General features: G+C 49.6%; 1 protein-coding gene across 1 annotated transcript; it reads left to right on the top strand.

Moving 5' to 3' along the window:
- The first annotated feature begins 24,134 nt into the window (after window positions 1–24,134).
- Window positions 24,135–56,235, top strand: LOC144509113 (uncharacterized). Its single transcript, XM_078237482.1, has 6 exons — window positions 24,135–25,148; window positions 43,327–43,397; window positions 47,477–47,545; window positions 49,256–49,310; window positions 53,252–53,288; window positions 54,675–56,235. Exons 1-6 carry the CDS (start codon window positions 24,383–24,385, stop codon window positions 54,709–54,711), a joined length of 1,035 nt encoding a protein of 344 aa, XP_078093608.1. The 5' UTR covers window positions 24,135–24,382; the 3' UTR covers window positions 54,712–56,235.
- Window positions 56,236–61,110: the final 4,875 nt, after the last annotated feature.

Raw genomic sequence — 61,110 nt, forward strand, 5'->3', positions numbered from 1 at the left:
AACCCCACACAGACAGTGACCCGAGGCCAGAATTGAACCTGTATTGAACCAGCGCTAACCATTGTGCCACCCTTAATCTGTTCTATATTTTCTTGAGTATTGCAGAATGAGAGGCAATCTCACTGAAACATTCAATGTTCTGAAGGGGTTTGATAAAGAGAGATTGTTTCCTCTGACTGGGGACTCGAGAACATGGGGGCACAGTTTCAGGATTTTTCCTTTATTCTCTCACAGGCTGTGGGCATCGCTGGTTAGAGCACAATTGGTTGCCCATCTCTAATTGCCCTTGAATTGAGTGCCTTGCTAGGGCCATTTCAGAGGGCAGTGAGAGGTCAACCACATTGCTGTTGGTGTGGTGTCAGTCTGGCCCGGTAAGGATGGCAGATTTCCTTCCTTAATGTATATCAGTGAGCCAGATGGGCCAATCAGTGATAGCCTCTTGGTCACTATTGCTGAAATTAGCTCTCAATTCCAGATTTATTCATTGGATTTAGATTTTGCCAGCTCCTTTTTATGGGATTGAAACTTCTATCTGTTGATGCCAAGGGCCATTGTCTGTGTGGAGTTTGCACCTTCTCCCCGTGCCTACGTGGGTTTCCTCTGGGTGCTCCGGTTTCCTTCCACAGTCCAAAGATGTGCAGGTTAGGTGGATTGGCCATGGTAAATATGTTGGGTTACGGGGATAGGGTGGGGGAGAGGGCCTGGGTAAGGTGCTCTGTCAGAGACTCAGTGCAGACTTGATGGCCAACCTGCACTGCGGGGATTCAATGATTCTATGAATATGTCCGTCAATTAGTTGAATGGTCTTCGGACAAGTGGTCTTGCTCACTCTTTCTTGGAGGAAGTGATGCGTGGTTACATTTTCTCCTTGCGAGGGGGCCTTCCATGTTTGGGAGATTTTTATTGCCATTTTATCAATCTTCAGCAAGTCAATGCTCCCCACAAAATGTCTGAACCTATCGGATTTTTTTAACCTTTCCAAGGCCTCAATTGAAGGTTTGGGAATCTCCTATTTCTCGTCCCCTCTGTGGCTTCCCTTCCTTGTGTGTGAGGGCATTGGTGCCAAGTTAATTGGCGCGTGTGTCACAGCACCCATAGGTTAAAGGGTTTAATTATGAAGTTGCATAAACTTCTCCGTCAGTGTAATCTGTGTTGTTCACTTCAACCACTCGCTGCGGTTTCCACATTCGAATCACTCCTTGTTAGTTGCTGCTTCTCTTCCCGCACCCACTGGCTCACAAGATTTTTTTCGTCTGTTCCCATAGTGACCAGGATTTTCCAGTTCCGCCGCAGGGGTTGGAGCCGGCCAGTCGAATGTCCTTTGACTTCGGCAGGATTGGAAAATCCCAGTGGAAGGCAGGACGGGAATATCCCAACCAGTGAGTTCCTCCTGGAACTGGTCACTAGTCTGTCGCCGGGGGCTTATAGCTTGAGGAGGCACTAATTTTTACAGATGCGCCATACATCCTTTCAGCTTAGTATGGCCCCTGCTCTGCCCAAGACTGCATGAAACTACAAAGGGTCATGAACGTAGCCCAGTCCATCACGCAAAGAAAGCAGCCTCCTATCCATTGACTCTGTCTACACTTCCCGCTGCCTCAGCAAAGCAGCCAGCATAAATAAGGACCCCCCATGCACCCTGGACATTCTCTCTTCCACCTTCTTCCTTCAGGAAAAAGATACAAAAGTCTGAGGTCACGTACCAACCGACTCAAGAACAGCTTCTTCCCTGCTGCCATCAGACTTTTGAATGGATCTACCCCATCATGGAATCGACAGTGCAGGAGGAGGCCATTTGGCCCATCGAGTCTGCACCGACCACAATCCCACCCAGACCCTATCCCCATAACCCTATGCATTTATCCTAGCTAGTCCCCCTGACGCTAAGCGGAACCATCTAACCAGCACATCTTTTGAGTGTGGGAGGAAACCGGAGCACCCGGAGGAAACCCACGCAGGCACGGGGAGAACGTGCAAACTCCACACAGACAGTGACCCAAGCCGGGAATCCAACCTGGGACCCTGGCGCAGCGAGGCAGCAGTGCTAACCACTGTGCTGCTGATCTCTCTCTAATTTGTTTGGTCAATCCACCTAACCTGTACATCTTTGGAGTGTGGGAGGAAACCGGAGCACCCGGAGGAAACCCACGCAGACACGGGGAGAAGGTGCAATATATTTCTGGGAACTGGGTAAATACGTTCCACGTGTTTTTGAATTGTATAAAACGTTGCCCAACTTGGTCAAAGATTATGACTAATTTGTTGCTGGGAGGGGCTGTATATATTGAAACACAGGTTGTGGCCACTAATGCTTACGTAACTGATTAAACACGGACTCTGTACTGTTACACTGCAGGAGGAGACTAGCTGAGGTTTTGCAGTACAGTTCACCCAGGAGCCATGTATACTAGCAACACATGGGGCGTACAGGACTTATTACCCTGCTGAATAAACAGGAACTCTGTCCAGTCCATGGCACTGGACAACCAATGGTGAGACTGTGGGGACGGGTGGTTCAGAGGCAAGAGGTCATGTGATGAAAGCTCCAGGAATATGGCCAACTGGAGTTGCACTGAGCCAGCTTGGTGCTGTGTTGTGTACAATTTAGGCTATTCTGCGCTGAGGCCCAATGTTCACTACACAGAGGACAAACACCAACATGCCCAATCCAGTCCATGCTGCTGTTTATTTAGCTCTTGAGTCACATCTTTTCTCATCTAAACCTCCTATTCCCTTCTCTCTCACAGAGAATCATAGAACCCTACAGTGCAGAAGGAGGCCATTCAGCCCATCGAATCTGCACCGACAACAATCACAGCCAGGCGCTATCCCTGAAAACCCATATATTTACCCTGCTAATCCCTCCAACCTACACATCTTTGGACACTAAGGGGCAATTTACCATGGCTAATCCACCTAACCTACACACCTTTGGACACTAAGGGGCAATTTAGCATGGCCAATCCACCTAACCTACACATCTTTGGACACTAAGGGGCAATTTAGCATGGCCAATCCCCCTAACCTACACACCTTTGGACACTAACGGGCAATTTAGCATGGCCAATCCACCTAACCTACACATCTTTGGACACTAAGGGGCAATTTAGCATGGCGAATCCACCTAACCTACACATCTTTGGACACTAAGGGGCAATTTAGCATGGCCAATCCACCCTAACCTACACATCTTTGGACACTAAGGGGCAATTTAGCATGACCAATCCACTTAACCTGCACATCTTTGGACACTAAGGGGAATTTAGCGTGGCCAATCCACCCTAACCTACACATCTTTGGACACTAAGGGGCAATTTAGCATGACCAATCCACTTAACCTGCACATCTTTGGACACTAAGGGGCAATTTAGCATGGCCAATCCACCTAACCTGCACATCTTTGGAGTGTGGGAGGAAACCGGAGCACCCGGAGGAAACTCACACAGAGACGGGGAGAACATGCAGACTCCACATAGACAGTCACTCGAGGCAGGAACTGAACCCGGGTCCCTGGCGCTGTGAGGCAGCAGTGCTAACCACTGTGCCATCAAGGTAGGCTCCCATATATTGATATTCTTAATGCTGCCTCCCCCCGCCATTATCCCCTGAGAACTGGTTCACCCAGGGTGTCACCTGGGGTCCACTGATTTATCTTGAAGAAGGAGGTATTGTGGGTTAGTGTCGAGGCCAGAGATCTCAGGTTCAAGTCTCACTTCAGCACTCGATGGTCACGGAAGATACAATTTTTTTTTGCCCCTCAGAGAGTTGAGAATCTTTGGAACTCAGAGAGTTTGAATATTTTTAAGGCAGAGGTGGATAGACTCTTGGTAACCAAGGGGGCAGCAAGGTGGGGGGGGGGGGGTTGGGCGGGTGTGGGGGGGATGCGGGGTGACGGGGGGGAGGTGTGCGGTGATGATAAGTTATCAGTGGTAATGGGGGTGCAGATTTGAGGTTGCAATCAGAACAGCCATGATCATATTCAATGACGGAACAGGCCTGAGGGGCTGAATGGCCTGCTCCCGCTCCTTGATCACATATCCGCGCGTTACCAATCCTTGGGTGGGATTCTCCAGCCTCCCGCCGTGCGGTTCCCACCAGCGGGAGGTGGCCCGTCGTTCGCTGGCGGCGGGATTCTCCAGTCCTGCCGCTGTCGATGGGAATTCCCATTCCCCATGCTGGCAGGAAAACCGCAGGATGTGCTGCCGGCGGGACTGGAGAGCCCCATCAAACAATGCACCACCTCCCGTCGGCAGGAAATCCGCAGGCGGGAGGGGGGGTGGAAGATGCGTTGGCGGCGGGACTGGAAAATCCCGCTGCTAGCAAACGACGTGCCACCTCCCGCGACGGGGAGGCTAGAAAATTCCGCTGGCAGGAACAGCTGGAGAATTCCAGCCCTTGCCTTTTGATTGGTGCGTTTGCGCTAAATGGAAAAACACCACAGTACCCCGTAAAATACCGATAGTCACGCTGTTAAAACCAGAATGGCTGCAATTTAGTCCACAAGGTGAAGTGGGCAAGTCAACGGGAGACATTGATTGAAGATGCGCTTGGAGCAGTTTAATTTTAATCTGAATCTCCTCCACATTTTAAACAGACAACACAGAAAACCACAGCGCAACCTGCAGGGAAGGTAACTTCAGTCACATTAAAAAGCAGGTTAAAAGAGGGAAGAGATCTAGGGAATCTCGGGAATAGGGAGAGAGATAGGGAAGAGGTTCGGCACGGTGGCACAGCAGTTAGCACTGCTGCCTCACAGCGCCAGGGACCCGGGTTCGATTCTCGGCTTGGGTCTGTGTGGAGTTTGCACGTTCTCCCCGTGTCTGCGTGGGTTTCCTCCGGGTGCTCTGGTTTCCTCCCACAGTCCAAAGACGGGCTGGTTAGCTGGATTGGCCATGCTAAATTCTCCCTTAGTGTCCAAAGATGTGTAGCGGGTAAATATGTGGGGTTATAAGGATAGGGCCTGGGTGGGTGGGATTGTGGTCGGTGCAGACTCGATGGGCCGTAGGGATTCTATCCTGTCTGAACATTGCAAATGAAGCCATTGCCTGTTTTGATGTCTCCGCACGCCCCTGGAATCCGGGCATGTCAAAACAAACTCCACAATTTATAAAAGATTCTGAGGAAGTGTACCTGATCTCTTCCCAACGCGCTGTCCATGGCTTGGAGGGGATTCCGAGTGTACTGCGCGCGGAATGGCGGAAGATCTCTTGTCTGAGGCTGTCTTGAGAGAAAGTCTCTGGTCGTTCGCTGATGGAGGGAGCAGCGGTTAGTTTTCTGTGTGTGTGTGTGAGACAGTGAAGTTATCACAAGCCACACCTGAACTGTGTCACAACCTGTCGGAGCACATTTCAGTCAAGACCGATCGGCAAACAGCTGATCCGTGATAAAGAAAAGGAATTGGCTGCAGGGTCGGTATCCACGGGGCACATGTTCAAGCTGATAGGCTGCAGAATAGCAGCAACTTAAACAATCATGAGCAAACAATCACAAGTCTGATAAAGGAAGGGTGGACGCAAGTTACAACAGCAGTAAGGGAATTAGATAAATACTTGAATACTTGAGGGAGTGCCGCACTGTCAGAGGGTCAGTGCTGAGGGAGTGCCGCACTGTCAGAGGGTCAGTGCTGAGGGAGTGCCGCACTGTCAGAGGGTCAGTGCTGAGGGAGTGCCGCACTGTCAGAGGGTCAGTGCTGAGGGAGTGCCGCACTGTCAGAGGGTCAATACTGAGGGAGTGCCGCACTGTCCGAGGGTCAGTGCTGAGGGAGTGCCGCACTGTCAGAGGGTCAGTACTGAGGGAGTGCCGCACTGTCAGAGGGTCAGTGCTGAGGGAGTGCTGCACTGTCAGAGGGTCAGTGCTGAGGGAGTGCCGCACTGTCAGAGGGTCAGTATTGAGGGAGTGCTGCACTGTCAGAGGGTCAGTGCTGAGGGAGTGCCGCACTGTCAGAGGGTCAATACTGAGGGAGTGCCGCACTGTCCGAGGGTCAGTGCTGAGGGAGTGCCGCACTGTCAGAGGGTCAGTACTGAGGGAGTGCCGCACTGTCAGAGGGTCAGTACTGAGGGAGTGCCGCACTATCAGAGGGTCAGTACTGAGGGAGTGCTGCACTGTCAGAGGGTCAGTACTGAGGGAGTGCTGCACTGTCTGAGGGTCAGTACTGAGGGAGTGCTGCACTGTCAGACGGTCAGTACTGAGGAGGTGCCGCACTATCAGAGGGTCAGTATTGAGGGAATGCTGCACTGTCAGAGGGTCAGTACTGAGGGAGTGCAGCACTGTCAGAGGGTCAGTACTGAGGGAGTGCCGTACTGTCAGAAGGTCAGTACTGAGGGAGTGCCGCACTGTCAGAGGGTCAGTACTGAGGGAGTGCCTCACTGTCAGAGGGGCAGTACTGAGGGAGTGCCGCACTGTCAGAGGGTCAGTACTGAGGGAGTGCCGCACTGTCAGAGGGTCAGTACTGAGGGAGTGCCGCACTGTCCGAGGGTCAGTACTGAGGGAGTGCTGCACTGTCAGAGATGCCATCTTTAGAATGAGATGTTAAATTGAGATCTGTTGACCCTCTCAGGTGGCCATTAAAAATTCCAGGCGGCCATTTTGATGAAGGGCAGGGGAGTTCTCCGCGAGCTGTTGGCCAATTGTTACCCCTCAATGCCACAAATAAAAGAATGACTAGGTTAGGTTAGGGCCGGTCAAGGACAGTAGTGGGAACTTGTGTATGGAGTCAGTAGAGATAGGCGAGGTGATGAATGAATACTTTTCTTCAGTGTTCACCAAGGAGAGGGGCCATGTTTTTGAGGAAGAGAAGGTGTTACAGGCTAATAGGCTGGAGGAAATAGATGTTCGGAGGGAGGATGTCCTGACAGTTTTGAATAAACTGAAGGTCGATAAGTCCCCTGGGCCTGATGAAATGTATCCTAGGATTCTTTGGGAGGCAAGGGATGAGATTGCAGAGCCTTTGGCTTTGATCTTTGGGTCCTCGCTGTCCACGGGGATGGTGCCAGAGGACTGGAGAATGGCGAATGTTGTTCCTCTGTTTAAGAAAGGGAATAGAAATGACCCTGGTAATTATAGACCGGTTAGTCTTACTTCGGTGGTTGGTAAATTGATGGAAAAGGTCCTTAGAGATGGGATTTACGACCATTTAGAAAGATGCGGATTAATCCGGGATAGTCAGCACGGGTTCGTGAAGGGCAAGTCGTGCCTCACAAATTTGATAGAATTTTTTGAGGAGGTAACAAAGTGTGTTGATGAAGGTAGGGCAGTTGATGTCATATACATGGATTTTAGTAAGGCGTTTGATAAGGTCCCCCATGGTCGGCTTATGATGAAAGTGAGGAGGTGTGGGATAGAGGGAAAGTTGGCCGATTGGATAGGTAACTGGCTGTCTGATCGAAGACAGAGGGTGGTGGTCGAAGGAAAATTTTCGGATTGGAGGCAGGTTGCTAGCGGAGTGCTGCAGGGATCAGTGCTTGGTCCTCTGCTCTTTGTGATTTTTATTAATGACTTAGAGGAGGGGGCTGAAGGGTGGATCAGTAAATTTGCTGATGACACCAAGATTGGTGGAGTAGTGGATGAGGTGGAGGGCTGTTGTAGGCTGCAAAGAGACATAGATAGGATGCAAAGCTGGGCTGAAAAATGGCAAATGGAGTTTAACCCTGATAAATGTGAGGTGATTCATTTTGGTAGGACTAATTTAAATGTGGATTACAGGGTCAAAGGTAGGGTTCTGAAGACTGTGGAGGAACAGAGAGATCTTGGGGTCCATATCCACAGATCTCTAAAGGTTGCCACTCAAGTGGATAGAGCTGTGAAGAAGGCCTATAGTGTGTTAGCTTTTATTAACAGGGGGTTGGAGTTTAAGAGCCGTGGGGTTATGCTGCAACTGTACAGGACCTTGGTGAGACCACATTTGGAATATTGTGTGCAGTTCTGGTCACCTCACTATAAGAAGGATGTGGAAGCGCTGGAAAGAGTGCAGAGGAGATTTACCAGGATGCTGCCTGGTTTGGAGGGTAGGTCTTATGAGGAAAGGTTGAGGGAGCTAGGGCTGTTCTCTCTGGAGCGGAGGAGGCTGAGGGGAGACTTAATAGAGGTTTATAAAATGATGAAGGGGATAGATATAGTGAACGTTCAAAGACTATTTCCTCGGGTGGATGGAGCTATTACAAGGGGGCATAACTATAGGGTTCGTGGTGGGAGATATAGGAAGGATATCAGAGATAGGTTCTTTACGCAGAGAGTGGTTGGGGTGTGGAATGGACTGCCTGCAGTGATAGTGGAGTCAGACACTTTAGGAACATTTAAGCAGTTATTGGATAGGCACATGGAGCACACCAGGATGATAGGGAGTGGGACAGCTTGATCTTGGTTTCAGATAAAGCTCGGCACAACATCGTGGGCCGAAGGGCCTGTTCTGTGCTGTACTGTTTCTATGTTCTATGTTCTATGATCGGTGTATCTGGGAGTGTGCTCTGAGTAAATTGTTTGCCGTGTTTGCTACGTTCCAACAGCGACTATACTTCAAAACCTCGTTGGCTGTAAAGTGGTTGGGCACATCCTGAGGTCAAGAATGGCATGGTATCAATGTAAACCTTTGCTTTCCCCTCAATATACATCTACACTTGCCCAATGGGGAGGGTGTTGGTTACAGTGAAGTATATCTTAAAGGGGTCTCTGCCATAATGCCACTCGACTCGTAATCCAGATACCCAAGGTAATGAGCTGGGAACCCGAGTTCGAATCCCGCCACGGCAGCTGGTGGAATTTGAATTCAATAACTAACATCTGGAATTAAGAATCTACTGATGAACCATTGCTGATTGTCAGAAAAACCCATCTGACTCAGTAATGTCCCTTTAGGGAAGGAAATCTGCCGTCCTTACCCGGTCTGGCCTACATGTGAGTCCAGGGCCACAGCAATGTGGTTGACTCTCAGCTGCCCTCGGGCAACTAGAATCATAGAATCCCTACAGTACAGAAGGAGGCCATTCGGCCCATTGAGGCAGCACCGACAGCAATTGCACCCAAGCCCTTTCCCCATAACCTCATGTATATACTTGTGGCACGTTGGCACAGTGGTTAGCACTGCTGCCTCACAGCGCCAGGGACCTGGTTTCGATTCCCAGCTTGGGTCACTGTCTGTGTGGAGTCTGCACATTCTCCCCGTGTCTGCGTGGGTTTCCTCCAGGTGCTCCGGTTTCCTCCCACAGTCTGAAAGACGTGCTAGTTAGGTGCATTGACCCGATCAGGCGCCGGAGTGTGGCGACTCGGGGAATTTCGCAATAACTTCATTGCAGTGTTAATGTAAGCCTTACTTGTGACTCATAAATTAACTTTAACTTTACCCTGCTAATCCCTCTGTTACTAAAAGTCAATTTAGCATGGCCAATCCACCTAACCTACACACCTTAGGTTGATTGGCCATGCTAAACCTAGGGATGGGCAATAAATGTTGGCCAGCCGGGTATGTCCCTGTCCTCCGAATGAATAAAAGAAAATAAATCAAAATTAACCTATCACACGCTCCCCTAAGAGTTTTGCACATAAAATTGGGGTTGGGGTGTCCAGTACTGTCCGAAGACTGCAATTGGTTCACACTGCTGCCTCACAGCGCCGGGGACCCGGGTTCGATTCCCAGCTCGGGTCACTGTCTGTGTGAAGTTTGCATGTTCTCCCCGTGTCTGTGTGGGTTTTCTCCGGTTTCTTCCCACAGTCCGAAAGACGTGCTGGTTAGGTGCATTGGCCGTGCTAAATTCTCCCTAAGTGTACCCGAACAGGAGTGTGGTGACTAGGGGATTTTCACTGTGACTTCATTGCGGTGTTAATGTAAACCTACTTGTGACACGAATGAATAAACTTTAAACTTACTTCCAATTTTAAGTGCAGAGATCCCAATCTGGACCATGGCTGGGTTGAAGCACAGCTGGGAGCTTCGGTTGTGGAGATCCAGTATCCAGAGATTCCCTACAGATGGGTGTGGAAGATCCGAGGGGACTCTTTCAAGTCCAAAGATGTGCGGGTTAGGTTGATTGGCCATGCTAAAATTGCCCCTTAATGTCCTGGGATGCATAGATTAGAGGGATTAGCGGGTAAAATATGTAGGAATACGGGGTAGGGCCTGGGTGGGATTGTGGTCGGTGCAGACTCGATGGGCCGAATGGCCTCTTTCTGTACTGTTGGGTTTCTATGATTTCTAAGGAATAACCAGGCTGCTCTTCTTGGTGCCTGGCCTAATATTCATCCCTTCCCTCTCTCCCTCGGTGTTTCTCCGCAGACAAAGATGTTAGGAAGGTTTGATCTCATTAAGTGCAGGCCCGATAGTGCCTACTCGGGCCTAACCTTGATTGGCAGATTCTCCCTCCAACAGAGGGTGCAATTAAAGTTCATTTATTATTGTCACGAGTAGGCTTGCATTAACACTGCAATGATGTTACTGTGAAAATTCCCTAGTTGCCACACTCCGCCGCCTGTTCAGGTACACTGAGGGAGAACTTAGCATGGCCAATGCACCTAACCAGCACGTCTTTCAGACTTTGGGAGGAAACCGGAGCACCCAGAGGAAACCCACGCAGACACGGGGAGAATGTGCAGACTCCGCACAGACAGTGACCCAAGCCGGGAATTGAACCTGGGTCCCTGGCGCTGTGAGGCAGCAGTGCTAACCACTGCGCTGCCCTTATTGCAGGTGCACTCGCTACTGGGGGATATGTGATCATTCCTCCTCTTCCTCTTCTCAGTTTCAAAGATGTCCGCGGCTCTCCTGGTGTGGCATCTCCAGACAGCACGGTTTGGGGCCTTGGCAGCCTTGGTGATGATCAAGGTGGGACGCAGAGAGTGACTTCTCCAGGGAGTCCTTGAAACACTCCGCGCAGGGCCCCTCTGCTCCATTCACCAATGGCCAGCTTTCTTTACTATACGATCCCAGGCAGTCGGCTGTTGTGCATCTAGGCAACGGCCAACAAGTTGGAGGGTGACCTCGATGCTGGAGATGTTAGCTACCTCCAGGACTTTAGTATTTGTAATGCAGTCCAGCCAGTGAATCACGAGGATGCTATAAGACCATAAGATATAGGAGCAGAATTAGGCTACTCAGCGCATTGAGTCTGCTCCGCCATTCAATCATGGCTCATATGATTCTCATCCCCTTTCTCCTGCCTTCTCCCCTTACCTTTGATCCCCGAATTGATCAAGAATCTATCTATCTACGAGAACTTCAGGCTCCTCGTGTTACCGCACCTTTGCGCTCCGGTTCTCCTGGGGCTAGACTTTATGGTTCACCTGAAGAGTGTGACCCTGCGGTACGATGGACCACTCCCTCCACTTTCAGTGGGAGAACAGCGGCCTCCAAATTGTCCAGCGCGCTCCACATGCAGTCTCTCGACACTCAAAATTACCCCGCCTTCCCTATTTGAAAATCCCGTGCCAGGCTGCAAGCCCATCGCAACTAAGAGCAGGCGTTACAGCGCTGAGGATCGGATTTTTATTCGATCTAAGGTTCAGTGACTCCTCAGGGAAGGGGTCATTCAACCTAGCACTAGCCCATGGAGAGCACAAGTCGTGGTGGTCAAGACTGGAGACAAGCCCCGGATGGTCATAGACTATAGTCAGACCATTAATAGGTACATGCAGCTGGACGCGTACCCTCTCCCGCGCATATCTGACATGGTCAACCAGATTGCGCAGTACCGGGTGTTCTCCACCATCGACTTGAAGTCAGCCTACCACCAGCTCCCCATTCGCCCAGAGGACCGAAAATATACGGCCTTTGAGGCGGATGGCCGTCTCTACCACTTTTTAAGAGTCCCTTTCGGCGTCACTGATGGGGTCTCGGTCTTCCAGCGTGAGATGGACCGAATGATGGACCAGAACGGGCTACGGCCTACCTTCCCGTACCTGGACAACGTCACTATCTGCGGCCATGACCAGCAGGACCACGACGCCAACCTCCAGAAGTTTTTACGCACTGCGACTCTCCTGAACCTGACCTATAACAGGGAGAAGTGCGTATTCAGCAAGCACCGCCTCGCAATCCTCGGATACGTGGTGGGAAACGGGGTCATCGGCCCCGATCCAGACCGTATGCGTCCCCTCCTTGAACTTCCCCTACCCACTAGCATCAAAGCACTGAGAAGATGCTTAGGCTTCTTCTCGTACTATGCACAGTGGGTTCCCAATTACGCGGACAAAGCCCGTCCGCTCATAAAATCTACCTCTTTTCCCCTGACAGCAGAGGCTCGCCTAGCCTTTGAAGGGATAAAAGCCGACATCGCGAAAGCCACGATGCACGCTGTCGATGAGTCCATCCCCTTTCAGGTGGAGAGTGATGCATCTGATTTCGCCCTGGCCACCACACTTAACCAGGCGGGCAGGCCTGTCGCCTTTTTCTCTCGCACCCTCCAAGGCCCTGAAATTCGGCACTCCTCTGTGGAGAAAGAGGCTCAGGCCATTGTGGAGGCCGTACGGCATTGGCGCCATTATTTGGCTGGCAAACGGTTTACCCTGCTCACGGACCAGCGGTCCGTGGCCTTCATGTTCAACAACACGTTAAAGGGAAAAATTAAGAATTATAAAATCTTGAGGTGGAGAATCGAACTCTCCACCTACAACTATGATATCATGTATCGTCCGGGGGAGCTCAATGAGCCCTCAGATGCCCTGTCGCGTGGAACATGTGCCAGTGTGCAGGAGGACCGGTTACAGGCCCTCCACAATGATCTCTGCCATCCGGGGATCACTCGGTTTTTCCATTTTGTAAAGGCTCGGAATCTGCCCTACTCCATAGAGGATGTCAGGTCGATAACACGAAGCTGCCAGGTACGTGCAGAGTGCAAGCCGCACTTCTACCGGCCTGACAGGGCACACCTCATTAAGGCCACTCGCCCTTTTGAACGACTGAGTGTCGACTTCAAGGGCCCCCTTCCTTCGACAGATCGGAATGTGTATTTCTTCAACGTGGTTGACGAATACTCCCGATTCCCTTTTGCCAGCCCCTGTTCTGACATGTCCTCTGCCACGGTCATCAAAGCCCTGCGGAGTCTTTTTACCCTGTTCGGCTACCCCAGTTATATCCACAGTGATAGGGGTTCGTCGTTTATGAGCGACGACTTGAGGCAATACCTGCTCTCTAAAGGAATTGCCTCAAGTAGGACTATGAGTTATAATCCCAGGGGTAACGGCAGGTCGAGAGAGAAAACGCTACAGTCTGGAAGGCTGTTTTACTGGCGTTAAGGTCTAGGGGTCTTCCAGTCTCCCGTTGGCAAGAGGTACTTTCTGATGCGCTCCATTCAATCCGGTCCCTCCTGTGTACGGCAACCAACGCTACCCCACATGAGCGGATGTTTACCTTCCCCAGGAAGTCTTCCTCTGGGACCTCACTGCCGTCTTGGTTGACGTACTCAGGACCTGTCCTCCTGCGGCGGCATGTTAGGGCCCGCAAGTCCGACCCTTTGGTTGAACAGGTCCATCTCCTCCACGCCAACCCTCAAAATGCCTATGTGGCATATCCTGACGGGCGAGAGGACACGGTCTCTATCAGAGATCTGGCGCCTGCAGGGGACCTGGAAACCCCCGTCACTCCCGCACCCCTGGTTAGGATTCCTTTGCCCATTCTCTCCTCTCCTGACATGGCGCGGGCAGCATCGGGACCTCAACTTAATCCTCTTACTCCCATGTACAGCTTGCCTGAGTCCAGGAGATTGTCGCCACCTCGAGGTCCACAGTCGTGTGAGGAACTGGAGGAGTCACTGGACACCACCTCGGAGAGAGGGTCGTCACCACGGTCACCAGAACCGGCACTGGAGCCAGTGCTGCGGAGGTCGCAGAGACGGTGCGGACCTCCGATACGGCTGAACTTGTGAACATATGGACAGTTCGTATTGTCTCCTTACCCCACCGGCCTTTGTTTTTTAAAGGAGGGGTGAATGTGGTGAATCATAGATGGTTACCACTATGGGTACTTGTACATATGTTACTCTTGTTACTGTTGGGGTTAGGGTTGGGGTGTTCCACCTGTTATCATTGTTTATGTGGTACACTCCGTTAGGCTCCGCCTTCTTACAGGAGTATAAAGGTCACTGCTACTTCCTAGTAGCCCTTAGTCTGGGATAGTATTGTTAAGTAGTGTGCTCCAATCTTGTTGTGAATAAAAGCCTTTATTCCCGGGTACGTCCTAGCCTCCCGTGTGAATCAATCGCGCATCAGGGCGTAGGTTTAAGAGGGGCAAGGTTTAAAGTAGAATCCGAGGCAAGTTTTTTGCACAGAGGGTGGTGGGTGCCTGGAACTGGAGGAAATAGTGGAAGCAGATACGATAGTGATTTTTAAGGGGCGTCTTGACAAATACATGAATAGGATGGGATAAATGGCAGAACCATAAAGGGTGTAGATACGCAGAGGGACTTGGGTGTGCAAGTCCACAGATCCTTGAAAGTGACGTCACAGGTGGAGAAGGTGGTGAAGAAGGCATATGGCATGCTTGCCTTTATAGGACGGGGCATAGAGTATAAAAGTTGGGGTCTGATGTTGCAGATGTATAGAACGTTGGTTCGGCCGCATTTGGAGTACTGCGCCCAGTTCTGGTCGCCACACTACCAGAAGGACGTGGAGGCTTTGGAGAGAGTACAGAGGAGGTTTACCAGGATGTTGCCTGGTATGGAGGGGCTTAGTTATGAGGAGAGATTGGGTAAACTGGGGTTGTTCTCCCTGGAAAGACGGAGGATGAGGGGAGACTTAATAGAGGTGTATAAAATTATGAAAGGCGTAGATAGGGTAAACGGTGGGAAGCTTTTCCCCAGGTCGGTGGTGACGTTCACGAGTGGTCATAGGTTCAAGGTGAAGGGGGGGAGGTTTAACACAGATATCAGAAGGACATATTTTACACAGAGGGTGGTGGGGGCCTGGAATGCGCTGCCAGGCAAGGTGGTGGAGGCGGACACAACGGGAACGTTTAAGACTTATCTAGACAGCCATATGAACGGAGTGGGAATGGAGGGATACAAAAGAATGGTCTAGTTTGGACCAGGGAGCGGCGCGGGCTTGGAGGGCCGAAGGGCCTGTTCCTGTGCTGTATTGTTCTTTGTTCTTTGTTCTTTGGAGGGATATGGTCCCTGGAAGGGTAGGGAATTTAGTTAAGTTGGGCAGCATGGTTGGTGCAGGCTTGGAGAGCCAAAGGGCCGTTCCTGTGCTGTAATTTTCTTTGTTCTTTGTTTGTTCTTTGGCTACAAAATGACGAGAGGCAGAGACAGGGTGGATAGTCAGGGGCTTTTTTCCAGGGTGCAAGTGTCAATAAGGGGGCGCAGATTCAAGGTGAGAGGGGGAAAGTTTAAGGGAGATGTGTGGGGGAAATGTTTAACACAGAGAGTGGTGGGTGCCTGGAACGTGCTGCCAGAGGAGGTGGTGGAAGCAGGCACATTAGCAACATTTAAGAGGCATCTGGATGGGTCCATGAACAGAGAGGGAATAGAGGGATAGAACATAGAACATTACAGCGCAGTACAGGCCCTTCGGCCCTCGATGTTGCGCCGACCTGTGAAACCAATCTAAAGCCCATCTAACCTACACTATTCCAATATCATCCATATGTTTATCCAATGACCATTTAAATGCCCTTAATGTTGGAGAGTCCACTACTGCTGCAGGCAGGGCATTCCACGCCCTTACTACTCTCTGAGTAAAGAACCTACCTCTAACATCTGTCCTATATCTATCACCCCTCAATTTAAAGCTATGTCCCCTTGTGTTAGCCATCACCATCTGAGGAAAAAAGCTCTCACTGTCCACCCTATCTAATCCTCTGATCATCTTGTATGCCTCTATTAAGTCACCTCTTAACCTTCTTCTCTCTAATGAAAACAGCCTCAAGTCCCTCAGCCTTTCCTCATAAGACCTCCCCACCATACCAGGCAACATCCTGGTAAATCTCCTCTGCACCCTTTCCAATGCTTCCACATCCTTCCTATAATGCGGCGACCAGAACTGTACGCAATACTCCAAGTGCGGCCGCACCAGAGTTTTGTACAGCTGCAACATGACCTCATGGCCCCGAAACTCAATCCCTCGCCCAATAAAAGCTAACACACCGTACGCCTTCTTAACAATAAGATACGGACTGAATAAGGACAGAAGGTTTTTTTTAGTTTAGTTAGGGTATCATGATCGGCACAGGCTTGGAGGGCCGAAGGGCCTGTTCCTGCGCTGTAGTTTTCTTTGTTCTCTCTGTTCTTTGTTCTTGTTCTCTGACGCTGGATCACATGGTACGGATTTGGGGAAAGTTCCATTGGATTGGAAAATAGTGAATGTAACTCCTTTATTCAAAAAGGGAGGGAGACAGAAACCACAGGCCAGTGAGCTTAACATGTGTCTGAGGGACAATGTTCGAAGCTATTCTTAAGGACATTTTAGCAGGGCATGAGGGCAGAGTCTCCATGGTTTTGTGAAAGGGAAAAAGGGCAATGTCTGAGTGGTATTATCGCTGGACTATTAATCCAGACACTCAGCTAATGTTCTGGGGACCCGGGTTCAAATCCCGCCACGGCAGATGATGGAAATCAATAAAAAATATTTGGAATTAAGAATCTACTGATGACTATGAAACCATCTGGTTTACTAATGTCCCTTTAGGGGCGGAAATCTGCCGTCCTTATCCGGTCTGGCCTACATGTGACTCCAGAGCCACAGCAATGTGGTTGACTCTCAACTGCCCTCTGGAATGGCCTAGCGAGACACACAATCGCTTATGAAAAGAATGACACCGGACAGACCACCGGGCATCCACCCAGGCACCAGAAATGGCAATGCCAAAACAGCCCTGTCGACCCCGCAAAATCCTCCTTCCTAACATCTGGGGGTTGGTGCCAAAATGGCACCAACTCACACCGATGTTTACAGATGCACCATAGAAAGCATCCTTTCTGAATGTATCACAGCTTGGTATAGCTCCTGCTCTGCCCAAGACCGCAAGGAACTACAAAAGGTCGTGAATGTAGCCCAATCTATCAGGCAAACCAGCCTCCCATCCATTGACTCTGTCTACGCTTCCCGCTGCCTCGGCAAAGCAGCCAGCATAATTAAGGACCCCACGCACCCCAGACATTCTCTCTTCCACCTTCTTCCGTCGGGAAAAAGATACAAAAGTCTGAGGTCACGTACCAACCGACTCAAGAACAGCTTCTTCCCTGCTGACCTTTGAATGGACCTACCTTGCATCAAGTTGATCTTTCTCTGCACCCTAGCTGTGACTGTAACACTACATTCTGCACTCTCTCCTTTCCTTCTCTATGAACGGTATGCTTTGTCTGTATAGCGCGCAAGAAACAATACTCTTCACTGTATAGGAAAGATAGGAAAGGTAGGATTCGAGAGCCGTGGATAACCAGGGAAATTGAGGATCTGATTAAAATGAAAAGGGAGGCGTACGTTAAGTCCAGGCAACTCAAAACAGATGGAGCTCTGGAGGAATACAGAGAGAGTAGGAAAGATCTCAAACGGGGAGTTAGAAGGGCAAAAAGAGGTCACGAGATGTTCTTGGCAGGCAGGATTAAGGAGAATCCTAAGGCATTCTATTCATACGTTAGGAACAAAAGAGTTGTCAGGGAGAAAATCGGACCTCTCAGGGACAAAGGAGGGGAATTATGCTTAGAACCCAAGGGAATAGGGGAGATCCTAAATGAATACTTTGCATCGGTATTCACGAAGGAGAGGGGCGTGTTAACCGGGAGTGTCTCGGAGGGAGGTGTTGACCCGTTAGAGAAAATCTCCATTACAAGAGAGGAAGTGTTAGGTTTTTTAGGGAACATTAAAACTGACAAAGCCCCAGGGCCTGATGGCATCTATCCTCGACTGCTCAGGGAGACGAGAGATGAAATTGCTGGGCCTCTGACGGAAATCTTTGTCGCTTCTTTGGACACGGGTGAGGTCCCTGAGGATTGGAGGATAGCGAATGTGGTCCCGTTGTTTAAGAAGGGTAGCAGGGATAACCCAGGAAATTATAGGCCGGTGAGCTTGACGTCCGTGGTAGGGATGTTGTTGGAGAGGATTCTTAGAGACAGGATGTATGTGCATTTAGAACGAAACAATCTCATTAGTGACAGACAGCATGGTTTTGTAAGAGGGAGGTCGTGCCTTACAAATTTGGTGGAGTTTTTTGAGAAAGTGACAAAAACGGTTGATGAAGGAAGGGCCGTGGATGTCGTCTATATGGATTTCAGTAAGGCATTTGACAAAGTCCCACATGGCAGGTTGGTTAAGAAGGTTAAGGCTCATGGGATACAAGGAGAAGTGGCTAGATGGGTGGAGAACTGGCTTGGCCATAGGAGACAGAGGGTAGTGGTCGAAGGGTCTTTTTCCGGCTGGAGGTCTGTGACCAGTGGTGTTCCGCAGGGCTCTGTACTGGGACCTCTGCTATTTGTGATATATATAAATGATTTGGAAGAAGGTGTAACTGGTGTTATCAGCAAGTTTGCGGATGACACGAAGATGGCTGGACTTGCGGATAGTGAAGAGCATTGTCGGGCAATACAGCAGGATATAGATCGGCTGGAAAATTGGGCGGAGAGGTGGCAGGTGGAGTTTAATCCGGATAAATGCGAAGTGATGCATTTTGGAAGAAATAATGTAGGGAGGAGTTATACAATAAATGGCAGAGTCATCAGGAGTATAGAAACACAGAGGGACCTAGGTGTGCAAGTCCACAAATCCTTGAAGGTGGCAACACAGGTGGAGAAGGTGGTGAAGAAGGCATATGGTATGCTTGCCTTTATAGGACGGGGTATAGAGTATAAAAGCTGGAGTCTGATGATGCAGCTGTATAGAACGCTGGTTAGGCCACATTTGGAGTACTGCGTCCAGTTCTGGTCGCCGCACTACCAGAAGGACGTGGAGGCATTGGAGAGAGTGCAGAGAAAGTTTACCAGGATGTTGCCTGGTATGGAGGGTCTTAGCTATGAGGAGAGATTGGGTAGACTGGGGTTGTTCTCCTTGGAAAGACGGAGAATGAGGGGAGATCTAATAGAGGTGTACAAAATTATGAAGGGTATAGATAGGGTGAACAGTGGGAAGCTTTTTCCCAGGTCGGAGGTGACGATCACGAGGGGTCACGGGCTCAAGGTGAGAGGGGCGAAGTATAACTCAGACATCAGAGGGACGTTTTTTACACAGAGGGTCGTGGGGGGCCTGGAATGCGCTGCCAAGTAGGGTGGTGGAGGCAGGCACGCTGACATCGTTTAAGACTTACCTGGATAGTCACATGAGCAGCCTGGGAATGGAGGGATACAAATGATTGGTCTAGTTGGACCAAGGAGTGGCACAGGCTTGGAGGGCCGAAGGGCCTGTTTCCTGTGCTGTACTGTTCTTTGTTCTTTGTTTGTTCTTTGTATGCTAATACATGTGGCAATAATAAATCAAATCAGATCAAAATTGAGAGAACTGCCTTATAGACTGGTCACGCAATAGCACGGCTCGTCTGACTGAGATCCATTCTCACCGTTTGAAGGCTTTGTTCATCTGCTGTACACATTGGCAATAATTTATTTACCAGCCATGTTGATGTCGATTCTGCCATTCTGTGCTGCCAAGCTAATGCCGCGCTCCTGGGATTAACAGCCGATATTTTGGATTCTCCATCTGATATGTAACTTCATTGACACAGAGACACTGCACAGAGGGGTGTGGCGGGGGGTGCAGGAAGTTCAGGCAACATTGCATCCAAATGTACGCCAGTAAACTCAACAAATAGCAACACACTGCAAATAAGCAGCAGTGAACAGGCAGATCTACGCTGCTGCCCCATTGGGCGATGGTGTCGTGAGGATATTGGAATCTAGAAATTTCCAGGCGTTTCACTCCCTCGGTTCGAGTTTCTAACTCCCAGCAGTTTCTCACCGGGAAGAAGCCAGTAGCTTGGAAATCTATGGACACTCACACTCACACACACACACCCGCACACACACTCACACTCACTCACACACACACACACACACACACCCACACACACTCACACACACCTGCACCCGCACACACACTCACACTCACACACACACTCACACACACACACACACACACACACACACACTCACACACACACACACACACACACTCTCACACACACCCACACACACTCACACTCACTCACACATACACACACACTCACACACACACACTCACACACTCACACTCACACACTCACACACACACTCTCACATTCTCACTCTCACACACACACACACTCACACACACACACACATACACACACACTCACACACACACTCACATTCTCACTCTCACACACTCACACTCTCACACACACACACACTCACACACACACACACACACACACTCACACTCACACACTCACACACACACTCTCACACACACACTCACATTCTCACTCTCACACACTCACACTCTCACACACACACACACTCACACACACACACACACACACTCACACTCTCACACACACACACTCACACACACACACACATACACACACACTCACACACACACTCACACTCTCACACTCACACACACACACACACTCACACACACTCACACACACACTCTCACACACACCCACACACACTCACACACACCCACACACACTCTCACACCCACACTCACACTCACACACACACACACACACACTCTCACACACACACTCACACACACACTCACACACACACACACACACACACTCTCACACACACCCACACACACTCACACACACCCACACACTCTCACACACTCTCACACACACACACACTCTCACACTCACACACACTCACTCACACATACACACACACTCACACACTCACACTCACACACTCAGACACACACTCACACTCTCACACACACTCACACACACACACACACATACACACACTCACACACACACTCACACTCACACTCACACACACACACACTCACACACACACACACACTCACACTCACACTCTCACACACACTCACACACACCCACACACTCACACACACACACACCCAGGTACACATACTGACACACACTCACAAAAACACAGCCACAGATACAGACACATGCACACTCATACAGTCACTAACACATACTATCACACATAGATGCACACATACACACAAAAACACCTACAGAAACACACACACACACACAGAAGCACAGACATATACAGACACAGAAACACACACAGACACACACTGACACACACACAGACACTGACACACACTCAGACATAGCAACACACACTGACATACACTCACACACACACACTGATACACACTCAGACATAGTAACACACACTGACACACACACACTGATACATACTCAGACACAGATACACACACACACAGACACATGCTGACACACACACAGACACTGATACACACTCAGACATAGTAACACACACTGACACACACACACCGATACATACTCAGACACAGGTACACACACTCAGACACAGAAACACACACACAGACACACACTGACACACAGAGGCACAGACAGACAGACACAGAAACACACATAGACACTGACACACACCCAGACACACACTAAGGGTATTCAAAGAACATCGGAACATTTTAAGTGTTGCAGAGCTCACTCTTTGAACTGACGTAAACTGCAACTAAATTCAAGAATGTAATAACAGCTCATTTGTCCTTGCTTTCGAATGACATTTGGATTAAGGCGGTCGAGTTGGGAAGCCCCTTTCCCCTAAACCGGACAAGCTGATCCTGCAGCTGTGCTTAATTCTCATCCATGTTTTTAAACCTCCCCTTGGCCTTACCCCTCACTGATCCTGTCACCCTCGTCCAACCCTTCGGGGGTCTCTCTGCCCTCCCACAACCCTGAGCTTCTTTGACCAAGATTCTTATTCACCTGCAGCCTCAGGTTCCCTCCTCTCACTTGGTGCCAGCGGTTTTTTGTTGCAGGCCTTGGAGAGCCTGGGGACAGTTCACTGCAGTTAAAGGCGCCACACAAATGCACATTGTTTTTGTTGTCTCTATTTCAAACTTTGGTAAGAGAGCGTGGGTGGGGAATGGATTGTGTTTTCAGTATTTGCACACCTTCCCCCAGCCTTGCCTAACCCAGTCCCTCAGTATTCATAGAAACATAGAGGGCAGGAGTAGGCCATTCAGTCCCTGGAGCCCTTCGAGGCTTCGTGGCTGATCATTGAATATAATATCCTAATTCCCCCCCCTTCCACTCATATCTCTTGATCCCTTTAGCCCCGAGAGCTATATCTAATTCCTTCTTCAAATCACACAACATTTTGGCCTCAACTACATTCTGTGGGAGTGAATTCCACACATTCACCACCCTCTGGGTGAAGAAATGTCTCCTCACCTCAGTCCTAAAAGGTTTATCCCCTTATCCTCAAACTATGACCCCCTAGTTCTGGACTCCCCCCACCATCGGGAACATTCTTTCTTAATCCACCCCGTTTAACACTGTTAGAATTTTATGAGTATCTATGAGATCCTTTGTTGGATGGACAACAGAAAGTGGATTCAGTCAAGGGCGAGTTGGCGCAATGAATTGTGGGACTGTGGGTGGAGATGGGGAACGTCAGCGGGCATTTATTCCTCGCTGGGGGGGGCACTCGTTAGGGAGGGGGGCAGGGATTCAAATGCCTCTCCTGCTGAGGCAGCTCACTTATGCAGCCTTCCGTAGATAAGTAATCACAACGCATTGAATTCCAAAGAAACTCCGTCTCCAATAGGGGAAAACAATTTTGGAACATTGGCCAAAAATGTCTTCCAAAGAATATGTCACATCACCCAGTTAACTAAATCCAGCTGACCTGTAATTCAAACATTCCTGGTATCCTGTGAATCCTGATTTTTCCTTTCCAGGGCGGCACGGTGGCACAGTGGTTAGCACTGCTGCCACTCAGCGCCAGGGGCCCGGATTCAATTCCTGATTTGGGTCACTGTCTGTGACCCCCCTCTATATTAATGGCCACCTCGGCCTGGCTCTGGAGCAGGCTTACAAGGGGGTGGCATGGTGGTTAGCACTGGCTGCCTCACAGTGCCAGGGACCCAGGTTTGATTCCTGGCTTGGGTCACTGTCTGTGTGGAGTTTGCACATTCTCCCCATGTCTGCGTAGGTTTCCTGCGGGTGCTCCGGTTTCCTCCCACAGTCCAAATATGTGCAGGTTAGGTGGATTGGCCGTGCTAAATTGCCCCTTAGTGTCCAAAAATGTGCAGGTTAGGTGGATTAGCCATGCTAAATTGCCCCTTAGTGTCCAAAAATGTGCAGGTTAGGTGGATTGGCCATGCTAAATTGCCCCTTAGTGTCCAAAAATGTGCAGGTTAGGTGGATTGGCCATGCTAAATTGCCCCTTAGTGTCCAAAAATGTGAAGGATAGGTGGATTGGCCAAGCTAAATTGCCCCTTAGTGTCCAAAGATGTGCAGGTTAGGGGGGATTGGCCATGCTAAATTGCCCCTTGGTGTCCAAAGATGTGCTGGTTAGGTGGATTGGCCATGCTAAATTGCCCCTTAGTGTCCAAAGATGTGCAGGTTAGGTGGATTGGCCATGCTAAATTGGCCCTTAGTGTCCAAAGATGTGAAGGTTAGGTGGATTGGCCATGCTAAATTGCCTCTTCATGTCCAGAGATGTGCAGGTTAGATGGATTGGCCATGCTAAATGCACGGGGTTATGGGGATAGTTGGGCCTGGGTGGGAGGCTCTATTGGAGCGTCAGCGCAGACCTGATAGGCCAAATGGCCTCCTTCTGCACTGCAGGATTCAATGATTCTACACTCTATGTTCCTACAATTCTATTCTATGTTATTCAATTCCACTCTCTCCATAAGTGTCTGGAGCTCAGGTAAATAAGGGATGGAAACTCATTTGCAGCCATCAGCCCCTGTTTCCCTGACGTTGCTCTCGCTACCAGGGTTGGAAGTGGGTTGTGAAGTTTGGCGGGGGGGGGAGGGAAGGAGGGAGTTCTGAGCCACCGGTCGTTTGCAGTCATTTTTGCCGACACAACCAGGGAAAGTCTTTTAATATCCGGCCAATGGCAGGGCGGCGCAGTTGCTATTAAAGAAGTCGGAGCCTCTGTGAATGACCTCTGGCTTGTGTGGAGGCTCAAATATGGCAATGTGATGCCACAGCTTTGTCAGGACGGCTATATTAAAAGCCTCCCATGACTCGATGAGGGATTCATTTGCTGCTGTGATTAGACACGGGACGTTACAAGCCAAGGGCCGCCTGGTGCCATCAATCAAGCAAATAGGCCATTTTGTGGACTACAGTGATTGGGAAGAGCTGCTTCAGTTCTGACAACCCTCGACGCTCTCTCTCCCCTTTTTGGATCTGCCTCTGGTTATTCATTCTACCGGTTCCTTTCCTGAGAGCTTTGGGAGGATTTATAGTTTTGCTGCCTTGAATTGAGTTGCCAGTAAGATGGCATCCCAAAAGGTTTGGCTTTTCTGCCTGTTGCTGACGTTTGTGTGTTCCGTGCACATCAATGTCGTCCCCGGGGTCGCAGCTGCTGCTGCTGCTGCACATGATGATGATGATGATGATGGCACAGAACACGGAGATTTGAAGGATGTAGGAGCCGGGAAGGATGATGATGACGACGATGATGATGATGATGATGATGATCACCATGACGACAAGGATGATGATGATGATGACGACGATGATGACGATGATGATGATGATGATGACGATGATGACGATGATGATGATGATGATGATGACCATGACGACAAGGATGATGATGATGATGACGATGACGATGACGATGACGATGATGACGATGATGACGATGATGATGATGATGATCACCATGACGACAAGGATGATGATGATGATGACGATGATGATGACGATGATGATGATGATGACGACGATGATGATGATGATGACGATGACGACGATGATGACGACGATGATGATGATGATGACGATGATGATGATGACGATGATGATCACCATGACGACAAGGACGATGATGATGACGATGATGATGACGATGATGATGATGATGACGATGATGATGATGATGATCACCATGACGACAAGGACGATGATGATGATGATGATGATGACGATGATGATCACCATGACGACAAGGACGACGATGATGATGATGATAAAAAGAAGCATAAACATGAAGAAGATGATGATGGCAAGGATGATGATAAGAAGGAGGATGAGGAAGGTAACGATAACTAAATAAGCGGCACCACACCCTTGCACTCTGAACTAGTGATCATTGCTAAGTTACTCCCTTAAGAGCAGTCATTCTGCTGGCAGATGTACTTTAAAGCTTTTCCATAAGGAATTGAAATGTCACCCTAGCAGCACCAATGGAAAATAATGGAGTGACAGCTTTAATCTATTGTCTGAATCTATTGTACGGAGCTCTGAGATCCACAGTGTGGGCTCGTGTGACATTGTAACTGCTTCTGATTGGGATGCAATCTGTTGTAGCAACTCTTGTACCAAAGTCAACTTAATTAATTGGATATTGTATATTGTAATATTGATGACAAGGAACGATTGGTCTGTCCGCTCCTTGGTATCTGAGGAATCAATTTTAGCCTCACTGAAAAAATGCTGTGAACATTTTTATTTAAATTGAACATGTCACAATAAAACTAAATAAAGAATCTTGCAAGTGGTCACTCCAAGTTATTTCCTTGCATGTTAGTAGGGTGGACTGAATTTGCCTTCGGGTGGGACGGGAGGGTGAAGGGAGGGTAAAGTGCCTCATCCTTGTGAATCTTTCACGCCTCTCTCTCTCTCCAGAGCCTCTGCATCTGGGGCGGCACGGTGGCACAGTGGTTAGCACTGCTGCCTCACAGCGCCAGGGAGCCGGGTTCGATTCCCGGCTTGGGTCACTGTCTGTGCGGAGTTTGCACGTTCTCCCCGTGTCTGCGTGGGTTTCCTCCGGGTGCTCCGGTTTCCTCCCACAGTCCGAAAGACGTGCTGGTTAGGTGTTGTAGACAGTGAGGAAGGTTACCGAAAATTGCAGCAGGATCTTGATCAGATGGGGAAGTGGGTCAGGAAATAGGCCAAAGGCATGCTGGTTAGAGTACTAAATTCTCCCTCAGTACCTTTGGACTCTAAGGGGCAATTTAGCATGGCCAATCCACCTAACCTGCACACCTTTGGACACTAAGGGGCAATTTAGCATGGCCAATCCACCTAACCAGCACACCTTTGGACACTAAGGGGCAATTTAGCATGGCCAACCCACCTAACCAGCACACCTTTGGACACTAAGGGGCAATTTAGCATGGCCAACCCACCTAACCAGCACACCTTTGGACACTGAGGGGCAATTTAGCATGGCTAATCCACCTAACCAGCACACCTTTGGACACTAAGAGTCAATTTAGCATGGCCAACCCACCTAACCAGCACACCTTTGGACACTAAGGGGCAATTTAGCATGGCCAACCCATGTAACCTGCACACCTTTGGACACTAAGGGCCAATCCACCAAACCTCACATCTTTGAACACTAAGGCTCAATTTAGCATGGTCAGTCCGCCTAACCTGCACATCTTTGTACTGTGGAAGGAAACCGGAGCATCCAGAGCAAACCCACGCAGACACGGGGAGAACGTGCAGACTCCACACAGGCAGTCACGCAAGCCAGGAATTGAACCGGGTCTCTAGCGCTGTGAGGCAGCAGTGCTAACCACTGTGCCACCGTGCCGCGCATTGGTTCAATATATTCCAGGGATCCTGTCGTGTTATGCTCTGTGTTGGGTTGGAGCTGGAAGAATCCAGGAGGTGTAGAGTGTGATACAACTGAGAACAGGCTCATCCTTTATCCGAGTATTTAGGTGAGACTGAATGTATTCAGTCCTCCCACGGGTGCTCCCACGGCGGAGGCAGCTCACCATCGGCTGGGGGCAAGATCTCCGAGTCTCTCGCCAAGGTCAATGGCGATTTACATTCTCTGCCCGTGCCACCTTTGGGGAATCCACAACAGGGATTCCATATTACCGGAGATAGGGTGGAGATGATCTGAAATGCTGAATTTCCCAACCGTATCCAAATCAGCTGAATTCTTCGTTCGTGAACTGAGTACCATTGTCACTCATCAACTCCTGATTTCACCAGGGATAGAAGATCCTGCAGTGGGAAGGGCTGGAGAATTCCATCCATGTTCTTTAAACCATGCAGGTTGACATTGGACGCTCTTCTGGGTGATGTTCCTTGTCCAGAGAGTGTCTTTCCCATGGCTCTTGTTGATTTGATGACTGTCATTGGTCCATTGCAGTTGTTGGGGCCTCGTAATTGGTGGGATTGATGGAACTTTGTGCTCAGCCTAGCTGGTGAATCCCTTCCTCTCTGACTGCCCGACTGCTGTAAAGGAACAACTTAGTTCGTTGTTCAGATATGCCCACAAACAACATGTAACACAGAACATAGAACAACACAGGAACAGGCCCTGCGGCCCACAATGTTGTTCTGAACATGACACCAAATTAAACTAAGCCCTTTGCCTTCCCTTGGTCCATATAGAATCATAGAATCCCTACAGCGCAGAAGGAGGCCATTCAGCCCATCGAGTCTGCACCAATGTGGGCGGCACGGTAGCACAGTGGTTAGCACTGCTGCTTCACAGCTCCAGGGACCTGCATTCAATTCCCGGCTTGGGTCACTGTCTGTGTGGAGTTTGCACATTCTCCTCGTGTCTGCATGGGTTTCCTCCGGGTGCTCCGGTTTCCTCCCACAGTCCAAAGATGTGCGGGTTAGGTTGATTGGCCATGCTAAAATTGCCCCTTAGTGTCCTGTGATGCATAGATTAGAGGGATTAGCGGGTAAAATATGTAGGGATATGGGGGTAGGGCCTGGGTGGGATTGTGGTCGGTGCAGACTCGATGGGCCGAATGGCCTCTTTCTGTACTGTAGGGTTTCTATGATTCTAAACCTCAATCCCACCCAGGCCCTACCCCCATAACCCCATGCATTTGCCCTAGCTAGTCCCCTTGACACTAAGGGAAAATTTAGCACGGCCAATCCACCTAACCCGCACATCTGTGGACAGTGGGAGGAAACCGGTGCACCCGGGGGAGACCCATATCCCTCCACTCCTTGCATTTCATGTGCTTATCTAAAAGTCCCTTAAATGCCCCGATCATATGTGACAACATAGGAGGTACAGAGGATGCTGGGTGCCTGGAAATCGTTGCTGGGGGAGATAGTGGAAGCGGATACGATAGTGACTTTTAAGGGGCGTCTTGACAAATACATGAATAGTAAGGGAATAGAGGGATATGGTTCCCGGAAGAGTAGGGGATTTTAGTTCAGACGGGCAGGATGATCGGTGCAGATTTGAAGGGGTGAAGGGCCTGTTCCTGTGCTGTAATTTTCTTTGTTCTTTGTATCTGCCTGCACTGCCACCCCTGGCTGCAGGTTCAGACACCTACTACTCTCTGTGTAAAAAAATGGCCCTTCACATCTCCTTTGAACTTCTCTCCTCTCATCTTAAGTGCAGTGCAGTGGTAGAACAAACTATTGTTAATATATGTGACTAGTGGGTAACTTGGGTAACACACAGTCACACAGGATCATGTGTGCAAATATATTTGTTGTTCGTTCGGAGAAGGTGGATGCTTATAGCTTTTGTTCCATATGAGGTTTGGGTTTTGAAAATGCAATCTTATCAAGATAAACCCCTTCTGCACCCATGGTCCATATCTCTCCATTCCTTGCATTCCATGTGCTTATCTAAAAGTCCCTAAAACGCCCCTATTGTTTTTGACAATGTACAGGCAAGTTTTTTACACAGAGGGAAGGGGGGGGGGGGGCCTGGAATTGGCTGCTGGGGGAAAAAAGTAAAGTTTATTTATTTGTCACAACTAGGCTTACACTAACACTGCAATGAAGTTACTGTGAAAATCCCCCAGTCGCCACACTCCGGCGCCTGTTCGGGTAACACTGAGGGAGAAGTTAGCACGGCCAATGCACCCTAACCAGCACGTCTTTCGGACTGTGGGAGGAAACCGGAGGAAACCCACGCAGACACGGGGAGAATGTACAACCTCCGCACAGACAGTGCCCCAAGCCGGGAATCGAACCCGGGTCCCAGGCGTTGTGAGGCAGCAGTGCTAACCCACTGTGCCAGCGTGTGGTAGTGGAGCAGATACGATAGTGACTTTTAAGGGGCGTCTTGACAAATACATGAATGCAGCGGTATACTTGATTATTCACTTCCACTGCGTACGATTTGAGGTGACAATTTCTCTACACCCTGTGCCAGGTTCCAATGTGGACTGACTCCTGTTAAGAATGTTGACTTGCTCTCCAATACTCAGCGCTGGTACCGGTTCCACAGTCCTCCCGAACTGAAATGTGGGTTTCTGTTGTTTCGCCTTGAGCTTTTCACCCGTAAAGTAAAAGTCTATTTATCAGTCACAAGTAGGCTCATATTAACACTGCAATGAAGTTACTGTGAAAATCCCCTAGTCGCCACACTCCAGCGCCTGTTCGGGTGCACTGAGAGAGAATTTAGTACGGCCAATGCACCTAACCTGCACAGTCTTTGGACTGTGGGAGGAAACCGGAGCACCCGGAGGAAACCCATGCAGAGAACGTGCAAACTCCACACAAACAGTGACCCGAGCCGGGAATCGAACCTGGATCCCTGGCGCTGTGAGGCAGCAGTGCTAACCACTGTGCCACCTCACTGCTTTCAGTACTTTTTTTTGCCAATGGAAGAGTAGCTTGCATGCGGCGTGACATCAGCCTCTGGACAGGATTACTTCCCATACCTTCAGCTGGTGTGTTTTCCCATGCAACCATTGCCCTGTATACATCAGTGCTAGATTTCCTTAACTTCCTAATGGGTCCCTTGGCAATTTTAACTGCTGCTTTCATTGCATTTCATTGGGGATAGGGTGGCGATGATTTGAATTGCTGATTTTCTCAATCCTTTGTGGATCGGCTGAACTCTTCACTTGTGAACTGAGTGCCATTGTCACTCATCAACTCCTGACACCATATTTGATGTATAAGGACTTCTTCAGTGCCTCGTCTCAGTGAAAGGCTTAATTGAAACTTAATAGGAATGGCAGCCTACGGTGTTTGCCTCATGGCTGAATCACATGACAATGGCGGGACAGGTGATATACTTTGTAAGATTGAGTTTTCAAAAACTCAAACAACTCTAACTAATTGCGATTCTGGGCATGCCTGGCGTTCTGGAATTATTGTTGCCGGGCAAGGTGGTGGAGGCGGACACACTGGGAACGTTTAAGACTTATCTAGATAGCCACATGAAAGGAGTGGGAATGGAGGGATACAAAAGAATGGTCTAGTTTGGACCAGGGAGCGGCACGGGCTTGGAGGGCCGAAGGGCCTGTCCCTGTGCTGTATTGTTCTTTGTTCTTTTGTTAGGTACTAAATGTTAAAGATACTTCATGCAATTGAATGATTTAATCTGCTAGATTTGGGCATCACGGTGGCACAGTGGTTAGCACTGCAGCCTCACAGCGCCAGGGACCCGGGTTCAATTCCCGGTTTGGGTCACTGTCTGTGTGGAGTTTACACATTCTCCCCGTGTCTGCGTGGGTTTCCTCCGGGTGCTCCAGTTTCCTCCACAGTCTAAAGATGTGCGGGTTAGGTTGATTGGCCGTGCAAATTGCCCCTTAGTGTCCCGGGTCCGCAGGTTAGAGGGATCAGTGGGATAAGTATGTGGGATTGCGGGATAGTGCCTGGGTGGAATTGTTGTCAGTGCAGACTCGATGGGCCGAATGGCCTCCTTCTGCACCGTAAGGATTCTATGATCTCTCGGTACAATATTGGGTGTTTATTTTCATTTATTCGTGGGATGGCTTGGCATTTCTGAATGCCCTTGAAGGCATTTAAGGGTCAGCCACATTGCTGTGGGTCTGGAGTCACGTATAGGTCAGGTAAGGATGCTAAAATGCCCATTGATGCCCAGGGATGTGTTGGTTGGGTGGATTTGCCCTTGTAACTGCACGGGCTGTGGGGAAAGGACGGAGGGGATGGTCTGGGTGGGTTGCTCCTTCAGAGAGTCGGTACAGACTCAATGGGCCGAATGGCCTCATTCTGCACTGTAGGGGTTCCATGGTCCTATGGCAGATTTCCTTTCCAGAGCGAAACGGGAAAGGGAGAGGAACATCCCCTTGCCGGCAAAAGCAAGCGGCCCACAAATTGTTCAATCTCCACAGATCAGTTCTTTTAAGGCAACCAAGTTGAAGCCAAGCGTCGACAGTGCCAGGCAACCCCAGGCTCCACACCCACCCCCTTCTCCAACCACCATCTGCCTCACCCTGTGACAGAGACTGTGGGTCACGCATCGGATTCCTCAGTCACCTGAGAACTCATTATTAGTGAGGAATTAAGTCATCCTCAACTCCCGAAGAAAACGTGATTGTCGGGAAAACCCATCTAGTTCACCAATGCCCCTTTAGGGAAGAAAATCTGCCATCCTTACCGGGCCTGGACGACATCTGACTCCAGACAGCAATATTAGTCCAGAGACCATAAGATATAGGAGCAGAATTAGACCATTTGGCCCATCGAGTCTGCTCCGCCATTCAATCACGTCTGATAAATTTCTCAACCCCATTCTCCCGCCTTTCCCCCGTAACCTTTGATCCCCTTACCAATCAAGAACCTATCTATCTCTGTCTTAAAGACATCAATGACCTGGCCTCCACAGCCTTCTGCGGCAAAGAGTTCCACAGATTCACCACTCACTGGCTGAAGAAATTCCTCCTCATCTCTGTCCTGGTTGACTCTTAACCACCCTCTGAGAATGATCTAGTGAGCCACTCGGTTCAAGGGCAATTTGGGAGAGGCAACAAATGCTGGCCCGGCAAGCAATGCCCACATCCCATGAAACAATAAAGAAAAACTTACACTACAGCTATACAAAGTCGTAGACCAAAACATAACACCTTGGTTAGGCCGCATTTGGAGTATTGCATGCAGTTCTGGTTCCACACTATCAGAAGGATGTTGATGCTTTGGAGAGAGCGCAAAGAAGGTTCACCAGGATGTTGCCTGGTCTGGAGGGTGTTGGCTATGAGGAGAGGTTGAATAAACTGGGATTGTTTTCACTGGAAAGACGGAGGCTGAGGGGAGACCCGATAGAGGTCTACAAAATTATGAGAGACACAGACAGGGTGGATAGTCAGAGGCTTTTTCCCTAGGGTGGAAGTGTCAACTACAAGGGGGCACAGGTTCAAGGTGAGAGGGGGGAAGTTTAAGGGAGATGTGCGGGGGAAGTTTTTCACGCAGAGAGTGGCGGGTGCCTGGAACGCGCTGCCAGAGGAGGTGGAGGAAGCAGAGACATTAGCAACATTTAAGAGGTATCTGGATGGGTACATGAATAGGGAGGGAATAGAGGGATACGGACCGAGTAAGGGCAGAAGGGTTTTTTTTTAGTTTAGTTAGGGCATCATGATCAGCACGGGCTTGGAGGGCCGAAGGGCCTGTTCCTGCGCTGTACTTTTCTTTGTTCTTTGTACAATTCAAGTTTTCTGTTCAATTCTAGACACCACATCTTAGGGAACACATTTATTTATTTATTTGTTTGGCTTTCATTAACACTGCAATGAAGTTACTGTGAAAATCTCCTAGTCGCCACACTCCGGCGCCTGTTCGGGTACACTGAGGGAGAAGTTAGCACGGCTAATGCACCCTAACCAGCACTTTCGGACAGTGGGAGGAAACCCTCGCCGACACGGGGAGAATGTGCAAACTCCACACAGACAGTGACCCGAGCAGGGAATCGAATCCGGGTCCCTGGCGCTGTGAGGCAGCTGTGCTAACCACTGCGCAACCGTTGATCTGTGGATTAGCAGGGTAAATACGTGGGGTTATGGGGATAGGGCCTGGGTGGGATTGTTGTCGGTGCAGGCTCGATGGGCCGAATGGCCTCTTCCTGCGCTGTAGGAATTCCATGATTATATCTCGCACAGTGGATAACGCTGCTGCCTCACAGTGCCAGGGACCCGGGTTCAATTCCAGCCTCGGGTCACTGTCTGTGTGGAGTTTGCACCTTCTCCCTGTGTCTGCGCGGCTTTCCTCCGGGTGCTCCGGTTTCCTCCCAAACTCCAAAGACGTGCAGTTTAGGTGGATTGTCCGTGCTAAATTGCCCCTTAGTGTCAGGGGATTAGCAGGGTAAATACGTGGGGTTACGGGGCCTGGGTGGGATTGTTGTCGGTGTAGGCTCGATGGGTCGAATGGCCTCTTTCTGTACTGTAAGGGATTCTCTGATTCTACAATCTTATTAAGGTCTATAAAATAATGAGGGGCACAGATCAGCTGGATAGTCAATATCTTTTCCCAAAGGTGGTGGTGGAGGAAAACTCAATAGGGTCTTTTAAGAGACTCCTGGATGAGTACATGGGACTTAATAGGATGGAGGGTTATAGGTAGGCCTAAAAGGTAGGGATATGTTTGGCACAACTTGTGGGGCCGAAGGGCCTGTTTTGTGCTGTAGTTGTTCTATGTTTCTATGTAGGGGAGTCTAAAACTAGAGGGCATAGGTTTAAGGTGGGACGGGAGAGATACAAAAGGATCCAGAGAGACAATTCTTTCACACAGGGGGTGGTGAGTGCCTGGAACAAGCTGCTAGAGGCAGTAGTAGAGGCGGATACAATTTTGTCTTTTAAAAAGCATTTAGACAGTTACATGGGTAGGATGGGTATAGAGGGATATGGGCCAAATGCGGGCAATTGGGACTAGTTAAGGGGTTTTTAAAAAATGAGCAGCATGGGACAAGTTGGGCCGAAGGGCCTGTTTCCATGCTGTAAACCTCTATGACTCAATGACTCTATAGTCTCATTGACTGGCCAAACAGCCTCGAGGTGTTATCTCAGTGCTGTTTGCAGAGGTGACGTGTCGCTCAGGGTGCCCTGGTTGCTGCGGCAACACATGTTTTTACATACATGTTGTCGTCACAACAAACATAGAAGCAGGAGCAGACCAATCCCGGGCAATGGATGGGGCTCCAACATTCTTTCCATCACACAGCTGATTGGGAATCTCTCCCGCTCTCGCCACCAGCCACTGGCCTGCGCTTGGAAGGATTTTGCAGGTTATGAACGCACTTTCCTCGGCCGTCAGGTCCTGGGGTGGGACTCGAACCCGGCGCTTCTGGCTCAGAGGCAGGGTTGCTAACCCCACGGCGCCACAACACCGCACTGTCACTCATAGGACGTTTGTAAGTGGACGTTGTGGCCTCCTAGAAAGCCCAGGGTGACGGCACTTCATAGGGGGCCTCGGGCTGCCTCGGGGAAGGAAGAGCAAAAGGTGTTTATGTGAAAGTTCTGCTCCAGTTGAACTTATTTGTCTCAATCCACAGCGCTGTACACTTGCACAAAGGAATGAAGGAATCGCTAACTTAAAACGTTAACCAGGTCCGTATATCACACTGATCAGACATGATGCAAAGATAACAGAGCTGTTTATTAATCCCTGTGACTAATTCCTGATGTGGAGATGCCGGCTTTGGACTGGGGTAAACACAGTAAGAAGTTTAACAACACCAGGTTAAAGTCCAACAGGTTTATTTGGTAGCAAAAAGCCACAGTTACGTGGGTAAGATGGGTATAGATGGTATAGATGGGCAAAAGCCAAAAGCTTGTGTGGCTTTTGCTCCCAAATAAACCTGTTGGACTTTAACCTGGTGTTGTTAAACTTCATACTAATTCCTGCCAATGAGGCTACAACGCTGACCCCCAGACATGAGAGGAGGTTGTCACGGAAACGGTGAGGGCCACACACCCATTGGCTGGAGAGAAACCCGTGTTGCCGTCTTTAGGGATGGCTCACTGGATTATAGGCCGAACAGGCAGTGAGCAGGCCACCGGCAGGGCCTTCCGCGGGATCAGGACCCCATGGGTGGGAGGGCCTGCTCACATACAATGCACACATGTGCACACAGACAAACAACACACATGCACATGTTCACACACACACAGACATCTAATGTGTGCGTTATATATTTGTGTGTGCATGCATGTGTGTTGTGTGTCTATGAGTGCGCGCACGTGTGTGTGTGTGTTGTATGTGCGTATGTGAATGTATGTGTGTATGCATGTGTGTGTCTGTTTTATGTGTGTGTGTGTGTGTTGGCGAGTGTGTGTATATGTATGTGCTCATGTGTTTTTTCTATTTATTCATGGGACATGGGCGTCGCTGGCTGGGCCAGCATTTATTGCCCATCCCTAGTTGCCCTTGGAGGGCAGTTGAGAGTCAACCACATTGCTGTGGCTCTGGAGTCACATGTAGGCCAGACCGGGTAAGGACGCCAGATCTCCTTCCCTAAAGGACATTAGTGAACCAGATGGGTTTTTCCAACAATAGTTTCATGGTCATCAGTAGATTCTTAATTCCAGATATATTTTATTGAATTCACCATCTGCCGTGGCGGGATTCGAACCCAGGTCGCCAGAACATTAGCTGAGTTTTTGGATTAAGAGTCTAGCGATAATACCATTGCCTAGTGTATGTGCATGTGTGGGCATGTGTGGTTGTGTTGTATGTGTATGTACGTGTATATGAGTGTGTATATATCTGCTATATGTGTGGCTACAGTGTATATATGTGGATATTGCTTGAAGATAGAAATGGCCTTGAATTGACGAACTTCCAGGTCGAATAGTCTGCCACTTCCCCTATGTCCAGATTCCCACAATGACTGGCTGAGCTATCAGAGAAATGGTTCCCCGAGCGGGACTACATACAATCGACAGGGCAACAATTGGGAATATCCATTTTGGTTATACTCTCTCTCTTTCTCTCTCTCAGGGAGATATCTGTACACTGACTAGTGTCTCTCAGTCTCTCCCTGTCTCTCAGGGAGATGTCTGTACCCTGAGTGGTGTCTCTCAGTACCCTCTCTCTCTCAGGGGGATATCTGTTCACTGACTGGTGTCTCTCAGTCCCCTCTCTCTCTCTCAGGGAGATATCTGTACACTGACTGGTGTCTCTCAGTCCCCTCTCTCTCAGGGAGATATCTGTACACTGACTGGTGTCTCTCAGTCCCCCCTCTCTCTCTCGGGGAGATATCTGTACACTGACTGGTGTCTCTCAGTCCCCTCTCTCTCAGGGAGATATCTGTTCACTGACTGGTGTCTCTCAGTCCCCTCTCTCTCTCAGGGAGATATCTGTACACTGACTGGTGTCTCTCAGTCCCCCCTCTCTCTCGGGGAGATATCTGTACACTGACTGGTGTCTCTCAGTCCCCCCTCTCTCTCGGGGAGATATCTGTACACTGACTGGTGTCTCTCAGTCCCCCCTCTCTCTCAGGGAGATATCTGTACACTGACTGGTGTCTCTCAGTCCCCCCTCTCTCTCGGGGAGATATCTGTACACTGACTGGTGTCTCTCAGTCCCCCCTCTCTCTCGGGGAGATATCTGTACACTGATTGGTGTCTCTCATGACTATATGACTGTGACACTACATTCTGCACTCTTTCGTTTCCTTCTCTATGAACAGTATGCTTTGTCTGTAAAGCGCACAAGAAACAATACTTTTCACTGTATGATAATACATGTGACAATAATAAATCAAATCAATTAAATCAGTCCTTCTCTCTCTCTCTCAGGGAGATATCTGTACCCTGACTGGTGCCTCTCAGTCTCTCCCTCTCTCTCAGGCAGATATCTGTACACTGACTAGTGTCTCTCCGTCTCTCCCTCTCTCTCAGGCAGATATCTGTACACTGACTAGTGTCTCTCCGTCTCTCCCTCTCTCTCAGGCAGATATCTGTACACTGACTAGTGTCTCTCAGTCTCTCTCTCTCTCTCAGGGAGATATCTGTACACTGACTGGTGTCTCTCAGTCCTCTCTCTCACAGGGAGATATCTGTACACTGACTAGTGTCTCTCCGTCTCTCCCTCTCTCTCAGGCAGATATCTGTACACTGACTAGTGTCTCTCAGTCTCTCTCTCTCTCTCAGGGAGATATCTGTACACTGACTGGTGTCTCTCAGTCCTCTCTCTCACAGGGAGATATCTGTACACTGACTGGTGTCTCTCAGTCCCCTCTCTCACTCAGGGGGATATCAGTAAACTGACTGGTGTCTCAGTCCCCTCTCTCTCAGAGATATCTGTCCACTGACTGGTGTCTCTCAGTCTCTCTCTCTCTCTCAGGGAGATATCTGTACACTGACTGGTGTCTCTCAGTCCTCTCTCTCTCTCTCAGGGAGATATCTGTACACTGACTGGTGTCTCTCAGTCCTCTCTCTCTCTCTCTGAGATATCTGTACACTGACTGGTGTCTCCCAGTCCTCTCTCTCTCTAAGGGATATATCTGTACACTGACTGGTGTCTCTCAGTCCTCTCTCTCTCTCTCTGAGATATCTGTACACTGACTGGTGTCTCCCAGTCCTCTCTCTCTCTAAGGGATATATCTGTACACTGACTGGTGTCTCTCAGTCCTCTCTCTCTCTCTCTGAGATATCTGTACACTGACTGGTGTCTCCCAGTCCTCTCTCTCTCTAAGGGATATATCTGTACACTGACTGGTGTCTCTCAGTCCTCTCTCTCTCTCTCTGAGATATCTGTACACTGACTGGTGTCTCCCAGTCCTCTCTCTCTCTCAGGGAGATATCTGTCCACTGACTGGTGTCTCTCAGTCCTCTCTCTCTCTCTCTGAGATATCTGTACACTGACTGGTGTCTCCCAGTCCTCTCTCTCTCTCAGGGAGATATCTGTACACTGACTGGTGTCTCTCAGTCCTCTCTCTCTCTCTCTGAGATATCTGTACACTGACTGGTGTCTCCCAGTCCTCTCTCTCTCTAAGGGATATATCTGTACACTGACTGGTGTCTCTCAGTCCTCTCTCTCTCTCTCTGAGATATCTGTACACTGACTGGTGTCTCCCAGTCCTCTCTCTCTCTCAGGGAGATATCTGTACACTGACTGGTGTCTCTCAGTCCTCTCTCTCTCTCTCTGAGATATCTGTACACTGACTGGTGTCTCCCAGTCCTCTCTCTCTCTCAGGGAGATATCTGTACACTGACTGGTGTCTCTCAGTCCTCTCTCTCTCTCTCTCTGAGATATCTGTACACTGACTGGTGTCTCTCAGTCCTCTCTCTCTCTCTCTGAGATATCTGTACACTGACTGGTGTCTCCCAGTCCTCTCTCTCTCTCAGGGAGATATCTGTACACTGACTGGTGTCTCTCAGTCCTCTCTCTCTCTCTCTGAGATATCTGTACACTGACTGGTGTCTCCCAGTCCTCTCTCTCTCTAAGGGATATATCTGTACACTGACTGGTGTCTCTCAGTCCTCTCTCTCTCTCTCTGAGATATCTGTACACTGACTGGTGTCTCCCAGTCCTCTCTCTCTCTCAGGGAGATATCTGTACACTGACTGGTGTCTCTCAGTCCTCTCTCTCTCTCTCTGAGATATCTGTACACTGACTGGTGTCTCCCAGTCCTCTCTCTCTCTCAGGGAGATATCTGTACACTGACTGGTGTCTCTCAGTCCTCTCTCTCTCTCTCTCTGAGATATCTGTACACTGACTGGTGTCTCTCAGTCCTCTCTCTCTCTCTCTGAGATATCTGTACACTGACTGGTGTCTCTCAGTCCTCTCTCTCTCAGGGAGATATCTGTACACTGACTGGTGTCTCCCAGTCCTCTCTCTCTCTCAGGGAGATATCTGTACACTGACTGGTGTCTCCCAGTCCTCTCTCTCTCTAAGGGATATATCTGTACACTGACTGGTGTCTCTCAGTCCTCTCTCTCTCTCAGGGAGATATCTGTACACTGACTGGTGTCTCCCAGTCCTCTCTCTCTCTCAGGGAGATATCTGTACACTGACTGGTGTCTCCCAGTCCTCTCTCTCTCTAAGGGATATATCTGTACACTGACTGGTGTCTCCCAGTCCTCTCTCTCTCTAAGGGATATATCTGTACACTGACTGGTGTCTCCCAGTCCTCTCTCTCTCTCAGGGGGATATCAGTAAACTGACTGGTGTCTCCCAGTCCTCTCTCTCTCTAAGGGATATATCTGTACACTGACTGGTGTCTCTCAGTCCTCTCTCTCTCTCAGGGAGATATCTGTACACTGACTGGTGTCTCCCAGTCCTCTCTCTCTCTCTAAGGGAGATATCTGTACACTGACTGGTGTCTCCCAGTCCTCTCTCTCTCTCTCTGAGATATCTGTACACTGACTGGTGTCTCCCAGTCCTCTCTCTCTCTAAGGGATATATCTGTACACTGACTGGTGTCTCTCAGTCCTCTCTCTCTCTCTCTGAGATATCTGTACACTGACTGGTGTCTCTCAGTCCTCTCTCTCTAAGGGAGATATCTGTACACTGACTGGTGTCTCCCAGTCCTCTCTCTCACAGGGAGATATCTGTACACTGACTGGTGTCTCTCAGTCCTCTCTCTCTCTAAGGGATATATCTGTACACTGACTGGTGTCTCTCAGTCCTCTCTCTCTCTAAGGGATATATCTGTACACTGACTGGTGTCTCCCAGTCCTCTCTCTCTCTAAGGGATATATCTGTACACTGACTGGTGTCTCTCAGTCCTCTCTCTCTCTAAGGGATATATCTGTACACTGACTGGTGTCTCTCAGTCCTCTCTCTCTCTAAGGGATATATCTGTACACTGACTGGTGTCTCTCAGTCCTCTCTCTCTCTAAGGGATATATCTGTACACTGACTGGTGTCTCTCATGACTGTATGACTGTAACACTACATCCTGCACTCTCTCCTTTCCTTCTCTATGAACGGTATGCTTTGTCTGTATAGCGCACAAAGAACAATATTTTTCACTGTATGCTAATACATGTGACAATAATGAATCAAATCAAATCAGACGGTGGAATTTAAATTCAATAAAAAGCATCTGGAATTAAGAATCTACAGATGGCCGTTAAACCATTGTCAATTGTCGGAAAAATCCATCTGGTTCACTAATGTCCCTTTAGGGAAGGAAATCTGCCGTCCTTACCCGGTCTGGCCTACATGTGACTCCAGAGCCACAGCAATGTGGTTGACTCTCAACTGCACTCGGGTGACTAGGGATGGGCAATAAATGCTGGCCCAGCCAGCGACGCCCATGTCCCAGGAATTAATTTTTTAAAATCTCAAACTTCTTCCCAGTTCTGAAAGGACTTGACGCTTTAACTCTGATTCTCTTCCCTCGGAACCTTCCTCTCCTGTTGAGCATTCGTATTTTAAATACGCGATGTAAAACTGCTCCCATTCGCTGGTGGGACGAGTGGGACTCAGATTTAAGGTCTTGGTTAAGGGGTATAGGGGCCACTACACTTTAAAAGTACATCGTTGGCTGATAAGCACTCTGGGATAGCCTGAGACCGTGATAGGTGCTATATAAATGCAAATACTTCCCACCGCAGACGATCACACATGGAAGAAACGTTGGGTGGGGTTTTAACGGGATTAATGTGGCCAGTTTTCTGACCATCGTCCACCTCACCATAAACTGTTGGCTTGAAACTTGTACCCACCCCCACTCCCCCCACCAACTAATCCCCCCACCCCCCAGGGGTTTATAACTCGGAGGAGATAGCTGAGGGAGGGATTTCTGCCTCCATCTGGGAAGGAGGTCCAACCCCCACCACCACCCTCCGATACCCCCTCAGAGCTGCCAGTCAGTCGGATAGACCAGTGGCTCTCTGATCCCAGTGGCGCCACCGGGAGCGATGGCCACTGCTGGGATTGCAGCCAGCCCCAAGAGAAAGAATAGGGTACAGGATGACAGGTAGGTTTGAGGAGGGGGAGGAAGGGGCTGTTGGTTCTGAGCGAGACCGGTGTTGGGAGTCCTTGGGTCGCAGGGGTGTGGGGGGGGGGGGTGGGATGCACTGGGGATAGGGGGATAAATGGTGTTGGGGATGGGTTTGCAGAGGATGGAGGGAGACATTCTTAGATAGAAACATAGAAAGATAGAAACTAGAAGCAGGAAGAGGCCATTCGGCCCTTCGAACCTGCTCCACCCTTCATTATGACCATGGCTGATCATCAAATTCAATATCCTGATCCCCCTTCCCCCCATATCCCTCGATCCCTTTAGCCCCAAGAGCTATATCTAATTTCTTCTTGAAATCACACAACGTTTTGGCCTCAACTAATTTCTGTGGGAGTGAATTCCACACATTCACCATTGTTTGGGTGAAGAAATTTCTGCTCACCTCAGTTCAATCCTCAAACTCTGACCCCTAGTTCTGGACTCCCCCACCATCGGGAACTTTCTTTCCGAATCTACCCTGTCTAACCCTGTTAGAATTTTATGAGTTTTATGAGATCCCCTCTCACTCTTCTAAACTCCAGTGAATATAATCCTAACCGACTTAGTCTCTCCTCATATGACAGACCTGCCATCCTCGGAATCAGCCTGGTAAACCTTCACTGTCATCCCTCTATAGCAAGGACAATGTGGGCGGCACAGTGGTTAGTACTGTTGCCTCACAGCACCAGGGACCCTTGTTCAATTCCCAGCTTGGGTCACTGCCATTGCGGAGTCTGCACGTTCTCCCCGTGTCAGCGTGGGTTTCCTCCAGGTGCTCCGGTTTCCTCCCATACTCCGAAAGACATGCGGGTTAGGTGGATTGGCCATGCTAAATTGTCCCTTAGTGTCAGGGATTTAGCAGGGTAATTATGTCAGGTTACTGGGATAGGGACTGGGTGAGATTGTTGCCGGTGCAGGCTTGATGGGCCAAATGGCCTCCTTTTGCACTGGAGGGATTCCATGCTTCCAGGACAAGGTGCATGGGAACATGTTCTCCCCGTGTCTGCATGGGTTTCCTCCGAGTGCTCCGGTTTCCTCCCACAGTCTGAAAGAGGTGATGGTTAGGTGCATTGGCCGTGCTAAATTCTTTCTCAGTGTACCCAAACAGGTGCCGGAGTGTGGCGACTGGGGATTTTCACAGTAACTTCATCGCAGTGTTAATGTAAGCCTACTTGTGACTAATAAATAAACTTTACTTTTATGTGGGAGGTAACATTGTGAGGAGCCTTGAATTGGAAAAGGAGGCCCATGAAGGAGGTCCCCCAACCCCCCCCCTCAACCACCACCCCCCCTCAACCACAACCCCCCAAAACCCCTCTCTGGCCACAACCCCTCCCCCACCACAATTCCTACACCGCCACAACCCCCCGCACCCCCACCCTTTCTTGTCTGAGGCCCAAGTGGACGTCCCAGCCGGAGTTCCCATCCAGCGCTGCTGAAAAGGTTTGGCCTGTTGGAACAGAGGGTCATAAATTAACCATTAAATGGCCACCTAATTGGCAGGATGGGAAGTATGTTTCTTCAGATAATAAACATATAACAAAACTTACTGCAAGTTATAAATCAAAGAAAGGGTTTCATAGAGAAACTTCATTACTCCAAACTTGGGGCCTCGCCCTGGGCCAATCCAAATTCCCCATAATTCCCAACAAAAAATTGCCCCTTAGAGTCCTGGGATGTGTAGGTTAGAGGGGTTAGCGGGTAAAATATGTGGGGGTAGGGCCTGGGTGGGATTGTGGTCGGTGCAGACTCGATGGGCCGAATGGCCTCCTTCTGCACTGTAGGGTTTCTATGATTTCTGGGAACAGGTTCTAATTTATGGTGAGTCAGCTGGTCAGCTGACCATCACATCATTCTGTAATTGGTTCCATGGTTTACTGGGTCAGCTGACCCTTACAGCTTGTTCCCATTGGTCACATTATATCCAATACAAAGTTGTCACCAGTTACATTCTAACAGGTGGGCTGCCCGAGAACTGGCCAACTGACCCATAGGCACATCACAGCCGGGACAGAGGCGGGTGGATAGTGGGCGAGGGACCCAGATAATTCTCCGCGCCCTCTCCCTCCCTCTGTCAAACCCGTCTGTCGTGGGCGCTAAGATATAAGGAGAGGCTGGATAGACTGGGACTTTTTTCTCTGGGGCGTAGGAGTCTGAGGGGTGACCTTATAGAGGTCTATAAAATAATGAGGGGCATAGATCAGCTAGATAGTCAATATCTTTTCCCAGAGGTAGGGGAGTCTAAAACTAGAGGGCATAGGTTTAAGGTGAGAGGGGAGAGATACAAAAGGGTCCAGAGGGGCAATTGTTTCACACAGAGGGTGGCGAGTGTCTGGAACAAGCTGCCAGAGGTAGTAGTAGAGGCGGGTACAATTTTATCTTTTAAAAAGCATTTAGACAGTTACATGGGTAAGATGGGTATAGAGGGATATGGGCCAAATGCGGGCAATTGGGACTAGCTTCAGGGTTTTAAAAAAAGGGCGGCATGGACAAGTTGGGCCAAAGGGCCTGTTTCCATGCTGTAAACCTCTATGACTATGACTAGGATTCTCTTCATTAAGACTCACAAACCCTTTTCTATTTCCCTTGCCTTTCTGGTTGCTCACTTAAACCTTTCCCTCTTCCTTGACAGCTGAGGGAGATGAGGAGGAGGCGGAAGACTACAAAGACGGTTCCCTCTGCAGTTACTGCGCCTTCTGCGAAGTGAGTAACCCAACTCCGGTGATTCTGCAGATTGACTGATCAGGTTTCCGCTGCCGGGCGAGGCACAGTGTCTGGCTTCATCGGGAAGGCAGATGGCAGACAATTCACAAACTCACAGCCCCAGTATAACGTTTATTCGTTAGTCACAGGTCAGGCTTACATTAACACTGCAATGAAAAGCAGCCAGCATAATTAAGGACCCCACACACCCCGGACATTCTCTCTTCCACCTTCTTCCGTCGGGAAAAAGATACAAAAGTCTGAGGTCACGTACCAACCGACTCAAGAACAGCTTCTTCCCTGCTGCTGGTAGACTTTAGAATGTACCTACCCTAGATTAAGTTGATCTTTCTCTACACCCTAGCTATGGCTGTAACATTACATTCTTCACTCTCTCCTTTCCTTCTCTATGAATGGTATGCTTTGTCTGTACAGCGCGCAAGAAACAATGCTTTTCATTTTATGCTAATACATGTGGCAATAATGAATCAAATCAAATCATTATCCTCGGTCTCTGGATTACTGCAATGAAGTTACTGTGAAGTTCCCCTCATCACCACACTCCGGCGCCTGTTTGGATCGATGCACCCGCACATCTTTGGAGTGGGGGAGGAAACCAGAGCACCCGGAGGAAACCCACGCAGACACAGGGACAAATGTATGAACTCCATACAAGACAACTCCACCCAAGGCTGGAATCGAACCCGGTTCCCTGGCGCTGTGAAGCAGCAGTGCTAACCATTGTGCCGCTGTGCCACCCCCCCATAACATTGATAATGTGAGTCAACTGCCCATTCCAGGAACTGCCCATTACTAATTCCCACTGAGCAAGATTTGGAAGTTGAAGGGCAGCTTTCCAATCAACTTTCTTCATAGATCTTCATAAGAACATAAGAAATAGGAGCAGGAGTAGGCCATCTAGCCCCTCGAGCCTGCCCCGCCATTCAATAAGATCATGGCTGATCTGACGTGGATCAGTACCACTTACCCGCCTGATCCCCATAACCCTTAATTCCCTTACCGATCAGGAATCCATCCATCCGCGCTTTAAACATATTCAGCGAGGTAGCCTCCACCACCTCAGTGGGCAGAGAATTCCAGAGATTCACCACCCTCTGGGAGAAGAAGTTCCTCCTCAACTCTGTCTTAAACCGACCCCCCTTTATTTTGAGGCTGTGTCCTCTAGTTTTAACTTCCTTACTAAGTGGAAAGAATCTCTCCGCCTCCACCCTATCCAGCCCCCGCATTATCTTATAAGTCTCCATAAGATCCCCCCTCATCCTTCTAAACTCCAACGAGTACAAACCCAATCTCCTCAGCCTCTCCTCATAATCCAAACCCCTCATCTCAGGTATCAACCTGGTGAACCTTCTCTGCACTCCCTCCAATGCCAATATATCCTTCCTCATATAAGGGGACCAATACTGCACACAGTATTCCAGCTACGGCCTCACCAATGCCCTGTACAGGTGCATCAAGACATCCCTGCTTTTATATTCTATCCCCTTCGCAATATAGGCCAACATCCCATTTGCCTTCTTGATCACCTGTTGTACCTGCAGACTGGGCTTTTGCGTCTCATGCACAAGGACCCCCAGGTCCCTTTGCACGGTAGCATGTTTTAATTTGTTTCCATTGAGATAGTAATCCCATTTGTTATTATTTCCTCCAAAGTGTATAACCTCGCATTTCTCAACGTTATACTCCATTTGCCATATCCTCGCCCACTCACTCAGCCTGTCCAAATCTCTCTGCAGATCTTCTCCGTCCTCCACACGATTCACTTTTCCACTTATCTTTGTGTCGTCTGCAAACTTCGTTACCCTACACTCCGTCCCCTCCTCCAGATCATCTATATAAATGGTAAACAGTTGCGGCCCGAGTACCGATCCCTGCGGCACGCCACTAGTTACCTTCCTCCAACCGGAAAAACACCCATTTATTCCGACTCTTTGCTTCCTGTCGGATAGCCAGTCCCCAATCCACTCATAAAATAAGCACTAAGTAACGCACACTTCCCCAGCAACAAGACACCTTAAGATCTGGGGAAGCAGTGACATATTGTCACTGGCCTAGCAATCCAGAGACCCAGGGTAATGATTTGATTTGATTTATTATTGCCGCATATATTAACATACAGTGAAAAGCATTGTTTCTTGGGTGCTACACAGACAAAGCATACAGTTCATAGAGAAGGAAAGGAGACAGTGCAGAATGTAGTGTTACAATCATAGCTAGGGTGTAGAGAAAGATCAACTTAATATAAGGTAGGGTCCATTCAAAAGTCTGATGGCAGCAGGAAAGAAGCTGTTCTTGAGTCGGTTGGTACGTGACCTCAGACTTTTGTATCTTTTTCCCGACGGAAGAAGGTGGAAGAGAGAATGTCCGGGCTGCGTGGGGTCTTTAATTATGTTGGCTGCTTTGCCGAGGCAGCGGGAAGTGTAGACAGAGTCAATGGATGGGATAAAAGCAAATTACTGCGGATGCTGGAATCTGAAACCACAAGTGAAAATGCTGGAAAATCTCAGCAGGTCTGGCAGCATCTGTAAGGAGAGAAAAGAGCTGACGTTTCCAGTCCGGACGACCCTTTTGTCTGACATAGGGTCATCTGGAATCAAAACCTCAGCTCTTTTCCTCAGAAGCTGGAACGCCTGAAACAGACCTTTGCGGAGCATGTCTGTTTTGCTGGACGGGTGAACACGGAGGTAAAGGGGGAAGTGCCGGTAAGATTGGGCGTCCAGCCCATTAAGTCAATTTTAAATGCCTGCTAATGCTTTTAAAATGGCCGACGCACCCTGTTTCGGGCACGGTCCCGAGCGTGGCCATTTTGAGCACTTGGTAAAGGGGGGAACGAACGCAGAGGCGGTCGTGGATTGCGCTACTCGCCTCACGCCCGATTTTACCAAGTTTTCGCACCCGAAAATGAACGCAACGCGATGGTAAAATCGGGCCCCATAGAACATAGAAAAACTACAGCACAATACAGGCCCTTCAGCCCACAAAGTTGTGCCGAACATGTCCCTACCTTAGCAATTACTAGGCTTACCTATAACTCTCTCTCTTACTAAGTTCCATGTACTTACCTAAAAGTCTCTTAAAAGACCCTATCGAATCCGCCTCCACCACCGTTGCTGGCAGCCCATTCCACGCACCCACCACCCTCTGAGTGAAAAACTTATCCCCGACATCTCCTCTGTACCTACTCCCCAGCACCTTAAACCTGTGTCCTCTTGTGGCAACCATTTCAGCCCTGGGAAAAAGCCTCTGACTGTCCACTCGATCAATACCTCTCAACATCTTATACACCTCTATCAGGTCACCCCTCATCCTTCGTCTCTCCAAGGAGAAAAGGCCGAGCTCACACAACTTATCCTCATAAGGCATGCCCCCCAACAATCATAGAAATCATAGAAACCCGACAGTGCAGAAGGAGGCCATTCGGCCCATCGAGTCTGCACCGACCACAATCCCACCCAGGCTCTACCACCATATCCCTACATATTTACCCGCTAATCCCTCTAACCTACGCATCTCAGGACTCTAAGGGGCAATTTTTAGCATGGCCAATCAACCTAACCCGCACATCTTTGGACTGTGGGAGGAAACCGGAGCACCCGGAGAAAACCCACGCAGACACGAGGAGAATGTGCAAACTCCACACAGGCAGTGACCCAAGCCGGGAATCGAACCCAGGTCCCTGGAGCTGTGAAGCAGCAGTGCTAACCACTGTGCTACTGTGCCGCCCATGTTGCCAACCCAGGCAACATCCTTGTAAATCTCCTCTGCACCCTTTCTATGGCTTCCACATCCTTCCTGTAATGAGGCGACCAGAACTGAGCACAGTACTCCAAGTGGGGTCTGACCAGGGTCTTATATAGCTGCAACATTATCTCACGACTCCTAAACTCAATTCCTCGATTGATGAAGGCCAGTACACCATGTTTCTTTTTTCAGCCCCCCTTCTTCTCCCCTCACCCTGGATTTGAAGCTGCTTTTTATTTAAATTTTCCAGGTACTTTTTAACTTTCTCTTTCTTTTTTGAGAATTTTCTTACACTAAATGCCTTCCTGCTCCCACAGCACTGCGATGAGTGTGATAAGTGCCCTTGTGAAGAAGAAGACAAGAGCGAGCATTGTGAGGATTGCAAGGTAAGACTGTTCATCCTTCCTTCTATTAAGACCATAAGATATAGGAGCAGGATTAGACCATTTGGCCCATCAATTCTGCTCCGCCATTCAAGCACGGCTGATATGATTCTCATCCCCATTCTCCTGTCTTCCCCCATTAACCCTTGATCCCTTTATTGATCAAGAACCTATCTATCTCTGTCTTAAAGACACTCAATGACCCGGCCTCCGCAGCCTTCTGAGGCAAAGAGTTCCACAGATTCCTCACCCTCTGGCCAAAGAAATTCCTCCTCATCTCAGTTTTAAAGGAGCGTCCCTTCGCTCTGAGGTTGTGCCCTCAAGTTCTAGTCTCTCCCCCACTAGTGGAAACATCCTCTCCACGTCCACTCTCTTAGGCCTCTAATTAGGCCTAATCCAGCAACTCTGACTGAGCCTTGGCACCAGGGGCGTCTCAAGAAACGCCATCTGTGCTGTCGAGGGAGGCGATGGCCCAGTGGCATTGTCGCTAGACTATAGATCCAGAAACTCAACTAATGTTCTGGGGACCCCGGGTTTGAATCCTGTCACGGCAGATGGTGGGAATTTGAATTAAATTTTTTAAAATCTGGAATTAAGAATCCACTGATGACCCATTGTTGATTGTCGGGAAAACCCATCTGGTTCACAAATGTCCTTGAGGGAAGGAAATCTGCCGTCTTTACCCTGTCTGGCCTACATGTGACTCCAACTGCTCCCCAAGGGCAACTAGGGATGAGCAATAAATGCTGGCCCAGCCACCGACGCCCGTGTCCCACAAACGAATAAGAAGAAGAATAGAGAGATGCTGGCTTAGCATTCTAATGTCTTCTGCTAAATTGCCCCTTAGTGTCAGGGGGAATAGCAGGGTAAATACATGGGGTTACAAGGATAGGCTCTGGGTGGGATTGTTGTCGATGCAGGCCCGATGGTCCAAATGGCCTCCTTCTGCACTGTAGGGATTCTGTGATTCTGTGATCTCTATTTTAAATGAGTGACCCTGATTTTTAAACAGTGACCCCCTAGTTGTAGATTCTCCCACAAGAGTAAACATCCTCTCCACGTCCACCCAATCCCCTCGGGATCTTGCATGTTCCAATCAAGCCTCCTCTTCGAAATTCCAGAGGATACAGGCAGCGAACACCCCATAGAATCATAGAATCCAACAGTGCAGAAGGAGGCCATTGAGCCCATTGAGTCTGCACCGACCACAATCCCACCCAGGCCCTATCTCTGTAACCCCATGCATTTACCCTAGCTGGTCCCCCTGACACTAAGAGGCATTTTAGCATGGCCAATCCACCTAACCCGCAAATCTTTGGACTGTGGGAGGAAACCGGAGCACCCGGAGGAAACCCACACAGACGGTGACCCAGGCCGGGGTTCGAACCCGGGACCCTGGCGCTGTGGGGCAGCAGTGCTAACCACTGCGCCACCGTGCTGCCCTCTGTTAAATCTCCCCTGTAACCAACTCTGCTGTAAGATGACGGTGCCCTCTGTGAACATATTTGCCTCCCTCTCTCTCTCTCTCTCTCCATTGTTACAATCCCTCTGTCCCCACTCTTTCAGTGTGTAAGACATCCCTTGGGGTGTATCTTTCATTGCCCCTTATAACCCTTGACCCTGGCCGGCTAGCGAAAGCCCCCACCCCCTGCCACGCCTTCCGTTTCAAAAATGCATCCCAAATAATATTTATTTTCTGGTTTTTTTTCACAGTATTGTCAATTCTGCTATGTCTGCCCCGTAATATGTGAAACAGTTTGCAAGCCAGGTGGGTAATATTTGGACCACTGTCCTGTCTCTCTCAGTCGGGTGATTTTTACCAGAGCATGTCATTGTAACTGCGCTACATTCTGAAGTGTCTGATGTGGAGATGCCAGCGTTGGACTGGGGTGGGCACAGTAAGAAGTCTTGCAACACCAGGTTAAAGCCCGACAGGTTTATTTGGTATCACGAACTTTCGGAGCGTTGCTCCTTCATTAGGTGCCTTGGGGATGGTAAACCTGGACTCGTAAACCTGAGGTCAGGGCTAATGTTTTCAAAAAATTCTTTCATGCCAGGTGGGCATCGCTGGCAAGGCCAGCAGTTGTTGCCCATTCCCAGTTGCCCCTCGAGGAGGTGGTGTGTGAGCCACCTTCTTGGACCGCTACAGTCCCTGAAGTGTAGATCCACCCACCGTGCTGTTAGGGAGGGAATTTCAGGATTTTGACCCAGCCACAGTGAAGGAATGGTGGATATATTTCCAAGTCAGGATGGTATGTGGCTTGGATGGGAACTTGGCATTCCCATGCCCCTTGTCCTGGAATCATAGAATCCCTCCAGTGCAGAAGGAGGCCATTCGGCCCATCAAGCCTGCACCAGCAACAATCCCACCCAGGCCCTATCGCAGTAACCCTGCTAATCCCCCGACATTCAGGGGCAATTTAGCATGGTTAACCCATCTAACCCGCATGCCTTCTGGACTGTGGGAGGAAACCGGAACATCCGGAGGAAACCCACGCAGACACGGGGAGAACGTGCAGACTCTGCACAGACAGTGACCCAAGGCCCGAATTGAACCCGGGTCCCTGGCGCTGTGAGACAGCAGTGCTAACCCACTGTGCCACCGTGCCGCCCACATGGGTTCTGGAGACATGAGTTCAAATCTCACCCTGACAGCAACAGGAGTTTTAATTCAATTAGTTTATTTATTAGTGTCACAAGTAGGCTTACATTAACACTGCAATGAAGTCACTGTGAAAATCCCCTAGACACCACACTCTGGCGCCTGTTCGCGTACACTGAGGGAGAATTTAGCATGGCCAATGCACCTAACCAGCACGTCTTTCATACTGTGGGAGGAAACCGGAGCACCCGGAGGAAACCCATGCAGACACGGGGGGAATGTGCAAACTCCACTCAGACAGTGACCCAAGACAGGAATCGAACCCAGGTCCCTGGAGCTGTGAGGCAGCAGTGCTAACCACTCTGCCGCCCCTAATCAGTTAAAACATAGAAACATAGAAGATAGGAGCAGGAGGAGGCCATTCGGCCCTTCGAGCCTGCTCCACCATTCATCACGATCATGGCTGATCATCCAACTCAATAGCCTAATCCTGCTTTCTCCCCCATAACCTTTGATCCCATTCGCCCCAAGTGCTATATCCAGCCACCTCTTGAATACATTCAATGTTTTGGCATCAACTACTTCCTGTGGTAGCGAATTCCACAGGCTCACCACTCTTTGGGTGAAGAAATGTCTCCACATCTCCGTCCTAAATGGTCTACCACGGATGCTAGAGTCATTAATAAAGGTTATGAAACCATTGTCGGAAAATCCCATCTGGTTCACCAATGTCCTTTAGGGAAAGAAATCTGCCGTCCTTACCCGGTCTGGCCTACCAGTCCAATACGAATATGGTTGTCTCTTACCTGCCCCTTGGAAGTTCCGAGCGAGACACTACGAAGTTACGAAGCATCAGACCACACCAGTAAGGAACCCCATGTGGACCACAGGGCACTCCGGAATGCTGAACCCCAAAGGCCTTCACTGGGAATTGAACCAAAATGATGGCGTTCATCGAGCGAGACTATTCAGGCCAGAGAGATCAACTGGGCCAATGTTGATCGCCGAGGGAGGTTAACATTTAGGTCGATTAGACTGAGAGCCTCTCGGTTAATTTTCCCAGCCTCTGCTGCCTTCCCCAGGAGACGTCAGTGTTTGAGCTGGGATACAGAGAATAGATATTGTGGCACACAATGCATTGGAAGCCTTGTGGCTGGATGGGTTAGTGCCCCGCCTCTGAACGCGAAGCTCCGGGTTCGATTCCCACGCCAGGACGTGAATGCCACAGAGGGAGCATTCACAACGCGGCCAAATGGGTTGAGTGTGTGAGGATCGAGTGTTATTGATATTTTTATGTTTAAGAGGCGGCACGATGGCACAGTGGGTTAGCACTGCTGCCTCACAGCGCCAGGGACGCGGGTTCGATTCCCGGCTTGGATCACTGTCTGTGCGGAGTCTGCACGTTCTCCCCGTGTCTGCGTGGGTTTTCTCCGGGCGCTCCGCTTTCTTCCCACAGTCCGAAAGACGTGCTGGTTAGGGTGCATTGGCCGTGCTCAATTCTCCCTCAGTGTACCCGAACAGGCGCCGGAGTGTGGCGACTAGGGGATTTTCACAGTAACTTCATTGCGGTGTTAATGTAAGCCTACTTGTGACTAATAAATAAACTTTAAATTTAGGAATATTTATTCAGCAGGGTAAGGACAACTGTTTATTCAGCAGGGTAAGGATCACTGTTTATTCAGCAGGGAAAGGATCACTTTATTCAGCAGGGTAAGGATCACTGTGTATTCAGCAGGGTAAGGATCACTGTGTAATCAGCAGGGTAAGGATCACTGTTTATTCAGCAGGGAAAGGATCACTTTATTCAGCAGGGTAAGGATCACTGTGTATTCAGCAGGGTAAGGATCACTGCGTATTCAGCAGGGTAAGGATCACTGTGTATTCAGCAGGGTAAGGATCACTGTGTATTCAGCAGGGAAAGGATCACTGTGTATTCAGCAGGGTAAGGATCACTGTGTATTCAGCAGGGTAAGGATCACTGTGTATTCAGCAGGGTAAGGATCACTGTGTATTCAGCAGGGTAAGGATCACTGTGTATTCAGCAGGGTAAGGATCACTGTGTATTCAGCAGGGTAAGGATCACTGTGTATTCAGCAGGGTAAGGATCACTGTGTATTCAGCAGGGTAAGGATCACTGTGTATTCAGCAGGGTAAGGATCACTGTGTATTCAGCAGGGTAAGGATCATTCACTGTGTATTCAGCAGGGTAAGGATCATTCACTGTGTATTCAGCAGGGTAAGGATCACTGTGTATTCAGCAGGGTAAGGATCACTGTGTATTCAGCAGGGTAAGGATCACTGTGTATTCAGCAGGGTAAGGATCACTGTGTATTCAGCAGGGTAAGGATCACTGTGTATTCAGCAGGGTAAGGATCATTCACTGTGTATTCAGCAGGGTAAGGATCACTGTGTATTCAGCAGGGTAAGGATCACTGTGTATTCAGCAGGGTAAGGATCACTGTGTATTCAGCAGGGTAAGGATCACTGTGTATTCAGCAGGGTAAGGATCACTGCGTATTCAGCAGGGTAAGGATCACTGCGTATTCAGCAGGGTAAGGATCACTGCGTATTCAGCAGGGTAAGGATCACTGCGTATTCAGCAGGGTAAGGATCACTGCGTATTCAGCAGGGTAAGGATCACTGCGTATTCAGCAGGGTAAGGATCACTGCGTATTCAGCAGGGTAAGGATCACTGCGTATTCAGCAGGGTAAGGATCACTGTGTATTCAGCAGGGTAAGGATCACTGTGTATTCAGCAGGGTAAGGATCACTGTGTATTCAGCAGGGTAAGGATCACTGTGTATTCAGCAGGGTAAGGATCACTGTGTATTCAGCAGGGTAAGGATCACTGTGTATTCAGCAGGGTAAGGATCACTGTGTATTCAGCAGGGTAAGGATCACTGTGTATTCAGCAGGGTAAGGATCACTGTGTATTCAGCAGGGTAAGGATCACTGTGTATTCAGCAGGGTAAGGATCACTGTGTATTCAGCAGGGTAAGGATCACTGTGTATTCAGCAGGGTAAGGATCACTGTGTATTCAGCAGGGTAAGGATCACTGTGTATTCAGCAGGGTAAGGATCACTCACTGCCTCTGTTTTTCTTTCAGGGAGCTATGTGGATGAATTTTCATCGACAATATACCAGTGAGTAAACCCAACTGTCAGCTCCTTATCCAGCACAGAATTTCAATAACTCGGAACAACATAACACAGGATGTGAGTGAGTGAGTGAGTGAGTGAGTGAGTGAGTGAGTGAGTGAGTGAGTGAGAGAGTGAGTGAGTGAGTGAGTGAGTGAGTGAGTGAGTGAGTGAGTGAGTGAGAGAGTGAGTGAATGATTGAGTGAGAGTGTGTGTGAATGAGTGAGTGAGTGAGTGAGTGAGTGATGGGGAGTGTGTGTGAGTGAGTGAGTGAGTGGGGGAGTGAGTGAGTGAGTGAGCGAGTGAGTGAATGAGTGAGGGGTGGGGAGTGAGTGAGTGCGGGAGTGAGTGAGTGAATGAGGGAGTGAGTGAGGGAGTGAATGAGTGAGTGAGTGAGTGGGTGGATGGGGAGTGTGTGAGTGAGTGAGAGTGTGTGTGTGAATGAGTGTGTGAGTGAATGAGTGAGTGTGAGTGAATGAGTGAGTGAGTGGATGGGAAGTGTGTGAGTGAGTGAGTGAGTGAGTGAGTGAGTGAGTGAGTGAGTGAGTGAGTGAATGAATGAGTGAGGGAGTGAATGAGTGAGTGTGTCAGTGAGTGTGTGAGTGAGTGAGTGGATGGGAAGTGTGTGAGTGAGGGATGGAGTGAGTGAGTGAATGAGTGAGTGAATGAGTAAATGAGTGAATGAATGAGTGAGTGAGGGAGTGAGTGAGGGAGTGAGTGAATAAGTGAGTGAGTGAGGGAGTGAGTGGGTGTGAGTGGGCAAGTGAATGAGCGTGAGTGAGTGAGTGAGTGAATGAGTGAGGGAGTGAGTGAATAAGTGAGTGAGTGAGGGAGTGAGTGGGTGAGTGAGTGAATGAGTGAGGGAGTGAGTGGGTGAGGGAGTGAGTGAGTGAGTGAGTGAGTGAGTGAGTGAGTGAGGGAGTGAGGGAATGAGTGATGGCGAGTGTGTGAGTGAGTGACAGGGGAGTGAGTGTGTGAGGGACGGGGAGTGAGTGAGTGAGTGACAGGGGAGTGAGTGAGTGAGTGAGTGTGAGTGAGTGTGTGAGTGAATGAGTGAGTGAATGAGTGAGTGAGTGAGTGAGTGTGAGTGAGTGTGTGAGTGAGTGAATGAGTGAGTGAGCGAGTGAGCGAGTAAGTGAGTGAGTGAGTGCGTGAGTGAGTGAGTGGATGGGAAGTGTGTGAGTGAGTGAGTGAATGAGTGAGTGAGTGAGCGAGCGAGCGAGCGAGCGAGCGAGTGAGCGGGCGAGTGAGTGTGTGAGGGATTATGGATGGAGTGATGGGATCTGTTCACCTCTGTCTCAGGTTTATTGCCTGTTTCCCGGTTTCCAGTTTGCGGAGAGGAGCCTCGTTCTGAGCGCGGACATCTTGGATTTACCATCTTCTCTCTTCCAGGTCCATCGCTAACATCTTCGAGCAGCCAGAGCACTAGTCGTGTGGATTCGAGGCAAAGCTTCCAGATAGAGAAACCACTCCACCTTGCTGCCTTTCACGCTTAGTACTGATGAACTGTATCGCTAATCAAACCTGTTCTGCCCTGCGTCACAACCCAGAATCTATTGTACGGAGGAGGGGAGAGGAAGATCCCAGTGGCCCTCACCCTGCCCCTCACCGCTCCCCACCCCCCTCTACCCACCTCCACTCACTCCCTCCACCCCCATCCACCCCTCCCACCCCCGGGAGACAAGCTCCAATCCATTAGTATGGATTTCCAAGGCCCCGCCTGTTGTAGGTGACCGGTCCCTGCGGATGTTCCTTTCCCAGGTTGGACCCATCACCTTGACCCCTCCCCGGGGGCCTACACCTGACCCCCGGTTTCAGCCAAGCCTGGTTGTCTCTTCACTGCTCTTGTGCGGCCTAGCGAGTCACTGAAGCCTCACCACCACCTCCTGGCTAGGCCGACAAATAGGCCGGCTTTGCCCGGGAGCGAATCGAAATAAAGGACAGGGGTGGGTGGGGGGTCGAGCAAAGATGCCTGGGCCTCCAGGCCGGTGAAGAGGGGGTGGGGGAGGGTGGGGAAGGGCTTGTCCTCTGTTAGGCCTAAGCTTGCACAGACTGATTGAGGCCCAAGTTTCCTCATCAACTGAAGAAATAAGGTGCCCCTTCGCCAGATTCCCTTTATTTACAAAATAATCTCCACTCCTAAGAGTGCTTCAGGTACCAAATCTGAATCCGGAGTGTCAGTAGCCCTGACACTCCCACATTTATACGCAAGTGAGGCTCCCTGATTGGGCAGGCAATCACTACCTCAATCAAGGAGCTCATACTCTAAGAGGCCCACCTCACAGGCCTCGTTGAGGTCATTACAACCGACATGATCCCTTTGCCTGGAGAGTTTGGCCCTTTTTAGTAGTCGACCCTACTTTCTCTGGGAAACAAGTCTCCACAAGCCCCCTACACAAGCCTCAGACTCTTCTCGGTCGGGGTGAACCCCCAACAACCCTTTCCTTTAAGTTAATTAATTAACACCTCCACAAAAAGAGAGGAGTGCCGCACAGGCTTAGTAAATATTGGCGACAGTCATTCCCATATTCCTTAACCACTGATGCCCATACGCAGATCCAATCTGTCTCCCTGTTCCATGTTCCCAAAGTGATCAGATCCTGTCTTATTTAGGGACATAATTCTCTGTCCAATCCCACCTCCACTCTCTTACAGAATAAACCCGCACGGTTAGATAATTCTTTTCTCCACGGCCCTGCTACCGATCTGTCCTCGTGTCGATATTTATTTAAAAGATGCTCATTTTTGTCTTACTAAGCTGACGTACTCATGTCTTTGCCCCCCGCCCCCCCCCCCCCCCCACACCCACCCCCCCGGCCCGGCTCCCCCCCGCCTCCCATTATCGTCTGCTGTGATGGTGGGTGGCGGAGTGCGGGACAGTCCATTCAGAGTATGAACCTGTGATAAATTATTAAAATGGGGGACAGATGGCAAATCTCCCTCTTGTTCTGGTCCTGTGTCTCACTGACTTTCTCTGCTTCATCTAACCCTCCTCAGAAGGGACGCGGCGTCCATGGCACAATGGTTGGCACTGCTGCCTCACAGCGCCAGGGACTCGGGTTCGATTACAGCCTCGGGTGGAGTTGCCTTGTGTGGAGTTCGTCCCAAATCTGCGTGGGTTTCCTCCGGGTGCTCCGGTTTCCTCCCACACTCCAAAGATGTGCAAGTTAGGTGGATTGGCCATGCTAACTTGCCCCTTAATGTCCAAAGATGTGCGGGTTAGGTGGATTAGCCATGCTAAATTGCCCCTTAGTGTCCAAAGATGTGCAGGTTAGGTGGATTAGCCATGCTAAATTGCCCCTTAGTGTCCAAAGATGTGCAGGTTAGGTGGATTAGTGGAGTAAATACGTGACATTTTGGGATAGGGTAAAATGCTCTGTTGGAGAATCGGTATGGACCTGATGGGCCAAATGGCCTCCTTCTGAACTGCAAATGTCCGTTGACCTCAGGCTGGATTTACCCATCTTGGCGGCGAGCGTGACTGGGAAATCCCCCCCCGCCGCCCCCCCACCACCTCCGCCCCCCTACCCTCCCGATTCTATGAACAGACTCCTTATCTGGGTTACAGGTTCCACCAGTTCTCTCCAGAACCTTCCACGCTCTGCTGCTCTTCATGCCTGTGTCTAAACGTTCACATTATTCAGCAAGACCTGACCTGGCTATCCCTCCATTTTAAACTCCCTCCATAGTCTCGCCCCCTCCCTATTTCCCCCCCGGCCCTGTGCAACCCTCTGAGATATCTGCTCTCCTCCAATTCCAGGCTCGAGGGCCTCCTTCATTCGTTACCGTTGCACCATTGGTCGCCTTGCCTTCGCAACCTGGGCCCTAAGCTCCGGAATTCCTGCCCTAAACCTCTCCGACTCCCTTTCCCCCGAACGTCCCGCATTGATCAAGTTGTTAGCCATAGAGTCCTAGAGGTTTACAGCATGGAAACAGGCCCTCCGGCCCAACTTGTCCATGCCGCCCAGTTTTTACCACTAAGCTGTTGTGGGAAATTTACCACTTCGGAGTCAGACTTGGAGGTGCAACAAAATATTTGGAATATTTCAGCCTCCGCACTCGCCCTCCCCCCCGCTGGGTCTCGCCCTCACCAACTTACAAATCCACCAGGCTCGTCTTCAGAGCCTGGGATCAAGGTGGATGAAAAGCCCAAATTTGGACACAGCCTTCCGTGACCTGAGGTTGCAACCAGCAAGAACACCGATGTCAAGTGGAGAGTTTGGCACTCAAATTACGCTCAGCAAGCTCCCACAACCGGCAGAGTGGTAATAATACAGATCATCTGTTTGTGTGATGTCGATTGAGGGGTGAATGTTGGCCGAGACACCAACTCCCCTGCACTTCTTCGAAATAGTGGCCCGGGGGATCTTTAACATCCGCCTCTGAGGTCAGATGGCTGGCGGGGCGGGGGGGGGGGGGGGGGGGAGGGTGGGGGTAGGGGAACACCTCGTTTTTACGTCTCATCTGTAAGATGTCACCCAGGGCAGGGCCGCATCCCTTCAGTCCTGCGGGGGAGCGGCATCCTGGATTGCATGTTCGCCTCCGAGACATCTGGGCCGGAATTTTCCGGGAGTTGCCGCCACCGGGATTCTCCGGGTTCTGCAGTGAACGGAGATTTGGCTGAGCGCCAAATTCTCCATCTTCATTTGCAGTGACAATGGGGCTGCCATTCCTGGCCCTCTTGTGTATTTTAATATAATCTCGGAGCTACGCAGAGATGACACTCATTATTTCAACGCGCGAGTTTTAAAAAAAATATCTCTGCAACCTCAAAATGTCTGCACCCACAGATCAACTCTCAGACAAATACAAGAATTCCAAATTTCAAACAGTCTCTACAATTTTCACTGCAGGAATTTGGTTATGGTACATGGGATTTTCACAGTAACTTCATTTGCAGTGTTAATGTAAGCCTTACTTGTAACTATTAAATAAACTTTAAATTTTAAACTTTTAACAAAGAACAAAGAACAAAGAACAATACAGCACAGGAACAGGCCCTTCGGCCCTCCAAGCCCGCGCCACTCCCCGGTCCAGGATTGAATCCTGAATCCAGGATCCCCGCCCAATTTTCCAGCCTATCTACATACCAATATCCTATCCACCGAGCTGTCCCTCACAGCTACGATGCTTTGTTCATTACAACCTATTAACTCACCCCCACCCCCCCATTCCAGACCATGTGATCTCCAGGGAGAGGCGAAAACCCAGAGTGAAAAACCCCAGGGCCAATATGGGGAAAAAAAATCTGGGAAATTCCTCTCCGACCCCCTGAGGCGATCGAAACGAGTCCAGGAGATCACACTGGCCCTGATCGGAAAATGCTTCCCAACCCTAGTCATTTCCACTTCCACGAACACCATATGAATTCCCTGCCCCCGAGACAGGTTCCCAACTATCCGCAGTCTCGCTCTGTACTGGCACCAGCAAGATGATCATAGAATGAAGCCTTGAAACGAGAAACAAGGAACAATTAGCCCGCGCCGCTCCCTGGTCCAGACTAGACCACTCTTTTGTATCCCTCCATTCCCACTCCGTTCATATAGCTGTCTAGATAAGTCTTAAACGTTCCCAGTGTGTCCGCCTCCACCACCTTGCCCGGCAACACATTCCAGGCCCCCACGACCCTCTGTGTGAAATATGTCCTTCTGATATCTGTGTTAAACCTCCCCCCCCTTCACCTTGAACCTATGACCACTCGTGAACGTCACCACCGTCCCGGGGAAAAGCTTCCCACCGTTCACCCTAACTATGCCTTTCATAATTTTATACACCTCTATTAAGTCTCCCCTCATCCTCCGTCTTTCCAAGGAGAACAACCCCAGTTTCCCCAATCTCTCCTCATAACCAAGCCCCTCCATACCAGGCAACATCCTGGTAAACCTCCTCTGTACTCTCTCCAAAGCCTCCACGTCCTTCTGGTAGTGTGGCGACCAGAACTGGACGCAGTATTCCAAATGCGGCCGAACCAACGTTCTATACATCTGCAACATCAGACCCCCAACTCTTATACTCTATGCCCCGTCCTATAAAGGCAAGCATGGTAGGTATTTCGACTCCTTAGTGTACTAATAGCTACACTAACAACCAATCTAAGATAATTTGTTGAACTTGTAACAATTACACTCGCTCGAGGCAGAAACATCAATAATGGCTCTTTGGTCTAGGGGTGCGATTCTCACTTAAGGTGTTCACAATTCACAAGTTTGCCGAGATGCTCCAGGTTCAAATCCCACATGAGTCCTTATTTTGGGCGGCACAATGGCGCAGTGGGTTAGCACTGCTGCCTCACAGCGCCAGGGACCCGGGTTCAATTCCCGGCTTTGGGTCACTGTCTGTGTGGAGTCTGCACATTCTCCCCGTGTCTGCGTGGGTTTCCTCCGGGTGCTCCGGTTTCCTCCCACAGTCCAGAGATGTGCGGTTTAGGTGGATTGACCATGATAAATTGCCCCTTAGTGTCAGGGGCATTAGTAGGGTAAGTATGTGGGGTTGAGGGGCTAGGGCCTGGGTGGGATTGTGGTTGGGGCAGACTCAATGGGCCGAATGGCCTCCTTCTGCACTGTAGGTGTAATAAAAGATAAAAAACACAGGGGTCCAATCTCTACAAACTTAAGGGATCTGTCCAAAGATAATGCTTTTTGTTAGAAGCTTGGGAAGTCTATAGTTCCCCATTCCTTTCCCCACGAGTGGCACGGTGGTGGCACAGCGGGTTAGCACTGCTGCCTCACAGTGCCAGGGACCCAGGTTCAATTCCCAGCTTGGGTGACTGTCTGTGTGGAGTTTGCATGTTCTCCCCATGTCTGCACGAGTTTGCTCCGGTTTCCTCCCACAGTCCGAAGATGTGCAGGTTGGGTGGATCGGCCATGCTAAATTGCCCCTTAGTGTCCAAAGATGAGTAGGTTAGGAGAATCAGTGGGGTAAGTAGGTAGGGGCCGGGTGTGATATTCTGCCGGAGAGTTGGTGCAGAGTCAAAGGGCCGAATGGCCTCCTTCTGCATTTTAGGGATTCTATTCTCTGTAAAACATCTCGGCCAATCTGAGTCGAACCACCAACCAATCAGCACCCTTTTCTCCAGCAATGTAAAATGTTGTGATTGTTTGAAATTTTCATTCTTGTCTCTGTCCTGATGAGTGCAAGATGAAAAACTTCAGCAACATGTCTCTTTTTCAGCGATATTCAAGATGACATCTTTTCTATAGTGCGGTGAGCAGAACTGCACACGGTACTCCAGGTATGGCCTGAAGTTCCAGTAAATTTCCTGACATTAGAATTACCCTGTAACTGGGATTAAAGAACGTCACTGTCTGTGTGTGAGTGTGTGTGTGAGAGTGTGTGTGTGTGTGTGTGTGTGTGAGTGTGAGAGTGTGTGTGAGAGTGTGTGTGAGTGTGTGTGTTTGTGAGTGTGTGTGTGTGTGTGTGAGTGTGTGTTTGTGAGTGTGTGAGAGTGTGTGTATGTGTGTGTGTGTGAGTGTGAGAGTGTGTGTGAGAGTGTGTGTGAGTGTGTGTGTGTGTGTGTGTGTGAGTGTGTGTGTGAGAGTGTGTGTATGTGTGTGTGTGTGTGTGTGAGTGTGAGAGTGTGTGTGAGAGTGTGTGTGAGTGTGTGTGTTTGTGAGTGTGTGTGTGTGTGTGTGAGTGTGTGTTTGTGAGTGTGTGAGAGTGTGTGTATGTGTGTGTGTGTGAGTGTGAGAGTGTGTGTGAGAGTGTGTGTGAGTGTGTGTGTGAGTGTGTGTGTGTTTGTGAGTGTGTGTGAGTGTGTGTGTTTGTGAGTGTGTGTGTGAGTGTGTGTTTGTGAGTGTGTGTGAGTGTGTGTGTGAGTGTGTGAGTGTGG

This window comes from Mustelus asterias, chromosome 21, assembly GCF_964213995.1.
Source record: "Mustelus asterias chromosome 21, sMusAst1.hap1.1, whole genome shotgun sequence".
In the NCBI taxonomy this organism is placed as follows: Eukaryota; Metazoa; Chordata; class Chondrichthyes; order Carcharhiniformes; family Triakidae; genus Mustelus; species Mustelus asterias.

Excerpts from the sequence above, each read along its gene's own strand:
- LOC144509113 (XM_078237482.1), top strand. The coding sequence starts at position 24,383 with ATGGCATCCCAAAAGGTTTGGCTTTTCTGCCTGTTGCTGACGTTTGTG. Across the intron at positions 43,398-47,476 it reads GTTACTGCGCCTTCTGCGAA|CACTGCGATGAGTGTGATAA; the intron begins GTGAGTAACCCA and ends CTGCTCCCACAG. Across the intron at positions 53,289-54,674 it reads TTTTCATCGACAATATACCA|GTCCATCGCTAACATCTTCG; the intron begins GTGAGTAAACCC and ends TCTCTCTTCCAG.